Below are 70,441 nucleotides of genomic sequence, written 5' to 3' on the forward strand. Positions count from 1 at the left end.
TTGAGGAGTTCATGTATTCACTATGTGTTAATGCTTTGGTCCGGTACTCTATTAAAAGGAGACCTTAATATCCCTTAGTTTCCAATAGGACCCCGCTGCCACGGGAGGGTAGGACAAAAGATGTCATGCAAGTTCTTTTCCATAAGTACGTATGACTATATTCGGAATACATGCCTACATTACATTGATGAACTGGAGCTAGTTCTGTGTCACCCTATGTTATAACTGTTGCATGATTGATCGCATCCGACATAATTATCCATCACTGATCCATTGCCTACGAGCTTTTCATATATTGTGCTTCGCTTATTTACTTTTCTGTTGCTACTGTTACAATCACTATAAAACTGCTACCGTTACTTTTGCCACCGTTACCACTACTATCATATTACTTTGCTACTAAATACTTGCTGCAGATATTAAGTTTCCAGGTGTGGTTGAATTGACAACTCAGCTGCTAATAGTTGAGAATATTCTTTGGCTCCCCTAGTGTCGAATCAATAAATTTGGGTTGAATACTCTACCCTCGAAAACTGTTGCGATCCCCTATACTTATGGGTTATCAGTCCTCTAGGGACGCGGTCACCTCCAGAAGTAGCCTCGTGCTCTTGGAGACGCAGGTCGATGATTCCCAAGATTTCAGCCGCAACGGAGATCCCCCGAAGAAGGCTAGCAGGTCGGCCTCAAGGCCGAACGGATAAAGTTATTCTGCCAGACCCCCATCGACCTGGGAAGGTTCATGGGGAAGAAGGATGAATGAGGATGCAGCTAAATGCTGACCCCACCAATATCACGAACGGAGCTGCCGCTCATGTGGCCCTTCATGCAGAAGAAGCGCTGGAAGAGGCCGAAGTGGGGGGCAACCCCAAGAAAGCACTCATAGAACGTAATGAAGTTCGCGATGTGGAGAATACTGGTGGGGTTAAGGTGATGAAGCTGAATGCCAAGAAAGAAGAGGAGCCCCCACACGAAGGAGCGTAGGGGGAAGCCGAGGCCTCGTCCAAAGAAGTCGAGGTGGAGGATGCGCGCGTCGTCCGACGGCGCCGGGAATTCCTCAGTGGAGAGGGGGATGCGATACCGGAGGTCGAACGAGAATGACCCCTCCGCCCTCAGCTTCTGGATGTCTCAGTCCAAAATCACGGAACAGGCCCACAGACTGCTGAAGACCTCGGTGCTGGGTTGCGATTCGGCGGCAGCGCTAGAGTCTTCCGCCTTCCGCCTTTTCTCCGCTTCCTTGGTCGCCCGAACGCTGCCGGCCCCGGTCGAGGACCCCAGACGACTCATCTCTCGTCTCATGGGGGAAGAAATGGCGGCCTCGAAGATGATGAACGTCGCTATGGCAGCAGAGCGAAGATGCAAGGAAGTAGAAGTGCAGGGAAGCAGAGGCACGAGGAAGCGGGTGGAGTGGAAATGACGCCTTGCCGCCACACCGCTCTTATGATCCTCCACGGAAGAGCTGGGAATCAAGTCGTCCCTATGCGCCACATATCCCAAGAACCATGGGCGGTTCCCATTCACGTCTTGCATGTGCGAGAATCAAGGCCAACTTACCACATCAAGATGTGCTTCAGCCCGTTCTCCACCACTGATGCAACGGTTCAGATAAAGAATGGTGGCCCTCTCCACCTATCAAACCTAAGTTAGGGAGAGGAGGCCTAACGGCCGTGGCAGCGTTGACTAAGCGGTGTCCCCAAGAAGCAGGCATCCGACCTTCTTCAAGCCATCAAGACAACAACCTCGTAGCCGGGCTCTAGGAAGATGACGTGACAAGGAGCCCACCATAGGTCTTGTGACACTCACTGCGACCTCCGCCAATCTCAGGGACTACTGACGGGATCCTGTAGTAGGGATGGCTAACGCCAAGGAGCCCAACCTCATCAACTACAAGGGGGCCCAACAGCCCACGGCCTGGCACTAACCCTAGGGGGCCAGACGACCTTCTTGACGCTCAAGACTAGAGGACGTCGGTGCCCCCAGATCGCATCCAGGATGTAAACCCTAGGCCTCTCCTATCTGTATAAAGGGAGGTCTAGGGTTCCTCTTGATCCATCTATCCTCAGATAGGAGAACTCTCGGTAGCAACATCATACACCATTATAACCCCTCGCACGAGGTATCCCTCCATTATGAATAACCGAAACCAGCAGGATAGTCTATTACTCCCCGAAGGCCTGAACCTGGATAAACCCCTCATGTGACCTCCAATACGTGACTTCCAAATACGCTTGGACCCCTATCGAGGGATCTGACAGAAATCTGCTCCGTCACCCGGAAGAGTAGCACCAAAATCATGCCAGCCAAGCCACCGCTGATGGGCACCACCACAACAACATGACAATTCCGATTTTGGCAAAACTCGTCATCATTCTCAGACTATTTAAGCTGTTATAGGTGATGATGGTGACATTGTTCATTGCACACTAGTTTTTTAGGGCCAGAGTAAAGACTCAGGGAGGTAAAACATTCAGAGAGTACGAGTTCCTGCACTCTCAATGAGACAGAAGCAATGAGTTCTAGATCACCCGATCGTCTGGCCTCAGTAGCAAGTTCATGAGCCACCTTGTTACACTCCCTAGCAGCATGGCCCACTAGTTTTCTTTAATATGGGAAGGGGACCAAAAGGTCGCCGAAGCTGTTGGTTATTACATTAAAAGTGATACAACACTACAAGGACATTGAAAGAAACAGAAATTACAACCACATCCTCTCTTTTTGCAAACAAGACTTTGTCATTGCTGCTTTGCCACCAACTCCAGTTGAACCTTGCCAGCACCTAGTGAAGGAGCGAGGCTCTCACCATGGAGGTTGGATAGGGTATGCTGGAACTTGCTTGTTTGATCTCTTGTTCCAAAGGTTGGTCTTGATGTGGGGGAAGAAGATTGACATATAAGCATCCACGCAGCTTCGAAGTCCCTAAGGATACGAGATATGAATGGGAAAAACATCTATCCACCCTCCTCCTTCTTTCTGCCTATATGGCGATGGAGAAGGAGGAGAGCGAAAGCCTGATGCATCGAATCCACCACTCCATGAAGCTTGCTAAGGGAGAGAATGAAAAACAAACTTCCTTCCTACTTCGCTAGCCACCACGGCCGCAGAGAGGAAGGAACAATCCACTAGCAACCGATGCCACCCGTAGGCACTAGAGTACATCTAAACCGCAACGCCAGTTGCCACCAAGGCTACCCTATAATACTCATAAACCTAGCCCTAACATCTACAATGACAACCCCACCACCTCTCCCACTCCCCTGCTAGCTGACGTCGCCGCCCGATGAAGAGGGAAGAGGAGCTAAGAAGCTTCGGGGCAACTCTCAAGATGTGGAGGGGACAAAGTGAGGGGCCTCCATTACCTCTCCCATGTCCCTCTTTTATTTTCCATGTGGCAGTTATATATGGGTTTGATCAAATAACCAAAAAAGTGGGTACTTAACCTCATTTTATACTAAAAAACTACATTATACCGAACTTGTTCTATAGTTTTTTTAGTTAGAAAAATAATATAATATAGAAAACAAATTAATCGGGCATGTAACAAATTATCCCTCAAAACGCTAAAGGTGACCTAGGGAACTTTAGATATACGGTACCACACACACTCTTCTTTCAAACATGTTTTCAACCTTCCTCACTTCACCAAAAACATCGGCCCTATTCAATGACAACTCCATCAAATTACTTAGGGTCGTTCATTTTTATAGTACACCAAATTAAGGTTGGTGGCCCCGTTATTCTTTTACAGTACATCAAATTACTTAGGGCCGTTCATTTTTCCCATATACCAGGGTTTCTGGCCTCTACTGTTCAGATCACACTGCCATCTTCACCATCTTTGATGACAGTTGCAGATTCCTTCAAGGACTAGCTAGTTCTAAAAATCGGCAGGCTCCTACTCGCCTAGCCACCATCGCCGTTGTCATGGTCCTCCTATGGGCCTTGCTAAATTTATCGTGTTTACATAAAAAATACGACATACCGACATGAGAGCAGAGGCCGAGATATTTAACCGAGAAGGCCAATTCCCCCCTCCCCCCCCCCCCCCCCCCCCTCATGTTTGAGAAGAACTTGTTTATGGAGGGATTACATGAGAATTTTTTTGAGTCCTTTTACAGTACATCAAATTACTTATGGCCATTCTTTTTTCCCAACCAATGGTCTAGAATGGGCAATACTGTAGAAGAATTCAGGTACTATAATCAGGCTTCAAGGGCATTTGGGGTAGTTAATTACTATAAATCCTGCAATTGTTTCCACCAAAAGCAAGCTAAAGAGACTAGATTAGAATTTGAGGATCGATCCAACCATTCATTGATTCATTGTGGGTGTTGTCGATTTGCCCATTGTTTAGATGTACAGTGACAACCCCACCACCTCTCCCACTACCCTGCTAGCTGACGACGCCACCAAGGAAGAGGGAAGAGGAGCTAAGAAGCTTCATGGAGACTCTCAAGATGTAGAGGGCACAAAATGAGGGCCCTTCGTTACCGCTCCCATGTCCCTCTTTATTTGCCTTAGCCTCATCATTTTATAGAAGAAAAAAACTAATCCCTCCACCACAAAATAAGTGTCTCAATTCGTACAACTTTTCTATAGTTTTTTCAGTTAGACAAATAATAAAATACACAAAACAAATTAACCAAGCATGTACTCCCTTCATAAAGAAATATAAGAGCGTTTAGATGACTAAGTAGTGATCTAAACACTCTTTTATATTTCTTCACAGAGAGAGTAACAAATTGTCCCTTGAAATGCTAAAGGTGACCTCGGGAAGTTTAGATACCCGGTACCACACACACTCTTTTAAACATGTTTTCAAGCTCCCCCACTTCACCAAAAACATCGGCCCCATTCCATGGCAACTCCATATCAGTTTGGTGTTTTTAAGAACACCATTTCCATTAGCTAGACTACAATGTTATCAGACAACATTAATACAACATCCGATGCAGCCACATACAGAAAAAATACACTAATCTAAAGCCAGTAAATTTAGTGTTCGTCACAGGATTCCAGCAATATTTATCTCCCTTTTGCTGACATAGGAGGAACAGAGTTCCAATCCTCACAGCCCTCTGATGCTACCGACGAAGGTCCATTTGATTTAACTCATGGTGATAATAGGTTTCGGTTTCTCCTCCTTGTTCTCAGCCGCTACAGCAAGCGGTCTGCGCTGATGCTGCACAACCGCGAGTTGATCCACGAAAAGCAGTTCCCGTAAGTGATGAAGCTGCTCCCTCTCTTTCTCCATAAGCAGCTCTTTCTGCTCAAAACGGCTTATCTTATCCTGGATTTCCTTCATCTGAGGATGATTTAAAGCAATAGATAACAAGTCAATATAGACACCAACTTTTAAGCAGTAATATCTTGAAATCCCTATGTTGATACCTGGACATCCACTATAGCCGATAAAGATTGCTCTATATCTTTTTGCTCCTTTTGAAGTTGCACTTGTGCATTTGTGGATGCCTCTTTGAGTAAATCGTTGGCTGTAAGCCCATTAGTGTAAGAAGATTCTGCAGAGAAAACTAATTGAGCCAAGAGAAGAGCCTTTTGAATACTCAGAATAAGTATTTCTAGGAAAGAATGGCAAACTAAATCACGGTGTGCATTTCAGCATGTAGCAGCAAGAATGTGAATTTGAATCGCGCCACATAAGGAACTTGGATACAGGTCCATAGCCTATTCTTTGCACATGCACCGATTATGACTTATCTTGTTGCTCCCGGCGCCAGTAGTGAAATGTAGCAAAACTATCAAATACATGTACGCATTCATGTAAAAACAATTATGTGAAATTTATTGATAACTATGTATTTGACCCTACAGAGTTAGGGGACTGGCACCGCCACTGCCTAGCGCATTACTTGAGCACTCTTGTTACCACACCCGTCAAATTATCATTGTTTGCACAGTGACAAGCAAAGCAGTATTTTTCATCAACAATGCAACATCAATAAGATAGAAGATGTCAAACTCATATGGGTTAGAAAGCACAAGTTGCTACCTTCTTCTTTAGTGCTGCTGATTGGAGAATCAGTCTGGCGGTCATTCATATCAACCTGGGATTGTGCAGAAATAGCTGCTTGCGCTGCTGCTGCTGCAACGCCTGCGCCAACAATTGCCGACAAGAACGCAACCTGGTAAAACAATGCAGTTCCATGATTTGCTCCATCAATAAATTTCCACGTTCAAACTAGATGACCATATAAGGCATGGTGGTATGTTGAGTTGGCATAGTTGCATGTTAAGGGAACTAAGTTATTGGGGATCAATTATTTAGGTATATATAGGATGAGTGAGAAGTGCCCTACTCTTATGAATCATTAATTTTGAATACTGAACTGCTTGCACCAGTCAAGGGAGTTAGCAGCTACAAAAACAGGGCAAAGTCACAGATACAGACCTGAGCCATAATTGGATTGCTTGCATCTGCCAGTGGTGTGAGACGGAGTCGTTTTGGGATCTCTGCTCTAGATTCATTAGTAACATCATCAATCTCAAACTCCATTTTCTGCTCCTTGGATCCCATGAACTGTTCTCCAAAATATAATCGGATGAGTCTAGCAATGCAGTCTTTCTCCGAGCGACTACCAACATGCTCAGAAACCTTCTTCCAGTCTTCTCCATAATGCAAGACAGCCTCAAGTAGGTGAAGAGTTTCCTTGTCTGTCCAATCTGATTTGGCGTCTTCGCTAATTTCAACTTTCTTGAAGTCCGCTGGAGTAAGACCAGGCCGATAGTTGCCACGCACAAAGCATCTACAACATATGCTTATATCCGCCTGATCATAAGCAAAAGTAAGGATAGAAAATAGCAACTCTTCTAATTAAAATAGACAACAAATTGATAACAGTTCCAGCTAAAATATAAAGAATGATGTGATGACAGTAGCTCAACTGATACAATATAGCAGTCATGGACATAAAACAAAATCAAGAGGCAAACACAGGCCAAATAAAGTGTTCCAAGCTTCACAGACTCAAAAGTTGGATGCAATTACTACACTGTTTGCAAATATTTAATACTCCCTCCGTCCGGAATTAGTTGACGCTCAAACAGATGTATCTAGAACGTCTAGATACATCTGTTTGAGCGTCAACTAATTCCGGACAGAGGAAGTATATGATTTGTGATAATACCCTCCCGTTCATGGCATGTTTAAGTGAACTGGAAGTAGTTCAAAATGAGCTGTAGTAATCCATCTAACACAGTCAATCCAAGAGTGGCAATGCGCAAAGACACAGCAGTACAGTACAAATAAAAACAAAATCTTGACAATACAATATTCATATGAAGAGCAAGTACACTTGACTTAAATTTATAAGCAACTGTATACATACATATGCAATTACCAGTTCCCAAAACAAAAGATACACCATTAAGTTATCTGTTTGCTCATCTGTCCCAGCGCCCTTTCTATGGCACATACCAAACCAGCTAAGCCAAAACCAACGATCAACCAGGAATATCTCCAATCCGAGCACACAAATTTCTCAACACATGGGCAAACTCATAACTAGCGAACAAACGCTACCCCTGTGGCTTTCTCTATCAGATTAAGAACCCTTTACAAGATCTGCCTGGGCGTTGAAGATACCAGGATAGGTTGGGATGGTGTCAGGTTTAGAAGAACTTTAACTGGTGAGATTTTGGAGATTTGGGAAGAAGTTAGGGACTTGCGTGAGCACATTGAACTTACTAATGTGGCGGATTCAGATAACCAGACACTAGATCCAGCACATTGTTCGTGAGGCGGTGCGGACAGTTTTGCTTGTGGCTGTGCTTTTCACTGGCTTGTGTATGGTAGTTTGTAATGTTGCGGTATAGGATATTCTGTTTTCCACATCGCTGGTTTGCTGGTAGACATCGCCTTTTGTTTTATTTCCTTACTTATCTTCTGGCCTGTGTACCAGTTACTTTCCTGTTTACTTTCGTTGTACCTACTTTGATTTCTGGTAATGAAACCAAGGTTTTTCCCCTTGTTTAAAAAAACCGTTCCCCAATTACATTGCATAAATAATATGAATATCCATAATTTGCGGCTTAATGTAGTGCTTTTTATAATGGCACAAAACCCAAACAGGTTGCTATAGCCAATTGGAAATACTCATACGGATGAGCTAAGATAGTTCTAACCAGATACTACAAATGATGCATACGATGCACATATTACATAACCTGAAATGCAAGTTTACACAGCACTTGAAAATCAAAACAATGGCAAATCACTCACCTTCTCGCAGGTGAAATAGGCAGAGCCGCAGACGCTGCGGCACCCTACACAGAGCTTCTTGGGTGTGGTTGGTCCAGCAGGCAATGAAGACTGAGAAGAAGACTGAGAAGTCGTCGCCTCCTCCCTCTTGTCTTTCCCCTGCTTCGCCCCCAGCGGGGGAGCACCATGGTTGATGAGCCCCCATTCCTCCAGGAAGTCAAACACACGGCGCACAGAGCCAACGTCGCCGATAAGGCCCCGCCTGGCCTCGGTGAGCGTGAGCCGGCGCGCTGGTCTTGCCCGGAACCTCTTGACGAGGGTGTTGCGGTAGTACTTGTAGGCTTCCGGGCCCCGGGACCCAGACACGGCCGCGACCTCCCCTTCGAAGAACTCCGGCAACAGGCGGCGCTCCGTGTCGCTGATGCTGTCGTACGAGAACCACCCTGCAAGCGGAACCCTCGGTCAGATAGGGTTCTAGGTCTTCGCGTTTACTAGAGGCGAAAGTGCTGGTGAGCGCGGGACGGGGGCTCCGGGGCGGCGGGGGAGAGGGACTCACCTGCGTAGCTAGGGACGGTGATGACGTGCGATGAGTCCTCGGCTGCGGCTCCCACGGCGGCGACTCCGGCGGCGGTGGCGGCCGAGGTGGAGGCGGGAGGGATCTCCGTCTTGAGGGTACCGGCAGTGGAAGGGGGCTGGGAGAAGGGTCGGGCCTTGAACGGTGACTGGGTAGGCGTCGGCGCGGAGTTGGCGGTGGCCGAGGGCACCGGAGCCGGCGGTGTGGCCATCGGAGACGGGGCAGCCGGTGGAGCGCTCTCTCTCGGTCCGTTTCCTCTCCGGCGCTGCAAGCGTGTAGTTTGGGCCTTATCTTTTTTACTCGCAACGAGGCCGTTACGTTACGGTTTGGGCCTCCAGAGGTTTGGTCAAAAAGAGCCCAGCTACGCCTATCCCACACAGAGCGCTCGGGAGTGATGCAAGTTTAGTCCCACCTCGCCTGCGCTGAGCGGAGGGAGCCGGGAGAGGTGTATAAAAGGAGAGGCAGGGCAGCGAGAGAACTCATACCTTTCTCGGCCTTTTGGCTAAGATCAAGTGTAGTATCTGTTCTTATCAGTTTAATATCTGATATGTGGGCCATGTGTCCACAATGATATTAAATTTATTTTTTGTGGGGTTGGGTCCACCACAGTAGCTTGCTACTGGGGCCCACATGCGTCGTCTGGGCGTTGCACTGCTGCCCTGGCCCGGCGCACCCCAACCAAAGCGAATCACAATTTTGTCAGTTAGGAAAACAGGCAGAACAACCTGTTCTTTCCTTTCAATTTAGTAGTGTTATTATTTGGCTTCTCCACCTTTTGCTATTCTCAAACTAATCGTGTAAACTGGTAAACAAACAACAAAGTGATGTCAGACATAAGCCGGGGAGATGTACCGCGTACTACTTCGAGATAAGTTCCAACTAAGCAGAGATGCTTAGGCTGCTGATTGTCAACTCTTATACAAGTTACAAATCCCAGTGCCAAGAATACTTTTTCCAACACAGTGCCAACAATACTTGTTTAATCATACCATTTCGAGGTATCATAGTGTTATTCATGCATTCTAATCAACTGACTAGAAGTACAGACCAGCATGCCGCCTGAAGGATTACATATGACGAACATTACAATGTTTTCGCACCACCACTTGACATGAGCGAGGCAGCAGCAGCACCAGCAGTCGGGACGATTCCAGTTGAATTGCCTGGTTTAGAGAGATGCAGCAGCCTGCAACAATGTTCGTGGTCCGTGAGTGACGGTTATTCAAAAGAAGACACGTGAAGATTATATCTAACTGAAGTATCAAAATTCAGGTTGGGGGTACTTACGGCGCTAGATATTCACAGAATGAGGTGACAGCTGAAACAACATCATTGTAATTGTTAGCAGCGGCTGGTGCTGTGATCTCCACCAGCTGTATTCCAGGAGTGACCTGCACAGCTTCGTCGGTCGCATGCAGTTTTGGCATCTTGTTGGCAGAAGTCACAGTCACGGTGAACTGGGCACCTCGCTGGAAGCGAAACGCAAAGCCAACCTTCAAGATTTCATGATCTAACTTGTAGCCGATGCCGTAGAAGTAACGTAACACATTGCTGCTGGCTTTGCTTTCTACGATTGTACGCACAAGAATTGAGATTTGCTCTGCACCGGCACCTCTCATGGCACCACCAACATGTCTTATGGTCCTATACATACAAATATTACCAACTGCAGATCAGTGTAAAAATTACGAGGAAGATTAAATTTCAGCAGCTTAACACAATCAGTTACCAGGATGGTGTAGGCTGAGCTAAATCACACAACAAACGAACCTCTGATGGGACAGCTCCTGTACGACTGAAAGAGGTTAGCAGATATAACAATTGCTTTTTTTGCTAAAAAAGAAACAATTGCTTATGATCCTGACAACAGAAAGATAAAAACTAACCTAGCATTGGTACACTTTTAAGACAGAGCTCATGCACCCTCACACGTTCCTTTGGGACACCAGAGAGGCCTTGGAGAAGAACCTCCAGAGCTTCAACATGCTGCATAGTGCATACCCAAAGGAAAAAAAATGTTAGTAATGGCATTCACATATAAAAACTATAAGCGGTCTAAATGAATGTGGAGATGAATGAAATCACTTTACTGTAAATAAATAACATATAATTATGTGATTCCCCCAGCTGTACAACAATATTTTATATTATATCATAAGTAGTGCTCTCAAAGTGGAGAAATACAGTTGACATACCATATATGGTGGTCAGCATGATCTACCCATCATTTTTGTGATAATACTTTTTAATGTTCGAAATTCATGCTAAGTGTCCATCAACTTGTCATGGAGATAATGAGTCAATAAAAACTAGCACTAATTATTATTCTCTACAAACATAAGACTCAGATATCACTTCACACTTAAGGGAAGAAATGACAACTTTATTATCTTCTCAAGTAAACATTAAGGAGAGATAAATCAGCTCAGCAGGTGACATATTTTACATGTAATTCTAGTCCAACACGAGGTGGCTGCGCGACCCATGGATAGCATAGATCTTACCTTTTATTTCTAAAGGAATAGCATAAATCTTACAGCCATAGAGACTCTTTTCATAAGACAATTGATAAACCAGTGTATACTGACAACTAAAACAACGAAATCAATACCCTAGATGAGTGAAGTCAAATATGTGGGACTGAATTTCCCTTTACTGTAAAAAACCACACAAATTACGTGATTCCTCCAACTGTACATCAAATCTATCTATTGTATTATAATATCAAAAGTAGTGCCCTCAAAGTGGAGCAATGGTTAACATATCGTGGTCAGCAGGATCTAAATATCAATTTTGTGACATTTAACAAAAATGTCATGTTGATTTTGATTCATTCTGATAGAGTAAACGGTGCCAACCAACTTTTCATGGGGAGTTGGAGATAATGGATCAGTGAAAAGCTCTAGCATTATTTATTCTAAATTCTGATGGCACTTCATGCTTATAGAAGAAATAACAAGTTAACCATCTTCTTCCAAACAGATTAGAGATAGTTAACCAGGGTTGAGCTGGCCTAAATCTTAAGACAAGTACAGTTAAAGGGGCCCCTTTTCATGAGAAAATAATTGAAAAATTAGTGTGTGGAGATAGTTATGCTGACAACTCCAACAAAGGGAAATCAATATCCAAGATAGCCTGAAAGGCCAAAGGGCCTGTATGCCAAAATTCGTATCAAATACACATACAAGATAGCACAGAAGGTCATGTCTGATCAACAAAGTAGGTGCATGGCAAGAGGCAACAAGACAGAAAGATGCGCCATCCTACGACGAATCATAATACATGAATACTATGGAGATCATCACTCAGCCTATGTTTTGACATATGATTTTTCCGGCCATTGTTCAAATCAGTCATGCTTTACAGCATCCTTGACAAGCTAATTCCGTATGAAACAGCCAAACAGCATATGCTTTTTTGCAGCAAGTAGAGTTCACTTGCACCGCCCTAACAGCAATGGATAGCTACTGCACACATGAATGAATGACTAGAAAGACACACAAAGAGGCACGGTACCTGGGTCTCGATGATGCCCTGCACCACGCACTCCATCAGCCAGGGGCGGATCCAGACGGCGTGCCGAAATTGTGAAGGTCAGTGGGATTTCACTACTCGCTGGATGGAGACAACCTCAGATGTCAATCCCAATGGCCAAAGACTGGGACGGGGTGGGGACAGCAGGAGCGTGATGTCGGGGCGAGGAAGGACGGAGATGGCGGTGGGGGGCGGGAGGCGGAGGTGTTGGTGGTGGGGATGGGAGCGGGAGCGGGAGCGCGGCGTCGGCGGCGGCCGGTGTTAGCTAGGGCACGGCGGGGTTGACTCGGAAGGGAGAAACCGGGGCGACGAGAATACCAGAAAGCGCAGGGAGCAAAGTGGCAAAGCGCACTAGTTCGGTAACGCCCCGCTCAGGAAAGTTCCGCAGTGGCCCTCGCGGGGGGCGGGAATCCCAGTCCTACCCCTCCTCCTTCCTCTCTTCCACTCCACGCGCACGCACGCACGCCCCGGTCACCTCCCTCGCATTCCCATTTGTTCCACCCCTCTTCCTCGGCCTGTCCCTCTCTCTCTCTCTCTCTCTCTCTCAGATCTCTCTGCCTCCAATGACCACCGCCGCGGCGAAGACCAGCGCGTAGCGGCCTCTCTCCCCCTCTCCTCCGGGAGCGCCCCATTCCCGCCATGGCGTCCCCCACGGCGCCGCTGGGCGGCTCCACCCCGTCGGGCCGCGTGCTCGGCCCCGCGCTGGACCGCATCATCAAAAACGCCGCGTGGCGGAAGCACTCGGCGCTCGTCGCCGCGGCCAAGTCGGCGCTCGACCTCCTCTCCTCCTCCTCCTACCACTCGCCCGACCCGACCTCGCCCAACCCCTCGCCGCTCCTCGGCCTGCCCGTCGCCGCGGCCGCCGCCTCGCTGCACGCGCTCATCCTCGCGCTCGAGTCCGCCTCCCCCAAGGTCGCCGACCCCGCGCTCGACTGCGTCGCCAAGCTCCTCTACCACCGCCTCCTCCTCGGCGACCTCGGCGAGGCCGCCGACGACTCGCCCGCCTCCAAGCTCCTTGCCGCCGTCCTCTCCTGCGGCGCCCTTAACGACGACGCCATGGAGCTCGCCACCCTCCGCGTGCTCCTCGCCGCCGCGCGCTGCCCCTCCATCGCCATCCGCGGCGACGGCCTCGGCCAAATGCTCAAGACCTGCTACAACATATACCTCAGCAGCAGCAGCGGCGCCAATCAGATGTGCGCCAAGCTGGCGCTCGCGCAGGTGCTGGTCATCGTGTTCGCGCGCGTGGAGGTGGACTCCATGGACGTGCGCGTGCCGACGGTGTCCATCACGGACATGATGGATGTGTCCGATCACCGCCTCAACGACTCCGGCATCGTGCAGGTGGCACAGGGGTTTATAAATGACGCCATGGAAGGGAGTGACGTCCCGGAGCCAGGGACCCTGGGGGCGATGGCTGAGGCCGATGAGAAGGATGATGAGGGGATGAGCAAGATCAGGGAGGATGGGTTAGCACTCTTCAAGAACCTCTGCAAGCTGTCAATGAAGTTCTCGACACCAGATAACCCCGAGGACCAGGTGCTGTTGCGGGGGAAGGTGTTGTCTCTCGAGTTGCTCAAGATGGTTGTGGACAATGCTGGACCATTCTGGAGAATCAATGAAAAGTATGATCACAATTGCTCTTGTTTCCCTTTATATGCATTTTTAACAATTTAACTTACTGCATTATCTATCAACACAAATATTGTTACTGCAGTCAATTGGAAGAGTGTTGATGGCTCAAACAACTATGTGAAGGAAGGCATAAAATAGGCAATGTAGAAACATACACTAGTACTAGCTCATGAATTCACACCTTTTCTTTTATTAGGGTATATTTTTATTTTGATCCAGGTGTGGTTTGCTTATGTATCTCTCAACATGTTTTTATGAGTGTTGTGGTACGTATAATCAACATGATAATGTGGCATGGGAAAGAAAATATGGTATTGGTTTATGGTAATAGATGCAAATTTACAAGACTTTGAATCCTTGCTGAAAGAGTTAAAGGTTATATAGCTATGGAGGTTCAACAGAACTAGTGTGATGTCTGTGCCGTATTTTGGTATGGAAAAACATATGTGCCAACTCGTTACTCCATGCCCTCTGCCCCGCCGTGACACTTGGCTGATGTCAGCCCAGCTTGTGTCATGCCTCTGCCACTGTGAGCGTCCTATGCCACACCCTTTGCCTGCCCAGTGCCCACCAATGGTCATGCTTTGTTCTGGCCCATGCCATGACTTGTGTTGAAGTATTTGCTTGTTTGGAGGTATTTTCTCCTTCCTTTTTTTATAAAGAAATTTTAGGATGGTTGAAGGAGGGTGAGAGCACTGAATGCAGTAAGTAACCACCACTGCCGCTGCTCTCCGAACTCCACTATTTTGTAGTAGTATAATAGAAGATGTTCATCATCTAGCACAAGGTAGAGAAATGGCGGTGGCAAAAATATGTTCTTTGTTCAGCAAACTTCTTGCAAGTGCATACATGGAACTTTTAACATTTATGAACGTGTATCCATGAAAATGGGAAGGAATAATTCCAACAGAACAATCAAAACCATGTGTGGTTGAGGTTGTGATTGTACCTGTACATGCAGGATATGAATATGGCTATTCACACAAATTCTGGTCAATATAAAATTATGTAGGAGAGATTACTAGGTTTTCTTTAGTTATTTTTATAAAGGAACACCCCATTTTAGTGTGATCTTGACAAGAGAGTTAAACTTAAATACTGAAGTTTTTTTTCTTTTCCTGCAGGTACCTTGGAGCAATCAAGCAGTATCTTTGTTTGTCCTTGTTGAAAAACAGTGCCTTGTCAGCAATGAGTATTTTCCAGCTTTTGTGCTCCATATTTGTGGGTTTGCTGTCAAGATTTAGATCTGGGCTGAAAGAAGAAATTGGAATATTTTTTCCCATGCTTGTCCTAAGGGTTCTTGAGAATGTCCATCAGCCTAGCTTTCTGCAGAAAATGACAGTTCTAAATTTGTTGGAGGACATCTGTAAAGAATCTCAGGTTCTTATTGATATCTTCGTCAACTACGATTGTGATGTTGATGCACCAAATATTTTTGAAAGGTATGCAAATATCGTCCTGATGTGTAGTAAATTCCAGTTATGCTGCAAGTTATAAAAAATGAAAACAATAGAGGGCTGAACCTAGTTTCATGGGCCAAGTCAAGTAAGCAGGGCTGAAGACAATTTGTTTGTTAGTTTTTCAATCTTCTTCCTTCTATGCTTAGATTAAGTGGAAATGACCTACTTGATCAGCAAGTAAGCGAGCGGTAGTTCAGTACCATTTTACTCTCATAGAACCCAGAAAAAATAATACTCCCTCCGTCCGAACAAGCTTTTTCGACGGAGGGAGTATGTGTTTTGCTTCAGCTGAACCTTGTAGTCTTAGCTTAGCCACTACCAAGACAAGGTTCTTATGATATCTTTGTGAGCTACGATTGTGATGTTGATGCACCAAATGTTTTTGGAAGGTATGCAAATTTCTTGCTGATGAGTAGTAAATTCCTTTTATGTTGCAAGTTATAAAAAAAATGATAAACAATAGAGGGCCAGGTAGCCTTGCATTAAGCTGAGAGCACAGTTCTGTGAAAATTGTGGTTCTCTCTCTTTTCATCACATATTAAAGCACTTCTAATTCCAGCAGATATTTGCAGGATTGTCAATGGACTTCTAAAGACCGCTCTCGGGGTTACTCCTGGAGCCACAACAACATTAACCCCAGTCCAAGACCAAACATTTCGGACTGAGTCAGTCAAGTGCCTTGCTACCATACTCAAATCAATGGGTTCATGGATGGACCAACAGTTGAGAATTGGTGATTTTTCACCCAAAATTTCCGAGGTCTCTTTAAATTCGCTAGACAGTCCTAACATTGGAGAAGATGGGAATGGAATTGATTATGAACTGCAATCTGACTCTTATAGCCCAGATACGTCTGATGCTTCCTCACTTGAGCAACGTCGTGCTTATAAAATAGAACTTCAGGTATGTAAATGTTTGTGTGCTTAGTTTATATTCTCTCCACCTGTAGTGTGTTTTGAGGGAGCACATTTTAGTTACTGATGTTATATTTCGTCCTGCAGAAAGGAATTTCCATGTTTAACAGAAAACCTTCTAAGGGTATTGATTTTCTCATTAAAAGCAAGAAAATAGGTCAATCCCCAGAAGATGTTGCTTCTTTCTTGAGAAACACTGCTGGTTTAAATGCAACAATGATTGGGGACTATTTGGGTGAAAGAGATGAATTCCCTATCAAAGTTATGCATGCATATGTCGATGCACTGAATTTTGAAGGTATTGACTTCGGTGAAGCCATTAGGTATTACCTGCGAGGTTTCAGGTTGCCTGGGGAAGCACAGAAAATTGACCGGGTCATGGAAAAGTTTGCTGAACGATACTGCAAGTGCAACCCGAATTCTTTTACCAGTGCAGATACTGCATATGTTCTTGCTTATTCTGTAATCATGCTCAATACTGATGCTCATAATATGATGGTCAAGGATAAGGTTTGCCAAATGATTACTTTCATCTGTTGTCAGTAATAACATGCATGCTCATTGATAGGGTTTTCCTTATGCAGATGTCTAGATCTGACTTCATTCGGAACAACCGAGGAATTGATGATGGAAAGGATTTGCCTGAAGTTTATCTGAGTACATTGTATGACCAAATTGTAAAAAATGAGATCAAAATGAGTGCTGATTCATCAGTTCCACAAAACAAGCAACCTAGCAGTGTAATGAAGCTCTTGGGCTTAGACAATATTATAAACCTTGTCAACTGGAAGCAGGCTGAAGATAAGGCACTTGGAGCAAATGACTTACTCATCAAGAACATACAGGAGAAATTCAAAGCAAAGAGCGCGAAATCAGAGTAAGACTGACAATACTCTGCTATAGACAATAGTTTTGCATCTGTTGCTAGACAATTAATTCAACCTTGTGCTACATGCAGATCTGTATTTTATATTATTACCGATACAACCATTTTGCGATTCATGATGGAGGTTTGTTGGGCCCCTATGATGGCTGCATTCAGCATGACGCTTGACCAATGTGATGATAAGGCTGCAACGTCGCAGTGTTTGCAGGGATTCAGATACGCAGTGCATGTCACCTCCGTAATGTGCATGCAGACGCAAAGAGATGCCTTTGTGACATCTGTAGCCAAGTTCACATACCTTCATTGTGTGGCAGACATGAAACAGAAGAATGTGGATGCTGTGAAGGTAGGAACTTGAATGGCTAAGCAGTACGTTGATGTTCTTCTGCAATTTTTGACCAATGCATAACATGATAAGAAGGACCATATTATGCAAGGCATATCAGGCACGGCTTCTGTTGATCAGTTTAGCATGTATTTTGAGTTTGTACAAAGATAAATGAGGTGGTTCATTTTTTAGAACACTGAGAGAACATGATCTAGGTTGCTTTTGAAAGGTGATGGAGAATACTTTGTTTGGGTGGTAATGAATAAATACATTTACGTGCACACTCTACATTTGTCAACAGAGCTTTCAAACTGTATGCGTTAAATTATGCAGCAGAAGGAATACCACAGTACATTATGAGTCTTAAACCTTTTTTTTGCAGAGGCTTTTTTCTCCCATTATTTGGTTCTTTTTCACCACTTTATTCTTTGTTTTCCATACTTGCACTATATTGAAATTTTCAAGAATAAATTGTGTATGCCTATGTAGCCTCTTAATTTTTGTTGATGCCACACTTTGATGACTTCAGAAGTATGTAGGAGCTTGAACTTATCGAAGTATTGAACGCTTGCACAGGTGCACCATGCACTGTATCATACGTATACTCTTAAGCTATCATTTATCGTCAATGATGTATGAAGTAACACTTGAATCTAGTATGAGTCTCTTTGTCCATTTTATAACGAGTCATAATTTTTCTACTTAATGTTTTTCACAGGCTATAATATCCATTGCAATCGAAGATGGTGATTATTTGCAGGAAGCTTGGGAGCATGTGCTAACATGTCTTTCACGGTTTGAGCATTTGCATCTTCTTGGAGAAGGGGCACCTACGGATGCTTCCTTTTTGACAGTACCTCTGGTTGATTCAGAAGAAAAAACACAGAAATCAAGTACCAATACAGCCTCAAAACGAACTAATGCTCTTCAGAATCCAGCTGTCATGGCTGCTGTTCGAGGCGGTTCTTATGACAGCACAACAGCAAAAAATAATGCCTCAGCTTTAGTTACTCCTGACCAGATTAACAACTTCATATCAAACATTAATCTATTAGACCAGATTGGCATTTTTGAGTTGAATCATATATTTGCTCATAGCCAAAGATTAAATAGCAATGCAATTGTTGCTTTTGTGGAAGCTCTTTGCAAGGTCGCAATCACAGAGTTGCAATCACCTACAGATCCTCGTATCTTCTGCCTAACGAAGATAGTGGAAATTGCGTAAGATTTTTGCAACACCTATTTCCAGAAATAAAGTTACGTCATCAACACTTTCTGAAGTGTTTTAACTCAGAGCATGATTTGTGCAGGCATTACAATATGAACCGCATACGTTTGGTGTGGTCTCGTATTTGGAAAGTTCTATCTGATTTCTTTGTGTCTGTTGGGTCGTCAGAAAATCTTTCTGTGGCAATATTCGTTATGGACTCCTTGAGGCAGCTAGCCATGAAATTTCTTGAAAGAGAAGAACTAGCAAATTATAATTTCCAGAATGAATTCCTGCGACCTTTTGCGGTGGTTATGCAGAAGAGCAATGCTTCAGAAGTACGAGAACTTGTGGTTCGATGTGTCTCCCAAATGGTTTTGAGTCGTGTTAACAATATAAAATCAGGATGGAAAAGCGTTTTCACGGTGCGTATGGTGTTCTATGGTTATTCTTAGTTTGCCTTGATTATTGTAGCATAACTTTATAGAAGCTAGTTCGACAAATAAATGGAACATTCCTAGTTTACCACTCAATATTTATGACGTTTTATCTTACAGGTTTTTACTGCGGCTGCTGCTGATGATCGAAAAAGCATTGTTCTGTTAGCATTTGAGACTATGGAGAAGATTGTCCGGGACTTTTTTCCATACATAACTGAGACTGAAACCACAACATTTACTGATTGTGTTAAATGTCTTATTACATTCACAAGTAGTAAATTTAGCAGCGATGCCAGTCTCAATGCTATTGCTTTTCTTCGGTTCTGTGCTGTGAAACTTGCCGAGGAAGGATTTGTCTGTCATGACAAGGATACCGACCATCAATCAAATAATTTGGATTCTTCAGAGGGGAATGCCATAGTGCACAAGGATGATCATGTTTACTTCTGGGTTCCTTTGCTTGCTGGTAGGCTACCTTTTCTTTCACAGAGACTGCTATATTAGTTTGGAAATGCGTCACATCCGTAATATTGTTCTTGTTTGAATTTTCACTTTTCCAGGTCTAGCTAGATTGACAACCGACACACGGCCAACTATCAGAAAAGGTGCAGTAGAAGTACTCTTTGACATTTTGAAGGACCATGGAGAACTCTTCTCTCAGTCCTTCTGGACCAATATCTTTGGATCTGTTATTTATCCTCTATTTAATGGTGAAATCCGTACACCCAATGGTCAAAGTGACAGCACTGAGGATGATTCATGGAATTTTGAAACTAAAACAGTGGCTGTGAAATGTTTAGTGGATCTGTATGTTACATTTTTTGATGTGATGCGGCCAGAACTCACTAGAGTTACCTCTGTTGTTACCAGTTTTATCAGAAGCGCTTATAGACAATCTGCTATCACTGGTATGTCTGTTTTTCAGCGTTTAACAGAAGGGCTTGCAAGCAAACTCTCCAAGGACGAATGGAAAGAGATCTTATTATGCTTTAAAGAAGCAGCAGCACATACATTGGTTGTTTTCGACAAAATAGTTAAGATGATGCAAAATATTGAAATTCCAGAAAGAAACGAGTCTTACTCTGAAGCAGAGAAATATTCAGATCCTGACATAGAGGATGAAGAGGAAGCTAATATGGAAACATCGTCTTATGCCATTGTCAAGATGAAGAACCATATGTCTCTGCAACTCGTAATTGTTCAGGTACTTCAAACCTTGTGCCAGTTTAATTCGATGCTGATCGATTTGTATATCACGTCTTTCTTTGTAAATTTTGTTCAATACTCCGCTTTAATTGCACACCCAAATAAAATAGGAATTAGAACAAATAAAATACAACAAGAATTTTGCCTTCATGTTTTGTGTTCTGACATGCCAATAGTTATATTAAGATCACACTCACCATTCTGTGGCTTCTCTCCAGGGAATTGTTAAATTGTATGAGACACACAGGAGATCCTTCTGTGCTGAGCATATGGGCATAATTTTGGAGATGCTATCAGCCATTACGTCCCATGCAAGTGAAGTGAGTTCTGAATCTGCTTTGCACAATAAATTCCACAAAGCATGCTCCCTTCTGGAGATATCTGAGCCAGCAGTCATCCATTTCGAGAATGAGTCTTACCAGAGCTACCTCAAACTTCTGCAAGCTTTGCTTCACGACAACCCATCTTTGTCACGAGAAATGAACATTGAGTCACAAATTATGCTTGTTTCTGTGAAAATACTACGGAAATATCTGAACTGTGCAGGTCAGGAACCATCGAAGGATGCTTCTTGTAAAGATCCAGTTGTACACTGGGCGCTGCCTTTATCCGCTGCTAAGAAAGAGGAACTGTCTGCTAGAACCCCATTGGTCCTTCATGTAATGCGGTTACTTGGTGGTCTAGAGAGGGAGTGCTTTAGGAGGAATTTGCCCCTCCTTTTCCCTTTATTAGCTAATCTTGTTCGCTGCGAGCATAGCTCTAGAGAGGTTCAAGTTGCACTGTATGATGTCTTTCAGTCATCAATAGGCCCTATTATTTCAGTATAGCTTATATTGATGGTTCACCAATTGTACAATTTTGTCACTCGATCGTGGTAGGGTAACTTGATTGATGGTTACATAGAAATATGGAATAAGAAAAAGATTACAGCTTGGCAGTGCCGTAAATGATTCAAACCTGTTCCTCCAGCATTCTGGTGTTGAAGGTAAAAACCTCTTCCTGTTTCTTGGCACATCAACTTATTTTCAAGCATAGAGCAGGATATTAATGTACTCTTGTCAGTGTGGCAGCATCATGTAACATGTAACATCGACTCAGATACCTGGAGGGAGGAGACCTTTTGAAGGGCATTTTCCCTTCTTTCCTAACATTAATTTCGATTCGTGGGGGTTATCGTCGACGCCGCTGGCATTGAAGGCAAATGGATATATTGCAACAAAGTATGTCTGACTTCGAGGTCCTGCATCAACAGCTATGGAGTACTTATACAAGGGAGTGGTCTGTTCACCAGTGACCAAACTTTTGGGGTGTAGCCTTTCTTTTCCCTTTTGATTTGACAACAGCCTTGTATAGGGTTTTCTTTTGAACCAAGACTAAAATAAAGTGTCTCATCTATCAAGTTCTTCCTTTTTTCCCAATCTTTCTGCCCTCTTTGAATTGCGATCACCGTGTCTTCATGGCAATAAACATGAGGATTTAGCTACATGAATAATGTGGTTTAAACGAAATAGACATGTCTGAAACGGTAGGTGTAGGACACAAGCTGCCCTCATCCTGTAATTCTTTTGTCTTGTGGCCAAGTAGCTAACTGCTCTGGAAAGCGAAGGTTGGGTATATATACACTTGGAGATCACTATCCATGACTCAAGTTCACCGACTTCCTTGTTGAAAACTACCGCCCAACGAGCCACCAACGCTCAAGGCATTGACCAAGAAAAATGACATTTCGATGGCACAGAACATTAACTATTCTGGTAGGAGTTCCACAGTTTTTATTTCTTCTCTTATAGGAATGCGACAAGAATCAGTTCCAAACATGCCTTTTTTACATATGTTCATCTGCTTTCGGGCGTAAAAAGTAACATTTGTCCATGCTTGAAATAAGTAGGAGTAGCATTACAAGAAAGTGGCAGCAGGCAGCAAAAGTGAGATATACAAAGTCAACTTGTGCACCCACCACAAGAAGGGTAACTACCAACTAACTACTCCCTCTGTAACTTTTTATAAGACGTTTTCAGAGTCCACTACGAGCTAAAAGTCGTATGGTCGTCATCCTGCACAGGCTGCTGCGGGTAGGACCTCTTGATGAACTCCAAGCAGTCAGCAATGGCCTGGTCGGCATGGAAGGAAACCGAGCTCTCCCTCCCCCGCAGTGCCGCCGGCCGTGCCGCTGATCTCGGCGCGGGTCGCCTCCTGATCCCAGGGCAGCACCTGAGCTCCTCCATGCACCGGACGACGAGGCCGGCAAGCCGGAACAGCCGCACCCGCAGCCGGAGCAGCGACCCCAGCCGGACGTGCCGCACCCGGCGCCCTCGCCGGCCCTGCCTCGCCTCATGGACCATCGCCATCGGGTGGCTGCCCCTGTATCTTCACTACCACTGGCCTGAACGGAGCTTGTGTTGTGTGTGTAATGTAAAGTCCACCATGTGTGCGCGGCCTCTTATATAGGCTCGGCGCCGGCGCACCGGTAAGCGCCGAGTGTTTGCCCGTCGTTTTCTCGTTCGCTCAAGGCTTTATGGATGGAAAATGGCGCCGGTCAGGTGGTACAGTAAGTAAGACACCGCGTGACGCAGGGGTGCGGCCAGAGCCGCTGTTTTTAATACGTTATCGCTTGCATAAACCACTCGCCTGGAAATTTTCTCTTGGCGCCATCCTCTTTCGGAGGAATGCTCCCGTCATGTCATGCTGTGCGCCCTTGATCCTGTCGTGTACCAGGCTGCTGATGCGTTGTAGATTGCACCGCTATCTGAATCGGAACGGAATCCGTGTGCCCTCCATGGTTTCGTTCATGCTTGATACTACTTTCTCCATTTCTTTTTAGTCTGCATATAAAATTTAGTTAAAGTCAAATTTTATAAAGTTTGACCAACTTTATAGAAAAAAAATATTTTTTTTTGAAATGGTAGAAAAAAATATTAACATCTACAACACTAAAGCTATATGGTATAATATTTTCATGATGCATCTAACAATATATATTTCATATTAAGAATCTTGATATTTTTCTCTATAAACTTAGTCAAAGTTAGTAAAATTTGACTTTGATCAAATCTTACATACAGCCTAAAAAGAAACAAAAGGAGTAGTTAATTGAGCAAGATGGAGAGTAGTACTTCCTCCGTTCCAAAATACTTGTCGTGCACGACAAGTATTTTGGAACGGAGGGAGTACAATAATAGCGTTAAGAGCACAACCACACACACGCGCACGCGCACACGCACACAAATTATTCGAAATCATGGAGGGCACACGCGCCTGTGAGTTTTGACACGCCTGATCTGTCCCGTCCTGCATGCAGCAAGGCCCAAATGGCAACACTGATCGATTCGGTTTCGTCGCCTTCTTCTGTACCCTGTGGCGGGCCTTGACAGGACCTGAGAAAGTTTGCAGCAGTGGAATGGAGATCCATGGAAGAAAATTATGCCTTTTCCAGGAGCAAACCATGCGAGCTGTTGCAAATGGGAGCTTGCCATGACTAAAATACTTGATCCAATGTGTCATGTACCCATTTGCATCAAGTCACGTTTTGTTTGTCATGGCACTTGCGTACTATTTGGAGAATCCAATGCCTTTAAGGTTCTTTATTTGCTAGGAAATAATCAGGCTGTCTCGACATCGATTTGACCTCTCTGGATATTCAGACAAAATAAAGAGATAGTGCCACTAGAAGCTGGCAAGATCAAATAACTTTGTGACAAAACGGAAAATTTATTCAATCCTCACCTCGATGAGGATTAATCAATCAAACTAGTGTACATGGATCACAACAATCAAGCCTACATATGCTTGGCGCATCTATAAGCTTTAGAGTCTAAAGCTTATTTGGCATAGAGGCACAGATTCAAACAACAAGTCATCAACAATATGACTGTTAATTATCTAAGGCTGCTCAGCGGGAAGTTGCGCAGCGGGTTCTCCTTAAGCAATTCAGTTTCCCTGTACAAAGAAAACAGGCAGGTCGAAAATTGAGAGAAGAAAACATAATATGTGGAAACGGAAGGTGCATCAGTAAACTGTTCTTACTTCTTAAGGTTTTTGCTTGTTGCTTGCCTAAGCTTCAGAACAGATGGTTTTGGACTCTTTGGCACTTGAGGCGGGGCTGGTTCCCTAAGATGGTCGAAAGGGAATTTAGAAACACTTTATGTTTGTATAGTGATTCCTATAAAACTGATAACTTAAGGATGTCGTATAACATACTCGGCACATTCTTCATCTATAAAGACCTCAATGGAGCTGACACGAGCTGGCGGAACTGCTGGCCGTGCTGCTACCTTCGGTGGAATCTGTTCAATGAAATGTCATCATCAGTTTATAACTGAACGGGAAGAGGACATGACAGTCTCTCTTCCATTATCTTAAATTAAATTTACTGAACGGGTAGTAGTCCGTCCTTCAGAAAATCACTACCACGGAAGTAATCTGAATCTGTTCTTTGAAGAATTCTAGTGGCTCCACAAAAATACCTTGTGCGAAGTCCATCTGGCAGGCATCATGTTATTTTCTTTGTTTCTATCTGCTTGTGTTCCAAGGGTGTTCCACGCCCTGTCTTTGCTCCTAGCTCTCTCAAGGCCCTGACTTGGCAATGGGTTCTCTTTGTAAATTGAAATCGGTGTATTAACATCGATTCTGTGAATGTGCCAATACAACCAGTGTTAGTCAAGAAACCCTCCTGGTTTGGCTAGATACCTTGTTTGATTACATGCTAATGGTACTGACCTTTGCAGCTTTACCCTAGGTTTTGCCAACAGGTGGGAATTCTCTGCATGCTGACCTCCTGCCACATCAAATTCAAGATTAGTTTACACCCAGCCAGTCACTTGAAGTTGACGCTGAACGACAGTATAGCACACCACACTTACTAGTTTCACCACGGTTCAAGTCACTACCGAATTTGCGTACGGGCTGATCATCACTTGCGGTATCATCCTGTTGCAAGAGATAATAAACGATTCAACAAAGAGTGGAGATCAGAAAAAAAGGAGGCTGCAATCACAAATAGAGCACCTCGTGTTCCTTCTTTCTGGTTGATCTCCGAAGAAATGCCCTGTATGTAGTTTCCAACTTCTCCACAGGCTTTGCTTTCCTGATGGAAAAAGAATGAACAACCCAAGGATAAAATTTCACCAGCTCAGTCAATTATATACACAATTGCATAGTTAGTGGAAGAGAGATGAGGTAATCATAAGACAATTCCTTCAATGTACAAAAAGAGAGGCAAGTCAAGTACTCTGCAGGTAAAGTGTGCAATGGTGCATACGATCTAGACCGAAAGAACAGTAAAATACAGGACTCCAAGAAATTTAGGATAGATCGCTTGCAGACTGGAAACTAATACGTAAAAAATATCTACACCGACACTCTCAGACTATCAAATTAACAATTGATATTTTTAGACGAAATTAGCAATTGGTCTTAGTAAACTAATACATCCTGCAAGACATATTTTTACGGGTGCTTGAATCTACAAAGTAACCCCAAATCCAACAACCTTTGAAACATAGAAGTGCCAGTGTCTCATAAGAAGAATCTCACCTAGCTATTCCAAGATTAAAGATCTCGTCAGCTTTCTTAAGCTTGTTCTTCGACTCCATTAGCAATGCATAGCGAATGTAGAAAACAGCATGGCCCTCACCAATCTGGTTGGACTCCAGGAACCTGAATATCACCTCAGCGTCCGAACAGTTCCCAGCCTGCAAACCAAACTGCAGGTCAAATATACACGCTTCGGAAGTACAAAATAGATCAAGCCGAATTCAGTCAGCAACTCACATATTCTAACCACACTTTGAGGTACCGGAGATCATCCTTGTACCGCTCGTCATGCCAGAAGGCACGCACGCACTGCTCGTAGATCACGACCAGCCCTGAGAACTCCCCGCCGGCTGGAAACGACTCCTGGACCCATTTGATGCAGCTGCGCACAGGCAAAGCGGTGAGCACTGAGCCTATAGAAATCGATGCAAGGAGAAACCTTTGCACTCCAGGTTCTAGCTAGTGTGATTAGTACCATCCAAGAAACCATGTACAGAAAGGGGAGGATGGATCAAGTAGAACTTACTCTACCCACGGCTGGAGCGGATCTTCCCCTTGGTACTCTTCGATTGCTTGGATCATCCTCCTGGATCAGTCAATTCATCAAACACCGAACAAGCAAGAATATCAGGCACTCGTCCCCAGACCAGAAAGAACCAGAACCGAAGAAGCAAGGAAGGCCTTGCTAAGTAAGAGCCGAGGGTTTTCCGTACCCGCGTTCGGCCAGGAGCGCGGCGCGCTGGGCGGGGTCGGTGTGCGCCTTGAGGGCTTGGTTGAGGAGGCCGACGTTCCGCCCGCGTTTCAGCGGCCGCACGTTCTCCTTGAAGGTCTCCCACTCGCCGCACACGGCCACCGGCGCCATATCGGGCCCTGCCCCCAGCAGCGCCAGAGTCTCCGCGTCTAGCGCCGCCAGGTTTCTCGCCGCCGCCGCCGCCATGCGTACCGCTCCGAAGCCGACCGTTGGGAGAGGGTAGGTTTCAAACTCGTCGATTGGACCGTTGCGTTGAGGAGCGGCCGCAGGGTTGGGTTATATACATACAATGGCTGGGCTCTTGTCGGTTTTGGGCTTGAAAAGTACGGGCCCAGATCTACGGCCCACCTGATGTATGGTACTCCCTCCATTCCATAATGTAGTGCTTCCTCTATCCCTATGCTTTAACTTTGACCGTAAATTTAACTATCAAGACCGATTGCGGCGGGAGCAAAAATTATATCAGTGAATTTGTATTCGAAAGAATTTTCAGTTATATAATTTTTTCTCCCATCGTAGTTGGTCTCGTTGGTTAAATTTATGGTCAAAGTTGAACCCCGAAAAGCACGGGCGCACTATATTTTGGAATTGAGGGAGTATGATTCTTCTTCATGCATCCAGAAACAGTATTATCCCCGAAAAATATATAATATATCCAGAAACACTATTCTACAGAATAATTGTATGGGTTAATATTTTTCTTTACAGAAACTGATAAGTGTTCATTTCAATGATTTTCTGGCGAATGTTAAAAATCCGCATCCTCAGAGCAAACATATTTTTCAAGAGGGGATCCGAATGGTAATCAAAGCTCAAAGTGTTGGCAATCAATTGATAAGACCGGACGAGCAACACACAATTGAGATCAATCAATTATATATTGAGGATGGATCAATTATTTTCCACATGTATGTTACATGGTGAGGCTATGCTTGCATGTTGAAAAAAATAGTTTAATGAGCGCTAACTATTAAGATATAGAATATGTTTTATCTCTCAGTCAGAGGTGAACTAATTATCTGGTTTAAGGGGATAAGCGGGACTCCGCTTGCATCCTTAGTTATAACACGCAATATTCATCTACATGGCATGCTTGCATCCTTAGTTATAACACGCAATATTCATCTACATGGCATTTCGAGACAACGTATAGAATCGTGCAAGTGCAAACCATGTCCATGTCTTAATCTGTACCAAATGTATTTATCTCGTGCACTCCACATTTTTATTTAATTGTGCCCTTTAAGGTCATGTGGTTTACTACCCCAACTCCACACTCGGAGCTTGTCCTTGGACAATCTCAGATGACAAATTTCCATTGCCTCGCAAACATCTATCACAACCTCGGAGCTTGCCACTAGTGAAGTTATGGATCCCTGTAATTCCTCGTAATCACAACCTCGATGCCTTTTGCTATTTTTCCTTACAGGTTAAACCATTTTTACCTTTTGTTCTATAAATCAATTCCAAGCATACAATACGCTTATCCTTGTAACTAGCAAAGCTAGCAAGACCTCGGTGACAAGTTGGGGACCAAGAATAAGTTCTTAACTGTGTGCAAGTATTAATCGTTGAGTTGTAAATTGAGCACCCCATAGATTGATAACCTTGGTTCTTTAATGAGGGAAATTTGCTGCTTACTGCAAGCCCTTACTCTTCGGGGCCCAACACCTCCCTAGAAGGATAACAGGAAGCCCCCCCTGATGAGTCGATAGCTGGTTTCCATCCATCAGAAATGACTGGATAATGCCATGACTAACCTGTTTTTAACTCATCTGCCATGGTATTTCTGCTCTACGAGTGAATACTACTCGGCTTATCAATTTTATTTCCACATGAGTTTTATGAGCCCCTCACAATCTTCCTACAAGCAACAATGGCGCGCGCTCAGGCGGATACAACTTGGGTAACTTGCCCATGGGAGGAGGCTAAATCACTTGACAAGCTACATCCAAATCGTGAAGGACCCGTTTGGTACTGATGATGACATAGCACCCAAGTACTGTTAACGGTGCATCGTTGCCTTGGAGTACAAGACATAAACATATAAGGCGGGCAGGGATCCCTCGACTAGGAGATCCGCTTGTAAACCGACCCATCAGGGGGGGCTTGTCTCAAAGACTAACCTGTTTTTAACTCATCTGCCATCAGAAATGACGGAATACCAACAATACAATCCGCCAAACAGAAGAAGTAGGGTGTTACCTGGATACCCAATTTGGCTCTCTGGAACATTTGCTCTTGCGCACCAAATATTTTTGCAAATGTAAAAAAAAAAGAATGACTTTTTGTAGACATGATATACTCCTAAATGTTATCTTCAAATGCTTAGGTGGAAAGTCCAAACATTTTGATCTGTAAAAAAGAAAAATTTAAACGCCAAAAATTTAGCATTTGTCGATCACGTAAAACTTGTTTTTTCATTGACGACACACTACTATTCAGTTAAGCGTAAACCAAGGTGTAAAAAATTCTTGTTCATATGAAAATCTCTTAGTAGTGCAGTAGCATCACATATGAACAGGGATTTTCATATGAATAGTCTTGGTTTATGAAATTACAAGATTGAATGACATGAACAAGTCAACAATATACTACTCCCTCAGTCTCACAATATAGGATGTTATTACAACCGATATACTCACATATTGATTGTAATAACATCTTATATCACAGGATGAAGGGAGTAAACATAGATAAATTATCTAGATCAGTCGCATCATTCATGAATTTCAAGTCAACAATTCCATAGTTCTTAAACCTGATGTCATAGGTTTTTTTTTCTTTCCACTACAATGGCTACATCTTGAGGGTAATCACACTTAACAATACTAGATGCAGGATTACACTAGAAAAAGCGAAGGGTCACACATAGATGGCTTGCTTATAGCCTTCGCTGTGGCTGCAGCTGTGAAGGCTCCACAAGACCTTCCAAGACAACAAGCTGATCCAGCAATGCAAACTTCTCATCCTCGAGAGTTTTGGCTTCCTCTTCTGCCATGCCTAATTGTGCATCCAGCGTGTAGTTCTCTTCCTCCAGCATCATGTACTTCCTCCGTAGCGCCCGATATTCATCCGCAGGACCAGAATCTGGTAGAGAGTCCGGAGTTCCTCTGTCAGACTGCGGCGTGGGAGGGCGGGGCTCACTCCTGAAGCTTCTCTTAGGTGGCTTCTGTGTATTGGCCAACGAATGTGGAATGTCTCTCCGCAGCAGTTCAGGTTCAGTTTTTATCTGGACTGAAGGCAAAGGCCGGTACACAACCTTCCTCTTCTGTGACTTCGAGGCCGAGAAATCCTCTCGTCCCATACCTCTAGGGTCTTGCATTATGTCGAAACAAGACTCGCCTGACAAACACAACTCAAGTGAACCAATCTACCAAAGCAGCAATATAAATTGAGAAAGACAAAGAAGGCTATTCGATGGAATCATCAGCATTACATTATCTCGAAAAAAAAATACTAGTACTAATCAAGGAATGCTCGTCTGAAGTGAAGCCACACGCTCACACAGTATCAACCCGTCCAAGAGGAGCAGGTGTTAGTTGTTGGTTTTTACCCTTTGCCATTACCCAATAGGATGCTCAGCCAGCAAAGGTGGGAGCAACTGCAAGGATGTTGCAGGATAACCTGTATCTGTTGTTATCTTGCTGACGTTTCCCCCTACTGATTCCAACCCGCAGCTTCACAGCACCAAAATCGAAGGAACTCGCAGCAGCAAGTGCCATCGAATTTGACCTGACCTAAGCCATCGGCGCAACCATCCTCAAGGGGCGTCGGCGGCGCTGGCACGAGATCTCTACTCCCTACCACAACCGCCTACAGGACAGTACGAGGAGAAAGAAAATTTATCCGGCGGAATCAACTGAAGCCGGAGAGTAGAGGAATCCGGACTAGGGCAGGCAGTGGTGCGACGCGAACCCACCGCCCTCGCCGGCGTTGATCGGGAACGAGATGGGAGGCTTAATTACCTTGCTGGTGCCCGCGGGGGAGCAGGGGGACGGACGCCCTGGGACCGGCTGCTCGCTGCCGCGCCGGCGTCGAAACCCCAAACGGATTCTGCGCGTGCGGTGGTGGGAGCCGATCTGGCGTATAAGGTTGGGAGGCGCGCGCGTGGGGTCGATGAATCCAGGGGAGGGGAAGGCTTTGCGACTTGAGTCGAGAAGACGGGGAGAGAGTTTTTTTTTTCTAGAACAGGGAGAAAAGGGGGTTGGGTTGGGAGAAGGAATAGGCACACATGGCCGTGAAAATGGGTGCGTCTATGCCACGCTTGGAGGCGGCGAATGCTATTTCTCGCATAACCGAGTACGTAGGAAATCCTAATATATCTCTACTATCTAAAAAACACGTAGTGTTGCTTTTTCTGCCAACAGAACCATGTTCTGCCTCATCCTTCGTCCGCCCGCTCTCCTCCCGTCTCGTTTTTTCCGGTCCTATAAATTGTTTTCTACGTCCGTTTAGCTTTCTCCCCATGCCGTCGAACGTCTCTCTCTCATCTCTCCTATCAGCGCCCCCCCGTCCCATCATGGCGTAGCCCTAGATGGCTGCCGCCGCCTCTGGCCTCCCTCTCCCTCGATCCTCAACTTACCAGCAGTCGCCGCCATCACGCTGTTCTAGGCACCCTAGGCCATCGTCGAGCGCCGCCACTGCTCATCTCCTCTTCGCGCCCCCGCTCTCAGATCCAGACTGCTCGTTGGTGCCTAGCCCCAGCGTAGCGCTCACCGTTTACATCTCCTCCTGAAGGAAATATGCCCTAGAGGCAATACTAAAGTTATTATTTATTTCCTTATTTCATGATAAATGTTTATTATTCATGCTAGAATTGTATTAACCAAAAACATAATACATGTGTGAATACATAGACAAACATAGTGTCACTAGTATGCCTCTACTTGACTAGCTCATTGATCAAAGATGGTTAAGTTTCCTAACCATATACATGAGTTATTATTTGATCAATGTGATCACATCATTAGGAGAATGGTGTGATTGACTTGACCCATTCCGTTAGCTTAGCACTTGATCATTTGTTTACTGCTATTGCTTTCTTCATGACTTATACATGTTCTTATGACTATGAGATTATGCAACTCCCGAATACAGGAGGAACACTATGTGCTACCAAACGTCACAATGTAACTGGGTGATTATAAAAGTGCTCTACAGGTGTCTCCAATGGTACTTGTTGAGTTGGCATAGATCAAGATTAGGATTTGTCACTCCGATTGTCGGAGAGGTATCTCTGGGCCCTCTCGGTAATACACATCACTATAAGCCTTGCAAGCATGATAACTAATGAGTTAGTTACGGGATGATGTATTATGGAACGAGTAAAGAGACTTGACAGTAACGAGATTAAACTAGGTATTGAGATATCGACGAGCGAATCTCGGACAAGTAACATACTGTTGACAAAGAGAACAACATATAATGTTGTGCGGTTTGACCAATAAAGATCTTCGTAGAATATGTAGGAACCAATATGAGCATCCAGGTTCCGCTATTGGTTATTGACCGGAGACGCGTCTCGGTCATGTCTATATAGTTCTCGAACCTGTAGGGTCCGCACGCTTAAAGTTCTGTGACGATCGGTTTTATGAGTTTATATGTTTTGATGTACCGAAGGTAGTTCGGAGTCCCGGATGTGATCACGGACATGACGAGGAGTCTCGAAATGGTCGAGACATAAAGATTGATATATTGCTACATTTGGACATCGGAATAGTTCCGGATGTAATCGAGATTTTACCGAAGTATCGGAGGGGTTACCAGAACCCCCCGGGGGCTAATGGGCCCTGTTGGGCCATAAGGGAAAGAGAGAGGGGCCGGCCTAGGGCAGGCAGCGCGCCCCCTTCCCCCTGTCCGAATTGGACTAGGAGAAGGCCCCCCCTTTTCCTTCTCTTTCTCTTTCTGCCTTTCCCCCTCCTAGTAGGAGTAGGAAAGGGAGGAATCCTACTCCTACTAGGAGGAGGATTCCTCCTCCTAAGCGCGCCAAGAAGGGCCGGCCGGCCTCCCCCTTGCTCCTTTATATACAGGGGCAGGGGGCACCTCTAGACACACAAGTTGATCACAAAGATCTCTCCCAGCCGTGTGCGGTGTCTCCCTCCACCATAATCCACCTTGGTCATACTGTAGCGGTGTTTAGGCGAAGCCCTGCTGTGGTAGCTTCATCAACATCGTCACCACGCCGTCATGCTGACGAAACTCTCAGGCCGCTCCCACGGCCCTCCGACAGGTTCGTGGCGAAGTCACGGCCGGCACGATAGCTACACTCCCAGGCTGCTCCTGGTCCCACTACTCCATGCGTCGTCGGTCGGTAGCCGCCGTCGCCGACCATTCCTCCTATGATTTCACATCGTTCGCTACTGGAGATGAATAGGAGAAAGAGATGGAGAGATCGCAAGGTACTCAACAAGAAAAAATTACAGGCAGTTCCACCTGGAGCCGGGACAGGCTGTGGAGATTGAATGTACTGTAAAGATTTAGGATGTAAACTAGGAGGTGATCAAAGTATTGGAGGGGCTGGGATTTCGTCAAGGTCAGCTCTATCATATTGTTGCTATTTTTAATAGCTTTCTGCAATGCGTTCAATCCATAAGATTATGTACTGCCCGTTAAGTCTATTTTGGCATCAAATCTTATTAATTCATACCTGAAATAAATTGATATTCCTTTGATTTACCAAGCCCCTTGGAATGTTTACTCATGTGAGAACACTCTCTTGGTATGCTATTTCTGATACATATCCTTCCATGTGTACTAAAAATACCCATCTTCCATTTTAATGAGAGGGGATGTTACTGGTGGTTCACCTCTATATTTGATGTGAAAGTATAAATTGTGTGTCTGATTAGGCTTTCTCTTTGGTTACTATTGGAATAGGAGGTTGCCTGATTTCCTTTTATGCCATAGTTCACACCACATTTTTGTTTTTAGGATCATGTCTAAGTTGATTTGAAGGCTATGCAGATGCTGCTCCAATGTATATTACAGAAACTCCTCAAAGTCAAATTGGAGGAATGCCCATTTCTTCACCACTTCGGGGGTAAACGTAGTACGTGGAGCAAGTTATTGCTTCCCTTCTCATTTTTTGCTTTCAAGAATCAAGTATTATGATTAATGTAATTTTTTTAATTTTGTAGCCTCATTTGTGACCTTGTTCATTTTATTCCTTGTTAATATGATCAAGGATCTCATTGCTACTTTGTCTCAATAATTTTATATTTACTTCATGTCATCACAAATACATGTTTTTAGTAGGATCCATATTTTCTTTGTTCTATTTTGGTCTTACCTTAAGGCCATACCACTGTAGAAAACTTGGCTAACTTGGGAGTATGATTCATGCTTTATGATGTTGCGAGTGACTTCTCGTGTTTAGTGCATGCGGCGTAGATCAGTTGATGGAGAATTGCAACAAGGAGAAGAGCCGACTTAACTGCAGTCCACACAGCACAAACAAACCAGGTAGCAATATCGAGCTACATGTGCTCACTGATTTCTTTCGTTGTGCATACAATCCTCGTTTTTAATATTTTGTTTTGTACCTGTGTTTGGATCTGATGTTATGTGTTTGCATACTTGACAAGTGTGAACTACAGTTCTCTGTAGAATTTGGACTTCCTGTACTCCTCTCATATAACCTGCGTTTTTGCGTATGTTTAATCTCTTATGGGCCGATATTTTACAAACATCCCAAAACTGGGTAGGATAAAGATTTACCGCTTGAGATCAATCTTTCAAATAGACAATGTGCGAGAATGAGAAGATAGTTGAACTGACACTATGTGTGCTTGAGAAAATTGAGAACCTCTACTTGCCAATTGATAAATAAATATCTAAAACACTTCCTTAAGAGTTTTGTACATATTTCCCGTAGGAGCTTGAATAGAGAAAATAACGCTTTGATTTTTGTTAGCGATATGAAACTTCAGTGCTTATCTCCATATGAGTTGCCATCACTTATAATGAAGAATAAAAATCAAGGTAATGACTATATTACATCAATTGTGGTCTGAAAGAAACAAAACCAGGGAGGATGGTGAAAGTAGAAATGTAGAAGAGCTTTCTTATATTGTCTCCAAGCAAGCTGGGGAATACTATAAGTTTTTCAAAAAAGGAGATGAAATAAGAACCGAAATAAAAACAAAGGAAATGACAATGACCTGAAAGAGGAACTTTGAAGGTAAACCGTGACGGAGTTTTCCTTGCTGAAAATACTAATGGTGGTTGTGTGGCCACAGATTGGTGATGATGAAGAAGATGTAGTCGATTGTGGGATGATAATCCACAAGGATAGGGGATCACAACAATTTTCGAGGGTAGAGCATTCAACCCAAATTTATAGATTCGACACAAGGGGAGCCAAAAAAAATTGTAAGTATTAGCAGCTGAGTTGTCAATTCAACCACACCTGGAGATTAATTATCTGCAACAAAGTGATCAGTAGTAAAGTAGTATGCTAGTTTTGATAATAGTAGCAGTAGCAATAGTAACGGTAACCGTGATAGCAGTAACAGTAGTGACAGCAGCAGTAGTAACTTAGCAAGAACAATATAAGAGAAATTCGTAGGCATTGGATCGATGATTTGTTGGATGGTATTCATCATGTGACAGTCATAACCTAGGGCGATACGACACTAGCTCCACTTCATAAATATAATGTAGGCATTTATTCCGTAAATAGTCATACGTGCTTATGGAAAGAACTTGCATGACATCTTTTGTCCTACCCTCCCATGGCAATGGGGTCCTATTGGAAACTAAGGGATATTAAGGCCTCATTTTAATAGAGAACCAGGACAAAGCATTAACACACGGTGAATACATGAACTCCCACTACTGCAGGATGCTGCTAACGCGACACTATGATCATAGACCCTTCGACGAAACTGTGTGCAATGCAATAATAGCAAACAGTGGTGTAAAAAATATGAAAAAGGTGCAAAACGTTCGCGATGACGGATGCATCAAACACGGTTCAGATTTTAGTTGTGTGTGCGAAGCAGGGCATACGGTTGATCCAGACGAACTGTTTGTGATTAGACAGAACAACAGAAACGGGCAGCCATATCAATGTGTGTGCGATATACGGCATACCGTTCGCTCCGATGAACTGTTTGCTATTAGGGAAAGCAACAAAATGGTCAGCCATATCAAGGTGTGTGTGATATACAGCATACAGTTCAGTCGAATGAACTATTTTCGATTAGGGAAGAGAACATAAACGGTTCAACTTAACAAGATGTGTGTGATACGCGGCAAAAAGGCCCGGAGGTTAATTCGAGAACAAGTACACATAGGTTAATTTGACATACATGACTTATAAGTTTCATAGAAATCATATCACTTTTTTTGGAAAACATTTAATTGCGTTGAATGTATATAATGCTCTGTCCTACTAGTTGAATTAACCTCGAGGTCCATGTTTTGGAAACATGTCGTAAAGTAACGAGATATACCTTCATTCAAGCCAATCAACATGTGTTCAAAAAACAAAAAATATCAAAAAGTAACGAGATAGACCTTCTTCAAGCCAATCAACATGTGTACAAAAAACAAAAAATGTCAAAAATTACAAAACAAGGACCTCGAGGTTAATTCAACTAATATGATGGAGCACTATATACATTCAACGCAATTAAATGTTTACAATGACCCATCACATCAGTGAATTTTACATCGAGACCACTTCCCATTCGGTCACCCATCTGATGACTACTCAAGCCTCAACATAGTTAACTTGGGAGTTCTGTTAGATGAGCTATTGGTAGGGAAGCTGGTCCTTGCTATTGTAGGATCTCTCTTTGCATCCATTATAGGGCACCCGGATGACCGACTGTTGCCGCCCAATGGTCAATGCTAGGTCCCTCGCAAATGTGCATGGCACGACCGATGGTGCACTCGAGGTCGAAGCCGATCACTTGGTATTTGTCCTCGGCAAGGAACTGCTCCATAGTTTGGATGGAGCTCTCCACCGAGACCGGATCGTTTGTGTACACCACGGAGAGGTCCTTCCCCCTCACATGGGTGTCCACTACGTGATGCATGGTGAACTCCCCGCCGTTGTCGTCGTCGGCTGCTGGGACCACCATTGGAGCCACGGGGATCACCATTGGAACCGCTAGATGACCTCTCTGTATGTGTCATCGTGGGTGTGCTTATTGTGTCATGCGCCGGCCCCAAACACTGTTGGAAATATGCCCTAGAGGCAATAATAAAATGGTTATTATTATATTTCCTTGTTCATGATAATTGTCTATTGTTCATGCTATAATTGTGTTATCCGGAAATCATAATACATGTGTAAATACATAGACCACAACACGTCCCTAGTGAGCCTCTAGTTGACTAGCTCGTTGATCAAAAGATAGTCATGGTTTCCTGACTATGGACATAGATGTCATTGATAACGGGATCACATCATTAGGAGAATGATGTGATGGACAAGACCCAATCCTAAGCATAGCACAAGATTGTGTAGTTCGTTTGCTAGAGCTTTTCCGAATGTCAAGTATCATTTCCTTAGACCATGAGATTGTGCAACTCCCGGATACCGTAGGAGTGCTTTGGGTGTGCCAAACGTCACAACGTAACTGGGTGACTATAAAGGTGCACTACGGGTATCTTCGAAAGTGTCTGTTGGGTTGGCACGAATCGAGACTGGGATTTGTCACTCCGTATGACGGAGAGGTATCTCTGGGCCCACTCGGTAATGCATCATCATAATGAGCTCAATGTGACCAAGTGGTTGATCATGGGATCATGCATTACGGTACGAGTAAAGTGACTTGCCGGTAACGAGATTGAGCGAGGTATTCGGATACCGACGATCGAGTCTCGGGCGAGTAATGTACCGATTGACAAAGGGAATTGTATACGGGATTGATTGAATCCTCGACATCGTGGTTCATCCGATGAGATCATCGAGGAGCATGTGGGAGCCAACATGGGTATCCAGATCCTGCTGTTGGTTATTGATCGGAGAGTCGTCTCGGTCATGTCTGCGTGTCTCCCGAACCTGTAGGGTCTACACACTTAAGGTTCGGTGACGCTAGGGTTGTCGAGATATTAGTATGCGGTAACCCGAAAGTTGTTCGGAGTCCCGGATGAGATCCCGGACGTCACGAGGAGTTCCAGAATGGTCCGGAGGTGAAGAATTGTATATAGGAAGTCTAGTTTCGGTCACCGAGAAAGTTTCGGGGGTCACCGGTATTGTACCGGGACCACCGGAAGGGTCCCGGGGGTCCACCGGGTGGGGCCACCTATCCCGGAGGGCCCCATGGGCTGAAGTGGGAGGGGAACCAGCCCCTGATGGGCTGGTGCGCCCCCCTTGGGCCTCCCCCTGCGCCTAGGGTTGGAAACCCTAGGGGTGGGGGGCGCCCCACTTGGCTTGGGGGGCTAGCCACCCGCCTTGGCCGCCGCCCCCCATCTAGATGGGATCTAGAGGGGCCGGCGCCCCCCTGGACCCCTATATAAAGAGGGGGGAGGGAGGGCTGCGCACCCCAAGCCCCTGGCGCCTCCCTCTTCCCCCGTAATACCTCTCCCTCTCGTTAGAGCTTGGCGAAGCCCTACCGAGATCCCGCTGCCTCCACCACCACGCCGTCGTGCTGCTGGATCTCCATCAACCTGTCCTTCCCCCTTGCTGGATCAAGAAGGAGGAGACGTCTTCCCCAACTGTATGTGTGTTGAACGCGGAGGTGCCGTCCGTTCGGCGCTCGGTCATCGGTGATTTGGATCACGACGAGTACGACTCCATCAACCCCGTTCTCTTGAACGCTTCCGCTCGCGATCTACAAGGGTATGTAGATGCACTCCTTTCCTCTCGTTGCTAGAAGACTCCATAGATTGATCTTGGTGATGCGTAGAAAATTTTAAATTCTGCTACGTTACCCAACAGTGGCATCATGAGCTAGGTCTATGCGTAGTTTCTATGCATGAGTAGAACACAAAGTAGTTGTGGGCGTCGATATTGTCAATTTACTTGCCGTTACTAGTCTTATCTTGATTCGGCGGCATCGTGGGATGAAGCGGCCCGGACCGACCCTACACGTACGCTTACATGAGACAGGTTCCACCGACTGACATGCACTAGTTGCATAAGGTGGCTAGCGGGTGTCTGTCTCTCCCACTTTAGTCGGATCGGATTCGATGAAAAGGGTCCTTATGAAGGGTAAATAGAAATTGGCATATCACGTTGTGGTTTTAGCGTAGGTAAGAAACATTCTTGCTAAGAAACCTATAGCAGCCACATAAAATTTTTGCAACAACAATTAGAGGACGTCTAACTTGTTTTTGCAGCATGTGCCGTGTGATGTGATATGGCCAAAAGGATGTGATGAATGATATATGTGATGTATGAGATCGATCATGTTCTTGTAATAGGAATCACGACTTGCATGTCGATGAGTATGACAACCAGCAGGAGCCATAGGAGTTGTCTTAATTTATTTATGACCTGCGTGTCAATACTTATACGTCATGTAATTACTTTACTTTATCGCTAACCGTTAGCCATAGTAGTAGAAGTAATAGTTGACGAGACAACTTCATGAAGACACGATGATGGAGATCATGATGATGGAGATCATGGTGTCATGCCGGTGACGACGATGATCATGGCGCCCCAAAGATGGAGATCATAAGGAGCAAAGTGATATTGGCCATATCATGTCATTATTTGATTGCATGTGATGTTTATCATGTTTTACATCTTATTTGCTTAGAACGACGGTAGCTTAAATAAGATGATCCCTCATAATAATTTCAAGAAAGTGTTCCCCCTAACTGTGCACCTTTGCGAAGGTTCGTTGTTTCGAAGCACCACGTGATGATCGGGTGTGATAGATTCTAACATTCGAATACAACGGGTGTAAGCCAGATTTACACACGCAATACACTTAGGTTGACTTGACGAGCCTAGCATGTACAGACATGGCCTCGGAACACGGAAGACCAAAAGGTCGAGCATGAGTCGTATAGAAGATACGATCAACATGAAGATGTTCACCGATGTTGACTAGTCCGTCTCACGTGATGATCGGACACGACCTAGTTGACTCGGATCATGTTTCACTTAGATGACTAGAGTGTAACACCCTCGATGCGACTATAGCTCCCACGTGTCGAGGCACGACTTAGATACATAATCGCATTGAAGGCATATGTCGCAAGTTAGGCAATCTTCACAACATCCCATGTAATATGAATAATAAAGGGGAGAATACATAGTTGGCTTACACTGGCCACGTCACATCAAAATACATAAATAACATCCATCATTCAAACACTCATGGCCCGACTACGGCGCCAAAATAGAAAAGAACCCAACATGCGACAAGGCCCCGAATCAAACCCCAACTAGGCACCACTACTGATCATCAGGAAAAGACACGTAGTAACGCTGAGAGTCTTCGTCGAACTCCCACTTGAGCTCGTACTCGTCACCTGGAGCGGAATCACCTGGACCTGCATCTGGAGTTATAGTATCTGTGAGCCACAGGGACTCAGTAATCTCGCACCCTCGCGATCAAGACTATTTAAGCTTATAGGAAGGGTAAGGCAAATATATGTGGAGCTGCAGCAAGCGACTAGCATATATGGTGGCTATCTTATTCGCAAAAGAGAGCGAGAAGAGGAGGCAAAGCACGAGCGAGAAACTAGAGAGCAACCTGCGCAAACATTACTCCAACACCGTGTCCACTTCCCGGACTCCGCCGAGAAGAGGCCATCACGGTAACACACTCAGTTGATTCATTTAATTAATTAAGGTTCAAGTTATCTACAACCGTACATTAACAAATTTCCATCTGCCCATAACCGCGGGCACGGCTTTCGAAAGTTCAATCCCTGCAGGGGAGTCCCAACTTAGCCCATGACAAGCTCTCACGGTCAACGAAGGAATAGACCTCCTCCCAAGACGTTCCGATCAGACTCGGTATCTTGGTAACTCAAGACACTTCGACAGGTTAAAACAAGACTAGCAACACCGCCCGAATGTGCCGACAAATCCCGATAGGAGCTGCACATATCTCTTTCTCAGGGCACACTCAGATAAGCAATCCGTACAACTAAAACCAGCCCTCGAGTTTCCCCGAGGTGGCGCTGCAAGGGGCTCTAGTTTGGACCAACACTCAGAGGAGCACTGGCCCGGGGGGGGGGGTTAAAATAAGATGACCCTTGAGTCTGCAGAACCCAAGGGAAAGAAAAGGGCTAGGTGGCAAATGGTAAGACCAATGTTGGGCATTGCTGGAAAAGCTTTAATCAAGGCGAACTATCAAGGGGTTCCCATTATAACCCAACCGCATAAGGAACGCAAAATCCGGGAACATAACACCGATATGACGGAAACTAGGGCGGCAAGAGTGGAACAAAACACTAGGAGAGAGGCCGAGCCTTCCACCCTTTACTAAGTATATAGATGCATTTAGATAACACGGCAGCATAATGATATCCCAACAAGTAAATAAAAGATGTTCCAACAAGGAACGGCCTCCAATCTTCACCTGCAACTAGCAACGCTATAAGAGGGGCTGAGCAAAGCGGTAACATAGCCAATCAACAGTTTGCTAGGACAAGGTGGGTTAGAGGTTTGACATGGCAATTTGGGAGGCTGACAAGCAAATGGTAGACATCGTAGCATTGGCATAGCAAAGAGCGAGCAAACTATCATAGCAAAGATAGTAGTGATTTCGAGGGTATGATCATCTTGCCTGCAAAGCTGTCAGAGTTGACTGGATCCTCAAAAGCAAACTCAACGGGCTCCTCGTTAGCGAACTCGTCTCCCGGCTCTACCCAAACAAGACAAACAAGCAACAAGGATACAATCAACCACGTGCAAGAACAAGCAACATGATGAAACGATGATATGCTATGCGGGATGCGATGCGGGATGCAAAATGCAAGATATGACAGGAAATGCATGAACCTGGCCTCAACTTGGAAAACCAAGTGTGCCACTGGAAAGAGGGGATGAAATCTCTTGAAAACGATATAAAGATCATTGGAATCGGAGTTACGGTTTGGAAATGGCAAGCGTTTCAAAAATGACTCCGGTCTGTGATTTACAGCAAGTAGGCATCTAAATGCAACGAAATGAACATGCTACAGCCACCAAACATGACAACAAAATACATGGCAGGGATGCACACAAGATGCTTAACAAAATTCTAGCACTGAGCTACGGCAAATTCATCCATTATGAGGTTCAAACAAGCATGGCCAAAACGCAAATGCAAAACAGATTTCAGACTTAGTGAAATTAACACTTGTCTGAAATTTCAGATCATGAAGCCCTCTTTGGAGCAACAAAACAACATGCTACAGGACCTGATTATGACAAAGAAAGACATGGCATGGAGCTTCTTAACAAGCTTAACAAAAGACCCAAAGTGACCTGGGGCCAAAAGGGTTCACAAAATATACTAACAAGCACACGAACATAGCAAAAACACAATCAGTTTTCAGACTTAGTGAAAACTGGGACATGCTGAAATTTAACTCACGAAGGCATGTAAACGAGCTCGGTGCACTCACTACGTTGCAAGTCACGGCAAGGCAAGCATACATCCATTAAGAAGGCATAAAATGCAAGCTAGACATGGCAAGAACAATGGCATAGCATGCACGGATCAACTACAATAGCATCGGCAAAATCGCAAACAAGTTGACGATCTGCCCAGATTCACCACGAAGCAAAAGTAGAGCTCGATTGACTCAAGCTAGGGTGCTCCATAATTTCAAGCAAAGACATGGATGGATAGAGAATAACAAGATTAACAAAACTCCTTTACTGATCATCCTCAAAAGAGGCACGGATCACTAGGAAACAACAAGAAGATAAGGCATCATGAACTAAACAATCCCAGACTTAGTGAAAACTACCAAGTCCCTGAAAACAGATTTACCGGGTGTCTCACTTTGCAAGCTTGCACAAGTGACCACACACATCCTAAAAATGCATGGGTTTCACCTCTGGAAAGAAGACAAAATCCTTAACAAAACATATGAAGGACTCACAGGCATAGCATGCACACAATAATCATGGCAAAAATGACAAAAGTCTAAGATGAACTAGCAGATCTGACAATTAACTCACGAAGCCTCCTTCTAACAGCATTTCGGGCATCAAGATGAGCTCAAATGAAAATGATGCAATGGAGTGAAATGATGTACTCGTCGAGACGAACATTTTGATATGCTATATGCATGAATCGGAGCTACGGATGCAAAGTTACGGAGCCGCGAACATGGGCATATGGAGTAAAAATTCTAAGGGCTTAGTGAAAAAAAAACTACCCAGATCTGGATCTAGGGTTTCGGATCACTGTAGCAACATGGTCGGGGCGCGCCTCCCGAGGCGACTCCGGCGAAGACGAGGACGGCGGCCGGCGGGGGCGACGTCCGGTGGCCGGGGCGGCGGCGCCGGGGGCCGCGGTGGCCGGAGCCGGGGCCGGCTGCGGGCCGGGCGACGCCGGCGAGCTCCGCGGCGGCGTGGGGCGGCGACGGCGGCGGCCCGGCGACGAAGGCGGCGAAGGGCGGCGTCGGGAGCCGGGCGGCGGCGGCGATGGCGGCGACGGCCGCCGGAGTTGGAAGAGGCGGCGGGGATGGCAGCGAAGGGCTTGGCGCGTGGATGGGCTCGCGGGGGCCCCTCCTGGGCCTCCCGGGCCGACGGTGGGTGAGGGACGCGGCGGCCACGTGGCGGCTCGCCACTGGCTGCGGGCGGCGGCGGAGGTCGGGTCGGACACGTCCGGCCCGGCAAATTTTGTCCGGCGGCGGCGTGGGGAATGGATCTAGGGTTTCGGAGAGGGGGAGAGATCCGAATTTCGGGGGGTCTATTTATAGGCATAAGTGGAGCTAGGAGAGTCCAAATGAGGTGCGGTTTTCGGCCACGCGATCGTGATCGAACGCTCTAGGACATGGAGCAGAGTTTGGTGGGTTTTGGGCCAAATGGAGGGGTGTTGGGCTGCAACACACACGAGGCCTTTTCGGTCCCTCGGTTAACCGTTGGAGTATCAAACGAAGTCCAAATGATACGAAACTTGACAGGCGGTCTACCGGTAGTAAACCAAGGCCGCTTGGCAAGTCTCGGTCCAATTCGGAAATGTTTAATCCCCACACATGAAAGAAAGCTAGAAATGACCACCGGAGGGAATGAAGCGCCGGAATGCAAAACGGACAACGGGGAAAATGCTCGAATGCATGAGACGAACATGTATGCAAATGCAATGCACATGATGACATGATATGAGATGCATGACAACGAAAACAACACACATGGAGACAAAGACCCGAACCCGAGAAATAAATATAACTCAACGCCGGAAATGGCAAGAGTTGGAGTACAAATTGGGCAAGTTATATCTGGGGCGTTACATAGAGGGATGTCTATCTGAGTGGGAGTTCATTGAATAATTTGATTAGATGAACTTAATTATCATGAACTTAGTCTAAAATCTTTACAATATGTCTTGTAGATCAAATGGCCCACGCTAATGTTGCCCTCAACTTCAACACGTTCCTAGAGAAAACCAAGCTGAAAGATGATGGCAGCAACTATACGGACTGGGTCCGGAACCTGAGGATCATCCTCATAGCTGCCAAGAAAGATTATGTCCTAGAAGCACCGCTAGGTGACGCACCTGAAGGAAATATGCCCTAGAGGCAATAATAAAGTTATTATTTATTTCCTTATATCATGATAAATGTTTATTATTCATGCTAGAATTGTATTAACCGGAAACATAATACATGTGTGAATACATAGACAAACAAAGTGTCACTAGTATGCCTCTACTTGACTAGCTCATTAATCAAAGATGGTTATGTTTCCTAACCATAAACAAGGAGTTGTTATTTGATTAACGGGATCACATCATTAAGTGAATGATCTGATTGACATGACCCATTCCATTAGCTTAGCACCCAATCGTTTAGTATGATGCTATTGCTTTCTTCATGACTTATACATGTTCCTATAACTATGAGATTATGCAACTCCCGTTTACCGGAGGAACACTTTGGGTGCTACCAAACGTCACAACGTAACTGGGTGATTATAAAGGAGTACTACAGGTGTCTCCAAAGGTACATGTTGGGTTGGCATATTTCGAGATTAGGTTTTGTCACTCCGATTGTCGGAGAGGTATCTCTGGGCCCTCTCGGTAATGCACATCACATAAGCCTTGCAAGCATTACAACTAATAAGTTAGTTGTGAGATGATGTATTACGGAACGAGTAAAGAGACTTGCCGGTAACGAGATTGAACTAGGTATTGGATACCGATGATCGAATCTCGGGCAAGTAACATACCGATGACAAAGGGAACAACATATGTTGTTATGCGGTCTGACCGATAAAGATCTTCGTAGAATATGTAGGAGCCAATATGGGCATCCAGGTCCCTCTATTGGTTATTGACCGGAGATGTGTCTCAGTCATGTCTACATTGTTCTCGAACCGTAGGGTCCGCATGCTTAACGTTACGATGACAGTTATTATGAGTTTATGCATTTTGATGTACCGAAGTTAGTTCGGAGTCCCGGATGTGATCACGGACATGACGAGGAGTCTCGAAATGGTCGAGACATAAAGATTGATATATTGGATGACTATATTTGGACACCGGAAGGGTTCCGGGGAAGTTTCGGATAAAACCGGAGCACCGGGGGGTTACCGAAACCCCCCGGGGGGTTAATGGGCCTTATGGGCCTAATGTGGAGAAGAGGACACTACTAGGAAAAGGCCTACTAATGGCGCACCTAATTTGTCCATTAATGGCGCATTAGTGGTGCGCCATTAGTAGCACGCCATTAGTATATTTTACTAATGGCGCACCACAGGTGCGCCATTAGTATCTGGTATACCAATGGCGCACCCCGGATGCGCCATTAGTATATACAACAGTGCGCCATTAGTATGCCTCCCAGGGGGCCATGTATACCCAGGTGCTTTGGCATACTAATGGCGCACGACAACAAGATGCGCCATTAGTAACTTCGGCATACTAATGGCGCACTCTTTAATGATGCGCCATTAGTATCCTTTGGCATACTAATGGCGCACTCTGATGTGATGCGCCATTAGTATGAATATTAGTTTTTTTTTTAATTTTCTGTTTTTTGCACAGGTTACAAAATGTATAATTGGACAAAATATAGACAGCACACATCAACAACAGATTCATCGAATACAATAGAAGATTAGTCTCTGAATACAATTCATCATTTTAGTCTCCGAATACAGGTCATCATATTAGTATCCGAATTGAAAAGACCGAACAAAGATAGAACATTATATTACAAGTCTCGAGACCGCGAGTTTGTCTTCACATTACAAGTCGATATCGATCATCTAAACTACCATCACATAGAAGAGAGCTGCGGTCATCACGATGAGCATCATCACGGTGAAACTCGTCTTCATCTGGTTCCTCCAACGCTCCCTCCCCTCTCCCGCTAGATAGCGGGCGTATCTAGATTTGGCCTCGGCCCTAGTGGCGTACCCTTTGTAACTGTTACCGCTGAATCGGTGAACCTGTCTCCGACACTCCTCCCAGTCGTCGTAGACTCCGGGAACCTTACCCTTGTACACGACATACCACGGCATCGCTATGCAGTAGCCAAACGAAACGTTAGTACCAATTCACAGACAATACATAAGCAATATATAAGTATGCAACAGAACGATCGGAAGAGAAAAGCAAGACATTAATAGCATCGATTACATCTTAAGTTGAACGACTCTCGAAACCAAAGAGACATACTACAAGTTCATTAAAGTTTAATTACAATGTGAGACTCAAGGGACCGGAGCGTGGATGAAGCCGCCGTCTATCGTGGGAGTCATGAAAGAACGGGCGTTGTCAGCCTGCATTTGTAGGATTGTGTCGATGTCACTGTTGGACGGTTGATTTCTGAGGTAGAACTGCCCCGCGGTACGAAGGACATCTTGATGGATGATTTCCGCAAACTCCGACTGGATGCGAAAGAATTCTTGTCTGATGTCCGCGTCCTGGATTGCCGACACGCTCGCGGCCCAATCTTTGAGTCTACTCGGTAGCAGAAGTTGATGATGGTCCCGTACGATCGCCCGCATGTGATGGATGGCGTAGTAGGCACCCTTCTGACCGCTAGGCGGCTGCTTGACGCAGCAGAACGTTGTATTGTGGGAGAACATGTGCTTGCCGTACTTACGAATAGGCCTGGTGAAGGTGCCTCCAGATTTGACGTAGCCGGGGAGAACATCATCAAGAACCTTCTTGACATTTGTGTAGTCTGCGTTCGACTGACGGTCCGGGTCGAAATACGTGGCCATGGAATATTTGGGGCTTAGGAGGATGAGTGTGCAACGTGTGTCACTGCAGAAAACACAGAATGTTAAAAGAAAAACGATCGAAATCTAAGAATTCATATGTTACGGGGCGGTTGAGGGGAGGACTTACTCAGGAAAGTAAGGCACGAGGAAGTTATCCTTATCTTGGTTTGCCAGAATGACGCCTTCGAGGTAAGAACTCGCGACTTGCCGGTCCCCAGCGCTGCCCAAGATCTTGGCACGCATGTAGAAGGGGTCGACTATCACGATGTCTGGGGTCTTGTCGCGAATGATCCGCATCTCCATACTCAGCGAAAATAGCCGAACGAAGGTGTAGTGCAGCGGATGAAGGTTCAACATAGCGTGGATGTCATCAAACCACAGGACGATCGTACCCCCGATGGAGTTATCCACAAAGCCCTTGCCCTCTGGCACCTTGGCCGCGAAAACCGGGTATGCCACATCCTTCTCTCCGAGACGCCGCTTCTCCAAAGAAAGAACACTGTCATGCAGACTCCGCATAGCACCGGTTGCAGCATTGAGCATATTTCTCGGTAGCATCGGCCTACCCACCACATGCACCCTCCTCGAGATATCCTCAGGTGAAGGTGGCCCGTCCTGAGCACGGATCGTACTCGGTGCCGGCTGGCCCGCACCCTTGTTAGTCTTTCTTTTGCGTGCCTTCTTCTTCTCCTGTAATGGGACCGAGTTCTGCTCACAGACCGCCTTCTTGAGTGTGTTGGGGCTGATCATATTTCGCACCTCGCCTATCTGAGGCTCGGTGAAGTCGGCAGCTGGAGGCGTCTCCTGAGAGCTGAACTGCAGACGACGCCTGTTGCAACTTGGCTTCTCCGCGGTACCAGCTAGATCGCGCACGTCTTTTGTTGGGTTGGGTTCTTGAGAAGGAGGCCCCATGAAGTCGCCACCGTACCCATGATCGGCAAAGTACTGATCGACGTTGGAAAATGTATCGTCGTCATCGTCATTCTGATCCTGTGCCATATGCATGTTTGGATCCAGTGGCATAGGGATGTCCGGCACCGTTGCGGCGGTCTTGCCATGGGGCCGACTTGGCGCCGGCACGACTGGCGGTGTTGTCTTTCGGGTGGTGTCCCCCACCCCCAAATGAATCTGGCTCTTCGGCCAAAGCAGGTGCCATCTCAGGCAGGCGCTGAGGGTCATCACGTCATCATCGTCGGCCCCGACGGGTCGAATCGGAGGTAACAACTCGTCGCAGCCTAGCAGCACCCGAACCAGTTGAACCCTAAACAAGTTGGGTGGCATCTGGGTACCGTGGAACAAGGGGTTGCCCGGTTGAACGATTTTGCCCTTGGCGACATCGACCAACTCGTTGTTCACGAAGTGCAGGAGAGTGCACGGAACTTCGGCGGCGCCCTGCGAAAACATGTAGGGCGTCAGGGATGCCCAGTCAAAGGCAAGGAGATGAAGTCCTCGGCCGAGAGAGGCTTAATTAGTTACCTGATGATGGAGTCGAGCTCGGCTAATGTCGAGGAACCGCCAACGGCGGGCATGCAGTTGACAGAGGGGCCGCTTGCTGCAGAGGTGCCGGCCGACGTACACCCGGGTGCATTAAGCTCCCGTGCCGGCGTCGAAGACACCAATGCCGCCTCCGCCGGAGACACCAATGGCCCCGCCATCGCGTTCTGCGAGTTGTTGGCCGTGAAGCTAGGAATCGGGGGCGGCCCCTGTTGGCCGCCCGCAATCCACGCACTAATCCCCTGGATCAAGGTAGGCACAATGGCAGTGATCGTTGCTCCGAGTTGTTGTTGCACTTGCTCTTGGACAATCTCCGGAATCCGCGCCACCTGTGCCCTGAGTTCTTGAACCTCGCGCGCCTGGCTTTCCGAGCTGGTCTTTTTCTCCTTTCGCCCACTAGTGTTATAGTATGATGACCATTTTGTCGACAAGCCTTTGCCGGCCACACGACCAACTGACGTCGGCTTACTAAGCTTATCCTTGTTCTTCATTACATTCAACGCCCTATTTAGAGTGGTGTCCCAAGGGTTGCTCTTAGTCGACCCCGCGCTACTGCTTTCAGTCGCCTGCGGAAGGAATGTGAACCATTTAGAAATTTGTCTTCATTAATTAGAATGCAACCATATGGAGCTAATTACGCGGGGGTGTATTCCTTACTAGAACAAGCTCAAGCGCCTTGGTCTTCGGATCCGTGGTAAGCTCCTTTGTTTTTGGGTCCTTCTTGTACCGGGCCCTGACAAAGTTCCTGGTCTGCTTGTCACCGTATTTATCGAAGAGGGGCGGTAGGCCTTGCTCGGCACGGTCCGCCTCCTCCTTGTCCCATATAGGCTCCGCCACTCTATAACCGCCGGGACCGAGTGTGTGTTCCCCTAAGTTCAGCTCCCGCATTTCTTTCCCCCACTTACTTGATTCGGAGCTTGCGGTGCTCGAGCAATTGATCTTGAAGTCGTTGTAGTCATCTTCGGTGATCGAAGGATTTTTCTCCTTGATCTTCTCATAACTCTCACCTTTCTCGATCATTCTCTTCACATTGCTTTTCCAAGTAGACAGGGCCGTGCTCATCTTCGTGAGGGCAGCATTGTTCACTTTATTCCCTTTGAGGCTTGTGTTTTCAAATTCAGCGGGGAACTTGTATCGTTCGTGCAGCTTCGTGAAGAGGAGGTTGCGCAAATTCCCTCGGTCAGGATGCCTGAGGTTCTCGGTGTTGATCGAGACGGTGCTCCGGAGAATGCACCCGAGCTGAAGCGAGTACCCCTTGACTATTCGTTCGGGCGCCGTTGGATTCCCGTTGGAGTCCACTTCAGTAACTTCCTCCTTGAGGGTGCGGAGCACGGTCGGGCGCCGGTCCTTCCATTGCCTCTTCGGTTGGCTGCCATCTGTGCGTGCGCCGCCATCATCAGTGGTGGCATCCTCGGCGGCACCATCAGTGGTGGCATCAGTGGGGTCATCCTCGGCGGTACCATCAGTGGTCTCAGGATCGGTGGGGAAGGCGGCGTCCTCATACAAGTGAGGTTGTTCCTCCATCTCCTGGGACAGTTCCCAGAATGCCTTGACGCCCGAACCCCCAGCCTCATCGTTGTTGGCCATGTTTATCTATAAATAGGAACAAAGTTTGGTCAAAAAGTTGGTTATTGTCAAGGAACAAGATCTCTAAGTTGACCAAATAACCTAATTCTCGAGGAATGTCGCCAAAAAGTTGGTTATTGTCAAGGAACAATTGAGAGATGTTTGTGATATTGCCTAGGTGTTTTGGGATAGAACCTGTTAGTGTGTTGTTGCTAAGGTCCAAGTCCACGTTCTCAGGGTAACCTAGTTCTTGAGGGGTGTGTCTAGAAAGTTGGTTGCTGCAAAGATACAAGGTTGTGAGTTTGGTCAAATTGCCTATGATGTTTGTGATATTGCCTTGGATCTTGAAGGCACTGTTGTATGATGCAGGGGTGTGTCTAGAAAGTTGGTTGCTGCAAAGATACAAGGTTGTAACACTGGGATTTGTGCACAAGCTAAGCTAGCTAAGACAATAGCTTCCTTGCAACCCACAAAAGACAAAGGAAAAGGGGTGAAAAGGGGGAGATGGTTAGCTTTGATGAGCAGGCAACATCTTCCTAACCCCCTTCTTCTTGTCTCCTCTCACTATCTCTCTCACACACATGGCAAGCAAGGGTGTCTGAGTGTGTGAAAAAAATACTAAACTAATCCAACCACTAAAGCAAATTAATTTTTATTTCGGTTGAGAATCGGGCACCTTCTAGGTCAAGAAAATTGGGCATGACCTTTGCTAATTTTCTTGACCTTGGAGTGCCCCATTTCTCAACCGAAACGGAAATTAATCATCGTTTCAGGAGAAAGGGGTCATTTTAGAAGATCACAAGTAGCAGCAGCATCACTTGACAAAATCACAACTAGCAGCAGCAACTCGCAGATAGCAGCAGCAGCATCACTTGACAAGTAGTACAGCAGCAGCAGCATGCATGCACTGGTCCATGGCACAAAGTCCATGACCCAGAACAGAGCAGTTTACTAAAAATGAAGAAGAAAAAAGGCATGCATGCACTGGTTGTAGCAAATCATCACTTCTGAATCAAAACACCATGCTGGTGTAGCCATAGGCCCACATTAGTCTAAAATCCTGCTTTATTTTTCACAACAAAAAGGTCAAAACAACAATAAACAGGAGAGCCCAATCTGGTCTAATTGATCCTTGGAAATTTTAGAATGTTCATCTATGCATGGTGTCACGACCGGTTTTCCAATAAAAATGTTTATTGAGAAACCAATCTTTTGAGTCCAGTATGAGAAAAATCCTCCTTACCGGTAGACAAATTCTTGATACAATAAGCCAGTAGCATAAAATATATTACAGGGTCGAGCTATGGTTGCTCAACCAGATTATTACAAGCACGCCAATAATTATACATAATGGCGGACATGACACAGTGGTGTGGAGGCATACTACTGACTCGAGGATAGGGTGGTGGTGGAAAAACACAGCGGGGAGTGAGATACATGACTCTAAAACTGGCATCTCATCGAGCGTCGAGGTGAGGCTCGATGAATTTATTTGGTAGCGGAAGCGGATATAATATAGTGATTAAATCCAGGGTCGCACGAGAATGACTGGGATTCCTCTAGGCGTCGGACTCGCTATCAAATTCTTCATCCATGAGATCGCCTTCGTCAGCATCTGGCCAAATCAACAAGCCAGGTGAGTACTTTGAAAGTACTCGCAAGACAGTTCGGACGTAAGATATAACAAATGCATGCATGGATACGTCATGAGTATTTTAACAGTGGCACATTAATTCGTAAAAGCAAGACAGGTAAAAAGGGGGTCGGCGGTAGTCCGCTCAAAAACCCAACAAAATAACTGTAAACCCAATCGGGTGTCTGAAGCGACACCTCGATAGGAAGATAAATAAATAAAGCACGCCGCAGTCGGGCGTCTAGGCGACACCACATAAAGGGCTTTAAAAGAAATGCCACAGTCGGGCGTCTGAGCGACGCCGCATAAAGGGCTTTAAAAGAAATGCCACAGTCGGGCATCTAAGCGACGCCACATAAAGGTCTTTAAAAGGAATGCCACAGTCGGGCGTCTGAGCGATGCCACATAAAGGGCTTTAAAAGAAATGCCATAGTCGGACGTCTGAGCGACATCGCAGAAAGGGCTTTCATTGAAAGTAAAATATAACGATGCCACAGTCGGACGTCTGAGCGACATCACAGAAAGGGCTTTTATTGAAAATAAATAATAACAATACCACAGTCGGACGTCTGAGCAACATCACAGAAAGGGATTTTATTCACAAGTAAATAATACTCATAATAAATATTCAATCCATGAGAATAAACGGGTTAGTCCATCCACAGGAATAAACATTTAACCGGACTGAGTACTCATGTGATTCACCGGAGTCTCTGTCATCAAAACTGACATTTGTCAGGATAAGATGATACCGAACTTGGACATGGAATAGATGATTCAAAGGAATGTATGACTCTGCAGAGTTTGTACAAAATTTTTCCCACAGCCAACGGATTTCCGTAGTCACGAAGGACTAGTTCCGTTTACGGTATTTCGGAAGAAAACACAGCTAACCAGTACACACCCATCCTACCTCTCGATGCCAGGAATCACCCTAGACATCATCCAAGAAAAACTTTTGAGACGGGGAGATCACAATCTCGAATAGCATGGGATCAAATTTATATACGCGCGCTCTAAGGGGTGCCCCCCTCTCGGTCCCAACCGGAAACACCCATGCCCCCTGACCGGATGACTGGCTTTAATCCAGGGCCATGGAACCATCATCACGGCCTCTCCTTTTTGGTGTGTACCAGGAAAGCGGTTTGCAACTTACTAAGCCATATTCCTTGCGGAAAACATGTGGTAGTACAGGGAAGGAAGAATGGAAGGAACTGGACTGATACGGGTTGACACTGAAGTCATATAGTCTGGCATAAGACTGGCATGCTACAACACTGCCATCTTACCCATCCTCATGCCAACACATGGCCATGCATACTCACATCCATCCACTTATGGATTTTCGAAACTCACTTGCCTCATCGTTGCATGTAACATGACATTCGTCGGTATGCTCATCAACATGCCATGAAACTACTTAATGCAAACATGCCAAAACAATCATCATATCAAAAGTTCAAACATGCTTGCCTGGTTTAGAGTAGTCGGAGCCTAGCTCGGTGAAGTTTGCGGTCCCGTCACCTCCTTCGGTACCTACGGTATAAAGAAAATATACGCACTATCGTGAATACCGTGAGGTGCACAAAAATTATTCCAAATATTTTTCAAATAAATATGATAAAAAACTAGACAAAAATTTGAAGAGGACAGAAAAAGAATCACTCAAAAATTCCTTTCTGTTAAAAAGTTATAAGGGTTTTAACCCAAGGATCCATCTGTAATGAAACAGAAAACTTCCAGGGGCTAACTTATAAAAACAGAAAACGATTCGAATAAGAATGCGCCGGCCCAGTGGGAAAACACATTTGGAAGAAGACGTTTTCAGAAAACGGTTCGCTTAGAAAGGACAGAGAGGCTGACAGGCGGGTCCCGCCCGTCAGGTTTGAATTTTCAAACGGGGCGGCAGAGCTCGACGGTGCCCGAGAGCCGCGGTGGTCGCCGGCGGCGATCCACGGCGAGGCAGAGAGATCGGAAGGTACCTCCGTGCTCAGGGCGTCATTTCGCGTCGGTTGGTGGTGGTGGTGGTCGCCGGCGAGTACCACGTCGACAGTGAGCCTTGCTCCGGCGGACGGCGGTTCGGGTGGTCGAGGGCCTCGTCGGAGAGAGCTGCGGAGATCAAATTGAGGAGGGGGTTAGACCTTTGGTAGCTAGAGGGGGTATCTGACGGAATTTGGGCGCCGGAGACGGCCTCACCGGAGTGGAACGAGGTGGAGGCCGAGGCGGAACGGGGCGGCCGGAGCTGGGGGAGGAGACCTCCTCGAGGTCCTCCTAGTGGCCTGGCGGGGCTTTGGTGAGGTGCAGAGGGGGTGTGTGCTCGAGAGCGAGTTCGGGATCCCTTTTTATAGGCAATCCGAGGTGGTGGTCGTGAACGGAGTTCTCCGGCGAAGTTTACGGCGGCGCAGGGCATTGGTCGGGGAGGTTTAGGGGTTGAGCGCCGTCGTGGGGGTTCACTGGGTCCGTTTGGGTGCTAAATGAGCCAGGATTGGGTGCTTTGGGCGAGCTCGACGGAACGGGGCGGCGCGGGCCCGTCGGCGGCAGGGAGCACGTTCTGTGCTTGCCGGGCCACGGCGACGGTGCCACGGGCGTGCGCTGGCATGGCAGGGACACGCGGAGAGCCAGGGGATGTTGGGCGGCGTCGGGTGGCGTGGCGAGCGGGCTCGGGCCCTCGCTGGCCGCCACGGATGGCGCAGCCACCGCAGAAACCTCCAACGCCGGCGAGGCTCGTCGCCACCGACGCCAGGAATCGGCCAAGCGTGCGTGCGGGGTGCTGGCCAAGGGGAAGAGGCTGCGTGCAACGCGCCAGGATGCACTGTGGCCGCGTGACCGAAGTCTGACGAAGGAAAAACGACACTGAACTCTGAACTTAACTGAAGATGAATAGAAACAGTGCATGCAAGGTGTTCGACAGAATGATCTAGGCATGTAGGGATTTTTCCTTGAGCTGAAACTTGGTGGGGTGGCCTCTCATTGCACCAGGAGGCTGCCTGAATTTTGGTAGAATTTTTGGAGAATAGGAGATATGAATTTCACCAAATTTGGCAAATCTGGTCCAAACTTGCAGTGAGTGAAATTTGAAAAATTTGAAAAGAAGAAGAGTGGATCAAGATGGTTCTAGGTTTTGGGTACTAAGGACTATCCAGGGGAGTTGGTTTGGGATAAAAACTCAAAGGCAATGAGGTACTTGCTTTGAAAATCACTCAGGCTTAAAATAATTGGCAGAAATGATTTGAGAGATAAAAATAATTGAAATAAGATCCAAAACTTGTTTGGACTTGTTGAGACAGAGAATTTAGATTGTTCAAAGGTGGAGGGAGGGATTTTGAGAAGATTTACTATAGGAGACATGGTAAAACCATGGGTGGTTTCAAGATAAGAAAAACCTCAAAATTCACAGAGTTCTTTTTATAAGAAAAAGAATAATTTCCAAAAATATACTTTGAGAAGGGAACCATCAGAGAAAGAGTTTTAAATGATCAAACACCATAGTTTGAAGAGGATACAAAAATAAAAATCCTTGCCAAAGAAGTTTTTAAGAGGAAGGTTTTCTGGAATTTTTTTTAAATGGCCTCTTTTCAAAAACCAACAAAGTTTTTTCTGCTGAAAACCAAATAAAAATTTTGGAGTGTCACAACACCTACCCCCTTAGGAAAAATCTCATCCCTGAGATTTCAGCTGATCCTTAAATAAGTGTGGATGCTCTGTCCGAAGGAAATCCTCTCTCTCCCAAGTTGCTGCACTTTCGGTGTGATTGCTCCACTGAACTCTGAAAAACTTGATGGTTTTCTGTCGGGTTCTCCTTTCAGACTCCTCTAATATTTTTACTGGACGTTCCCGATAGGTGAGGTCTGGTTGCACGTCAATGTTCTCATGGGATACTTGCTTCTCTGGTTTGCTTACGCACTTCCTTAATTGCGAAATGTGGAACACGTCGTGGACATCGGATAATTCTTCGGGTAAGTCTAGCTGGTAGGCTACGGTGCCTCTTCGTGCCACTATGCAGAATGGTCCAATGAATCTTGGTGCTAACTTCCCTTTAATCTTAAACCGTTGCAGTCCCCTCATAGGTGATACTCGTAGGTACACAAATTCACCGGGTTCAAAATTGACCCCACGATGTTTCTGATCGTAATAACTCTTCTGTCGGCTTTGAGCGGTCTTGAGTCGGTCCTTGATTAGCTTGACCTTTTCCTCGGCTTCTTTGAGCATGTCTGGGCCGAAGATACGGCTGTCTCCGGTTTCTGACCAATTTAGCGGGGTACGACATCTCCGTCCGTATAGGGCTTCAAAAGGTGCCATTTGCAGGCTGGCCTGGTAACTGTTGTTGTATGCGAACTCGGCATATGGCAGACTTTCTTCCCAACTGGTCCCATAGGTGAGGACACATGCTCTCAGCATGTCTTCTAGAATTTGGTTTACGCGTTCAGCCTGTCCATCAGTCTGGGGATGGTAGGCTGTACTGAAGGCCGGTTGAGTTCCCAGAGCCTATTGTAAATGATCCCAGAATCTCGAGACGAACTGAGTGCCTCTGTCGGATATTATAGTCTTCGGAACTCCATGCAGACAAACTATATGGGAGAGATAAATCCTGGCGAGCCTCTGAGTGTTGTAGGTTGTCTTCACTGGAATGAAATGTGCCACCTTGGTTAATCTATCGGTGATGACCCATATGGCATCATTCCCGTGTCGTGATCGAGGTAGTCCGACAATGAAATCCATCCCTATTTCATCCCATTTCCACTTAGGTATTTTGTTTGGTTGCAGTAGTCCGGCTGGTTTTTGATGCTCAACTTTTATGCGTTGACAAGAATCGCAACATGCAACGAATGTGGCTATGTCCCTCTTCATACCGTGCCACCAAAATCTTTCCTGAATATCCTTATACATTTTGGTTTCTCCAGGGTGGATCGAATATGGGGCGGTGTGGGCTTCAGCTAGAATTTGTTGTTTGAGATCCTCTATGTTTGGCACGTAGAGTCTATCTCTGTACCATAATATCCCTCCATCGTCTATGACAAACTCCGAGGCCTTGCCCATACTCACCATTCTTTTAATTCCTTCAATGCTGGGGTGACCAGGCTGAGCTTCTTTAATTCTCTCCACAAGGTCGGGCTGTACTTCCAAGTTTGATATGGTGCCTTCCGCGATCATTAACAAGTTGAGTTTGGCAAATTCTTGTTGGAATTCAGGTCTCAAGCTTTGCAGACTGTTTTTGTCGGAGCTGGGGTTCCGACTAAGAGCATCGGCCACTACATTTGCTTTTCCTGGATGATAGTGGATACCAACATCATAATCCTTTACCAATTCCAACCAGCGTCGTTGCCGTAAGTTTAGTTCTGGCTGTGTGAAAATATATTTGAGACTTTTATGGTCCGTGTATATTTCACATCGATTTCCAAGTAAGAAATGCCTCCATTCCTTGAGTGCATGAATGACTGCTGCCATTTCTAAGTCATGAGTGGGATAATTTTCCTCATGCTTGCGAAGTTGCCTTGAAGCGTATGTGACAACCTTGCCTTCTTGCATCAACACGCACCCGAGGCCTTTTTGGGATGCGTCACAATACACTTCAAAATTCTTGTGTATGTCTGGCACAATTAATACTGGTGCTGTCATTAATTTCCTTTTTAGCTCTTGGAAACTTTTCTCGCAGGCTTCTGTCCATTCAAACTTCTTGTTGTTCTTAAGTAACTGCGTCATTGGCTTGGCTAGGGTGGAGATTCCTTCAATAAATCTGCGGTAATATCCTGCCATTCCCAAGAAACTTCGTATGTCCGTTACGCTGGCTGGTGACTTCCAGCCAAGTATGGCCTTGACTTTCTCCGGGTCCACTGCGATACCGTCTTGGGTCAGCACGTGGCCTAGAAAGCCTACTTGTCTTAGCCAAAATTCACACTTGCTGAACTTGGCATACAATTGATGTTTCCTGAGTTCTCCTAGCACAATCCTGAGATGTTCCGCGTGCTCTTCTGGTGTCTTGGAGTATATCAGAATATCGTCAATAAATACCACAACGAACTTGTCCATAAACTTCATAAATATTTTGTTCATGAGGTGAACAAAATATGCGGGGGTGTTCGTTAATCCAAAAGGCATTACTGTGAACTCATATAGTCCATATCTGGAGGTGAAGGCTATTTTGGGGATATCTTCTGTTCGCACTTTTAATTGATGGTATCCTGACCTTAAGTCAATTTTTGAGAATACCTTGGCCTGAGCGAGCTGATCAAATAAATCATTTATCCGTGGCATCGGGTATTTGTTCTTGACTGTGACCATGTTAAGTGCTCGGTAGTCTATGCAAAATCTCAGTGTTCCATCCTTCTTTTTGGGAAATAAAATTGGTGATCCCCAAGGTGAGGAGCTGGCTCGAATGTATCCTTTGTCTAGCAATTCTTTTATTTGTTTCTTCAACTTAATCAACTCGGATGGTGCCATTCTGTATGGTTTCTTGTATATGGGGGTGGTTCCTGGTACTAGCTCAATGCTGAATTCTATCTCTCGGTCTGGTGGCATGCCTGGTAGTTCTTCGGGAAATACGTCTGGAAATTCACATACTACTGGAACCTTGTTTAGCTCAGAAACGTCCACCTTATTCAATCTCGGCTGCCGGGGTATTTTTCTTTCTTTGGCGGATACTTTTATTGTCTTCCCGTGGTGGTGTGTGAGAATTACGGTCCGGTTGAAACAGTCAATAAAACCCTTGTTGGTGGTTAACCAGTCCATCCCTAGGATGACATCCAGTCCTTTATTTTCCAACACAATAAGATTGGCGTGAAACTTCAATCCTTCGAACTCAATAACCACATTCTGACAGTAACTCCGAGTAACTTGCTGAATCCCAGGGGACTTGATGATCATGGATTTTTCCAAGGGAAACATCGAAAAATTATTTTGCAAAGCAAAACTTTTTGAGATGAATGAGTGAGAAGCTCTAGAATCAAACAAAACCATTGCAGGTATTGTGTTGATAGGAAACGTACTGAGTACGATATCCGGAGAATTTTGTGCCTCCTCTTTGGTTACGTGGTTCAGATGACCCTTCCTGTGGTTGTTGTTGGGGTTGAAATTGTTGCGCTTGGGCGCTGAATTATTTCCACCGTTGTTTGGCTTCAGGGTCGAGTTCCTTGGCTTGGGGCACTGTTTGGCATAGTGCCCTTCTTCTCCACAAGCGTAGCAAGTAACGCCTGGGCGATATGTGAACTCCTTGTCCCTTGCATGGAAATTCTTGGTTGGGCGTGAGACGTTTGTCGTAGGTTTGTGTGTCCCACCTTTCTGAAAATCTGTCTTGCTTCGGTGGTTGCGCGCAAGAGTAGTCTGGTCTCTTTTTCGCTTGCGGAAATCCTCCAAGCTACGTCTCTCATTTTCCAGAGTAATGGCTTTGTCCACTAGTGTCTTAAAATCTGGAAAAGTGTGCACGACCAGTTGGCATTTAAGCGCGGGCGCCAGACCGTCAAGGAATTTCTCCATCTTCTTGCTTTCAGTCATACGTTCTTCATTGGCGTAGCGAGACAATAGAGTAAACTGACCGTTGTATTCTGACACTGTCATGTTCCTTTGTTTGAGGTCATGGAACTCTCTCTTCTTGATTTTCATAATACTCTTAGGAATGTGTGCACCACGGAAACCTTCCTTGAAATCATCCCAGGTTATATCACTTTCATTGGGGTGCTTGTGCAGAAAATTCTCCCACCATGATGCAGCTGCTCCTGTGAGATAGTGCGGGGCATATAGTACCTTCTCGGGGTCTGAACATTTTGCAATAACTAATTTTCTCTCCATATCTCGAAGCCAATCCTCGGCTTCAAGAGGCTTGTCAGTATGAGAAAATGTTTGGGGACGCGTCTTCTGTAGCTCAGATAACTTGGAATGCTGCTGATACTGTCCATGGTGATTTCCCATGTTGATGACTTGGTTCATCATTTCCCGATGTTGTTGCTGACTCTGCTCATAAAGGCGACACATTTGTGAAAGTGCCGATTCACTGCCCTGCTGGCTTGACTGTCCCTGTGTGAACTTGTTGCTGGGTTGTGTATCATAATTTTCCTCTGGTGGAGTTGGCATGGAGCGAGTCCAAGGACGAGACATTTTTCACTCTGAAGATATATTTTGTAAAACCCATAAGAAAAGCGAAAAGAGTCACAAAAACAATTCCATAAATGCACAAAGCTGGCAAATAAATTAAATAACCAAGCTTACTTAAGAAAAACAAATCAATTTGCGCGAGGAGAAGGACTGCTCATTACATATCTTACACGCGGGCGGTAATTATACAATACATCACTCAGGATATGCGTACATAATCCTGACATGTTATTTTGGCTAGTGTACTCCTCCAGATCCTACATGATGCGCAAACAGGCTACTTCTCACAACCTATGTACATATAAACATATCGTACAAAGCGGTACATTGCATGGCGGCTAAGCGTACTCAGGCGGAGATGTTGACGATATCCTTTGCCCTGTCGAGGGTGAGGCGTAGCGAGGCTGGGGACTCGACTTACTCCTCGCTAATAGGCTCCATACATGTAGCGTTGCGCCGAGTAGATGGAGCGGGTGCCAGGGGCGGAACAACACGAATAGGAGTGGGCGCGAAGGGTGGTGCAGTGCGCGCTGGAGTGGGCGCAATGACTTGGTTGAATTCTTCGGTAGAAGGCAGGCGACGAGTAGGTGCATAAGATGCTGAGGACGAGACAAAAGTCAGTGGCGGTGCGGTGGGTAGGAGCTCCCTCCTGTTGGCGGCACAGCCATGGACTGAGTCCATGCGGGCAGCCACGAAGTCGTCCACCAGGTTGTCGAAGGCTGCCTCCAGGGCCCGGAGATACTCAATAAGCATCTCAAAAGCCTCATCTCGTTCTCCTATGGGGCAGGAGAATGCGTAGTGACAGGTGTAAGGCACATGACATGGAAGATAACGGTAACGACGAGTCTTCATCACGGGGAGGACATCCCTGAGACGAGCTATCGCCTCGCGGGCTACCATCTGCATAGCATGCCTCTCCGTAGGCATGGCTCTTCCCAAGAACCGGAAGCGGCGTAACTCACCACGCCCTCCCTTGAACTGCACCGCGGCCTGGTGCATGGTCAGACTGTCGTTGACTCGGTGCTGGCAGAGTGTGAAGACTGGGCGCACAGATGGCCCCATCGCGACCTGAACGATGAAGGAGAGAAGCTTGACGAACCCATCGGGCACGTTGGCGAAGGTCTGAGACTCGCAGCTGTTGTCGGCCATCTACAAAAGTAGGCAAAAATTCTGAATGGTCAGATCATAAATTTATGCTGACTGTCAGAAAATGACTATAATTACAAAAAAATATAAAAAGGCTCTATCATGCTAATAACCAATTAGCGATCGCACCTAGTGGCTTCCTACAGTCAGCCTGGCTCTGGTACCAAGCTTGTCACGACCGGTTTTCCAATAAAAATGTTTATTGAGAAACCAATCTTTTGAGTCCAGTATGAGAAAAATCCTCCTTACCGGTAGACAAATTCTTGATACAATAAGCCAGTAGCATAAAATATATTACAGGGTCGAGCTATGGTTGCTCAACCAGATTATTACAAGCACGCCAATAATTATACATAATGGCGGACATGACACAGTGGTGTGGAGGCATACTACTGACTCGAGGATAGGGTGGTGGTGGAAAAACACAGCGGGGAGTGAGATACATGACTCTAAAACTGGCATCTCATCGAGCATCGAGGTGAGGCTCGATGAATTTATTTGGTAGCGGAAGCGGATATAATACAGTGACCAAATCCAGGGTCGCACGAGACTGACTGGGATTCCTCTAGGCGTCGGACTCGCTATCAAATTCTTCATCCATGAGATCGCCTTCGTCAGCATCTGGCCAAATCAACAAGCCAGGTGAGTACTTTGAAAGTACTCGCAAGACAGTTCGGACGTAAGATATAACAAATGCATGCATGGATACGTCATGAGTATTTTAACAGTGGCACATTAATTCGTAAAAGCAAGACAGGTAAAAAGGGGGTCGGCGGTAGTCCGCTCAAAAACCCAACAAAATAACTGTAAACCCAATCGGGTGTCTGAAGCGACACCTCGATAGGAAGATAAATAAATAAAGCACGCCGCAGTCGGGCATCTAGGTGACACCACATAAAGGGCTTTAAAAGAAATGCCACAGTCGGGCGTCTGAGCGACGCCGCATAAAGGGCTTTAAAAGAAATGCCACAGTCGGGCATCTAAGCGACGCCACATAAAGGGCTTTAAAAGGAATGTCACAGTCGGGCGTCTGAGCGACATTGCAGAAAGGGCTTTCATTGAAAGTAAAATATAACGATGCCACAGTCGGACGTCTGAAAAATCTGGTCCAAACTTGCAGTGAGTGAAATTTGAAAAATTTGGAAAGAAGAAGAGTGGATCAAGATGGTTCTAGGTTGTGGGTACTAAGGACTATCCAGGGGAGTTGGTTTGGGATAAAAACTCAAAGGCAATGAGGTACTTGCTTTGAAAATCACTCAGGCTTAAAATAATTGGCAGAAATGATTTGAGAGATAAAAATAATTGAAATAAGATCCAAAACTTGTTTGGACTTGTTGAGACAGAGAATTTAGATTGTTCAAAGGTGGAGGGAGGGATTTTGAGAAGATTTACTATAGGAGACATGGTAAAACCATGGGTGGTTTCAAGATAAGAAAAACCTCAAAATTCACAGAGTTCTTTTTATAAGAAAAAGAATAATTTCCAAAAATATACTTTGAGAAGGGAACCATCAGAGAAAGAGTTTTAAATGATCAAACACCATAGTTTGAAGAGGTACAAAAATAAAAATCCTTGCCAAAGAAGTTTTTAAGAGGAAGGTTTTCTGGAAAAATATATATTTAAATGGCCTCTTTTCAAAAACCAACAAAGTTTTTTTTGCTGAAAACCAAATAAAATTTTTGGAGTGTCACACATGGAAAAACAACAATTAGGACAGGGAAATTACTATGCAGCTAATAGTCTTTAAGCATTGAAACACAGCTAAGGTTACAACCCAGAAGTGATGGTTAACACTTCTAATAAACATGGCAATTTTAAATTATGACACACAATGCCATAATTAATCAAGAGTTTCTACTACAGTACTCATGTACTCCATCTTACAGAGGTACTCCATCACAGCAACAACAACCTTGCAGATCAAAAATGATTTGTGTAATCTGGTTGGTACTCTTACAGTTGCATAAATTGAAAAAAATTTGATCTGTGTGATCTGGGTTACAGTATCAGCAACCTTGCATTTCATTTTATACAAAATTGTACTCCATCACCAAATTCATTGATGTTTCTAAGCAAAATTGTTATGCATAAATTGTTATGCATCAAACTTGGGATCAACAGTAGCATGTGGCCTTATCATTCTGGTTTTAATCATGTCCCAACGAAATAGTTAGCATACTTCACCACCTTTATGTGAATAACAACATCTATCGCAATGTAAATTAAATTATATCCCAATAAGTTCTGGCTGTAGCTACATGGGAGAGAGAATTACTTGCTTCTTTGTAAGAGGAAAAGTGGCCCCCTTAATCAGAACTGTTAAGAGGATGATCGCAAAACCATATGGATAAGGAACATGGAGAGTCGAAAGACCGTCTTTCAGAACCTGCCAATGAGAAAAAGATACATATCACATAATGTATTCGATGTTTCAGGCATGATATAAACATATAACGAGGAGAGGGGGGGGGGTATAATGTACACAAATGTGAACACATACACTTATACCAACAGGTTTTAAACAGTAATGTTCATTCGTATGATCAAATACTCAAAAATAGAGGAAAGTAGAGAACAAACAGAAAAACACTAGTTCTCTCTTGATCCCCTCTCTGAGCCTAGTAAAAAGCTAGGCCTCATTCATTTCCAAACCTACCATCATCTGTGTGTAGTGGAAATTACAATAGAATAAATCAGGGCATGTTCGTGTACCCAAGATCAGAACCATGTAAAATTACACATGATTCTTGACAGCAAGTAGTCCATTTCCCCAAAGAACAAAACATAGGCCAAGCTGCAGAAACTATACTAATAACGAACATCATCGCTCTTTAAGTGAAGAGCATTCGTCGCCGTTTTGACCTCCTAACCAGCAGTGCCTATGATAATTCCTTGTCAACAAACATACTTTGGGCACAGATGTCAGGAAAGCCATTTCTTCTGCTGAAAAGTCAGTGATGCTGTTGCAGCAGTTGCAAGAAAATGAAACCAGCCGTTGCAAGATCCTATGAGGCCTTGAGCATATCTCAACAATTTCCTTGAGCAGTATGGTGTACTAATAAGGCATGTAACGGAAGGGCATGCTGAATCTTATCCTCCCGTCTGTATTTCTCGCCAGTTAGCTAGTACGATTGAGCATGCTGAGAAATGAGAAATTTCAGCGCTCCCTTGGAACAGCAACCCAACGGCCCCCGAATCAGAATCGCTTTCAGGGGACTCAGGAATCCAGGCAATTAGATCACCGCGTTTCCCGAAAAACAGTGGGGCGCGGGGAGAGGGGGAGAGGGGGAGAGGGGGAGAGGGGGAGAGGGAGCTCACGGGGGCCGGGGAGTGGGGCGCGGGGAGGATGCCCGGGAGTGGGGCGCGGGGAGGATGTCGGGGACGAGGTCCGGGTGGTGGTGGTGCTCCGGCGACGGTGGTGTGGACGGGGCGGCGTCCGGGCGGCAGGGTCGCGTCGAGGCGGCGGGGCAGCGTCGAGGTGGTGGGGCAGCGACGTCGGGGCGGGGTCGAGGCGGCGTCGGGGCGGCGGGACAGTGTCGAGGCGGCGTCGGGGTGGCGGGGCAGCATCGAGGCGGCGGGGCAGCGGCGTCGGGAGAGGAGAGGGGAAGGGGATCGAGGGCAAGGGCGAGGGAGAGAGAGGGGATAGGGAGGGGCCGGGGAGGGAATATGGATGGGGCCGGGCACAATACTAATGGCGCACCACCCCTCGGTGCGCCATAAGTATATCCATACTAATGGCGCACCTCACCCTGGTGCGCCATTAGTATTTTTTTTCTGCTCGAGCCAACAGGTTATCTTCCACCTGACCCGATCCACACCAAGCCCCCTCTACTAGCTCGACTGGTCAGTATCCAGTTCTCACACCAGGAGGTCTTGGGTTCGATTCCCAGGCTCCACAAATTTTTTTATGCATTTAAAATGCTGTTTGATACTTATTTGTGTTTAAATATGATCAAACTTGTTTAAATCATAACAGTAATATTTTTTTATAAGACAGTAATAATTTTTTTAAAAATATCATCAAACAGTAACGCCGGTGGAGCGGGGGAGGGTGCACGGGGTGCGGGGGGTCGGCGGCGGCGGTTGAGTAGGGGAGGGGTGCGGGGGGTCGGCGGCGGCGGTTGAGTAGGGGAATCGAGGGTGCGGGGGGTCGGCGGCGGCGGCCGGTGGACCGGGTGGTGCTCGGCGGCGAGGGGGACCGGATCTGGTGAGGTAGGATAGCGATCGAGATGGAGGGGGATCGAGATCGAGTGTCCATGAAATTTAAAAATATTCATGATAGTTCAAAAAGTGCCCATGAAATACAATCGAGAAATGAAGGCTACGATTTAAATACAATCGATCTTAGCTAGCTATCTGTTCACAATCTTCTTTCCCTTCTTTTTCGCAAATGGAGTTCTTCTGTGGAACGGGCGTCCTTTAGGTAGGGTGGTCCTGCTTCTTCTTGTGGTGTATGCTGCTACTTCATCATCGTCGTCATGTTCGATCCTCGGGTCGCCGTACTTGTCGAAGTCTTGCTCATTGGCTACTCCATCCATTCCGATGATCTTCCTTTTGCCTCTCCTCACGACAACACGACTGGGCTTTGACGGGTCGGTAATGAAAAAGCATTGGTCCACTTGGGAAGCCAGTACCCATGGCTCATTTTTCGCAGTGACGTTTGCGCCCGCGGTCTTGGATTTGGCTTCGGGTATAACCATGGTGGTGAAATACCGGTCTTCTTTTAGGACGCTCTTGGCCCATCTGACACGGAACATCGGGACCTTCTCTCCAGCGTAGCTCAGCTCCCAGATCTCCTCGATCCTTTCGTAGTATCTGTCCTTGTCGTTACCGGTGTAGGATTTCATCGTTACCCCGGAGTTCTGATAACCATCGCTCTTCATGTCCTTGGCCTCGGTGTAGAATGTGTAGCCGTTGATATCGTACGCCTCATAGGTCATCAGGTTGTGCTCGGCGCCCTGTGACAAGGCGAATATGAGTTGTTCTTCCGCGGAAGAATCCTCATGTAAATGGTACGACAGAAGCTTCTGCTTGAACCAACGCGTGAAACATGAGTTGTGCTCTTTGAGTATATCTCCGTCCGTCCTCTGTTGGCCTCGGTCATTGTACGTCTTCTTAATAAAGGTTTTGTGCTGTACCACCCAAGGATCGACCACGTCTATGTGTTGTAGCGCGACTAGGTTTGCTCTTTCAAAGTCGGCGAGTCGACCCTCGAAGTCGACATGCATTTCACGAAGACCCTCACGGTGACCCCATCCAGCGAGCCTGCCGAGGTGCCTGTTGACGGGCAGACCAACGGGGTTCTCGATGCCTAGACAATTCGTGCAGTAGGAGATGCACTCTTCGGTCAGAAAGCCCCTGGCTATGCTTCCCTCTGGACGTGACATGTTGCGAACGTATCCTTTCATGACACCATTCATCCTTTCGAACGGCATCATGCTGTGCAGGAACGTCGGCCCGAGTTGGATGATATCGTCCATGATATGGACCAGCAGATGCACCATAACGTCGAAGAATGCGGTCGGGAAGTACATCTCAAGATCGCATAGTATCACCACGATCTCTTCCTGTAGCCTTCTGAGTTGCCTCACGCCAACAGACTTCCGAGAGATGACGTCGAAAAAGTTGCATAGGCCAAATAGGTTTCATGGACGTGCACGTCCATGATCCCACGGATTGCAACTGGAAGTATCTGCGTCATCAGCAAGTCGTGAGACTTCATCCCGCTGAACTTCAGCTTCGCTGGGTCTAGGTATCTGCTTATCTTCCCCGCGTAACCGTAAGGAAGTTTTACTCCTACGAGGCAGGTGAAAAACTGCTCGATCTCCTCCTGACTTAGAGTGAAGCACGCGGGAGGGTAGTCATTTCTGGTCTTCTTGGCCTTTTTGCCTTTGTGACGACTTTCCATGTCCTGCTTCGCCTCATCATCATCATCATCATCATCATCATGATCATCATATATAGCGTGAAGCTCCTGCCTGATGCCCATTGATTTCAAGTCTGCCCTTGCTTTCGGCCCATCTTTGGTCCTCTCTGGCATGTTGAGCAGGGTACCAAGCAGACTCTCGCACACGTTCTCCGTGATATGCATGACATCAAGGCTGTGAGGCACACGGTGGATCTTCCAGTACGGCAAGTCCCAGAAAACAGACCTCGTTTTCCATACCTTCAGCAGCGGCTCTGGCGCCTTTCATTTCTTTCCCGGCTCTGGCGCCTTTTGCTTCTTTCCCGGCAGTGGGCAGTCTTTCCAATTTTTCAACAGCTCATCTATTTCCTCGCCGCTCCTCGTACGCGGGCGTCCTCAGGGTTCGGTTTCACCATCGAACAGATCCTTGCGTTTTCTCCACGGGTCATCGTCGCGAAGCCACCTTCGATGTCCCATGAACATGGTTTTCGAAGACCCGGGATCTCTATCTAGCTGGCGATACGTTGTGTCATCCATGCACCTGACGCATCCAGAAAATCCGTGGACCACCTGCCCCGCGATATATCCGTAACCGAGATAGTCGTGCACCGTCGTGAGCAGCGCGGCTCTCATAGGGAAATATTCTTTCTCTGCGGCGTCCCACGTATTGGCTGGCGTTTTCCACAGCGTGTCAAGCTCCTCTTTCAGCAGCCCCAGATACAGATTGATGTCGTTCCCTGGTTGTTTCGGTCCTTTAATTAGCATACTCATGTGAATGTACTTCCTCTTCATGCACAACCAGGGGGGAAGGTTGTACATCCACACAAACACAGGCCAGGTGCTATGTGTGCTTCTCTGGCTGCCAAACAGATTGATTCCATCGGTGCTCGCGCCCAGCACGATGTTCCTTGGATCATTCCCAAATTCTGGGTCTTCGAAGTTCAACGCTTGCCACTGGCTCGCATCCTTAGGGTGACTCAGCATCTTGTCTTTTTTATCTATCTCCGGATCATTTGCGTCATCTTCTCGCTTCTTCTCCTCCCTATCCACGTGCCAACGCAGGAGCTTTGCTACCTTAGGGTCCGCGAAATACCGCTGCAGACGAGGAGTGATCAGAAAGTACCACACCACTTTTCGAGGAGCTTTCTTCCTCTTCTTGTATCGAGTGACGCCGCACACCGGACATATGGTAGACTCCGCATGCTCGTCCCGATAAATGATGCAATTGTTCATGCACACATGGTATTTCACGTGCGGTAAATCTAGAGGACACACAATTTTCTTCGCCTCCTCCAAACTGGTCGGGCACTTGTTCCCCTCGGGAAGACGTTCGTGCCAGAATGACATGTTCTCGTCGAAGCATGCGTCGGTCATTTTGTGTTTTACCTTCATCTCCAGAGCCATGAGCGTTACTTTCAGGCGGGTATCCTCGGGCCTGCATCCTTCATACAATGGAGTAACCGCGTCTAACTCAAGTTGATCCATCTTGGCTTTCTCTCGGGCGGTAGCTCTTGCGTTATCCGTCTGCTTGAGAAGCAGCTCTTGAATATGAGGGTCCTGCACCCAGCCCATCGATGGTCTAGCGTCGTCTGCTCCGCCGGCATCATCATCTTCATGATCATGCCCGTCGACTGCTCCGGCATCTTCCTCATCGTCATGTCCTGCATCTTCTACATGATGACTGTGTACAGCATCACCGTCGTGATCATCTCCTGGGGATTCTTCGTCTTCTCGCCCGCCCGAGCCGCGGTGGTTGTCTTGCTACCCTTCCTCATTTCTTGCCCGGCCCCCATGGACGACTTCGTAGTCATCTTCATCACCTTGCCACCGATAGCCATCCATGAAACCACGCAAGAGCAGGTGGTCCCGCACCTGCCCGGATTCCAGGTCCGCAATAAGGCTCTTCAGCTTGCATCTTCGACACGGACATCTTATCTCCGTCTCGTTCTTTTGAAGCATCTCGGCCTTCACGGACCTCAAAAACCTATTCACGATGCCTTCGGTCATCATGCGGACCATGGTCGCCTACGGGGTAGAGAAAAATGATATTTTAGAACCAAGAATAAATTTGGCATGACTTTCCCTAAAAATAGGACCAAAAAGAATGCTTAATGCCAAAATTCTCGCCGAAACGGAAATGAATCAACATTCTGGCAAAATATTGGCAACTATCGAATTTCAAATACCGGTACACCTCCAAACACAAACACATATGCAACACTACAAACATATGCAACACCACGAACATACATAGATCTAGCTGGGCCATAAAAAGTGCATGTGCACATTGTTGTAGGGAGAACAACATAAATATAGCTTCCCCCCTTACTTACCTATCAAAACAAGGTAATTTAACCACTTAAATTGAATGAATCTATGGTGGAAATGAGGTGAAAAAGAGGAGGCACCCGAGACAAGGAGGAGGTGGAGAGAATGAAGTGGGGAGAAAGTGAGTGTGGGTAGGAGAGGCTGTCCAAAATATCTTGTTTCTGCCCACTTACTAATGGCGCACCAACTCTAAATGCGCCATTAGTAATCCAGGTTACTAATGGCGCACCTCCTGGTGGTGCGCCATTAGTAGTTTTGCAAAAAAAAATACTAATGGCGCATTGTCCCACAGTGCGCCATTACTAGTTTAAACTAGTAATGGCGCACGGTGGAACAGTGCGCCATTAGTAGTTTTGCAAAAAAGGGAATAAAAAATATAATAAAAAAAACAACACTAGTGGCGCACTTTCCGGGTGGTGCGCCATTACTAGTTACAACTAGTAATGGCGCACTGTGTCTGGATGCGCCATTAGTATGTTTGGACAGGCGCACTAGTTTAATTTTTTTTTGATACTAATGGCGCACCCAGGGCCAAGTGCGCCATTAGTAGTTTCAACTCTAATGGCGTATCAGTAGGTGGTGCGCCATTAGTATCAATCCCATCTATAGCCCTTTTTCTAGTAGTGGGAAGGGGCTGCCAGGGCAGGCCGCGCGCCCCCTCTCCCCCTAGTCCGAATTGGACAAGGAGGGAGGGGCGGCGCCCCCCCTTTCCTTCTCTCCCTCCACCTCTCCTAGTTGGACAAGGAACGGGAGGGGAGTCCTACTCCTGGTAGGAGTAGGACTCCTCCTGCGCGCCTCCTCTAGGCTGGCCGCACCCCCCCTTGGATCCTTTATATACGGAGGCAGGGGGCACCCTAGAACACACAAGTTGATCTTCGTGATCGTTCCTTAGCCGTGTGCGGTGCCCCCTTCCACCATATTCCACCTCGGTCATATCGTAGTAGTGCTTAGGCGAAGCCCTGCGTCGGTAGAACATCATCATCATCACCACGCCGTTGTGCTGACGAAACTCATCCCCGAAGCTTTGCTGGATCAGAGCCCGGGGAGCGTCATCGAGCTGTACGTGTGCCAAGAACTCAGAGGTGCCGGAGTAACGGTGCTTGGATCGGTCGGATCAGAAGACGTACGACTACTTCCTCTACGTTGCGTCAACGCTTCCGTTGCGGTCTACAAGGGTACGTAGACAACACTCTCCCCTCTCGTTGCTATGCATCATCATGATCTTGCGTGTGCGTAGGAATTTTTTTGAAATTACTACGAAACCCAATAGTGGCATCCGAGCCTAGGTTTTATATGT

General features: G+C 46.1%; 5 protein-coding genes and 1 non-coding gene across 9 annotated transcripts; 2 read left to right on the forward strand and 4 right to left on the reverse strand.

The window, feature by feature from the left end:
• Nucleotides 1-4,866: 4,866 nt before the first annotated feature.
• Nucleotides 4,867-9,209, reverse strand: SWI3B (switch subunit 3). The gene is made up of 6 exons (XM_048682826.2): nt 8,769-9,209; nt 8,234-8,655; nt 6,404-6,781; nt 6,005-6,137; nt 5,386-5,513; nt 4,867-5,299 (listed from the first exon to the last, which is right to left on the reverse strand). The coding sequence occupies exons 1-6, from the start codon at nt 8,995-8,997 to the stop codon at nt 5,102-5,104; spliced, it is 1,488 nt and encodes a 495-aa protein (XP_048538783.2). The 5' UTR covers nt 8,998-9,209; the 3' UTR covers nt 4,867-5,101.
• A 58-nt stretch (nt 9,210-9,267) lies between these two features.
• Nucleotides 9,268-9,464, forward strand: LOC125517828 (U2 spliceosomal RNA). Its single transcript, XR_007287829.2, has one exon. It is a non-coding gene; the product is annotated as a U2 spliceosomal RNA (small nuclear RNA).
• Nucleotides 9,465-9,655: 191 nt separating this feature from the next.
• Nucleotides 9,656-12,637, reverse strand: LOC125517617 (mediator of RNA polymerase II transcription subunit). Its single transcript, XM_048682827.2, has 5 exons — nt 12,303-12,637; nt 10,673-10,772; nt 10,516-10,573; nt 10,074-10,430; nt 9,656-9,972 (listed from the first exon to the last, which is right to left on the reverse strand). Exons 1-5 carry the CDS (start codon nt 12,336-12,338, stop codon nt 9,870-9,872), a joined length of 654 nt encoding a protein of 217 aa, XP_048538784.1. The 5' UTR covers nt 12,339-12,637; the 3' UTR covers nt 9,656-9,869.
• A 174-nt stretch (nt 12,638-12,811) lies between these two features.
• On the forward strand, nt 12,812-21,811 carry LOC125517614 (brefeldin A-inhibited guanine nucleotide-exchange protein 1). 2 transcript variants are annotated; one of them, XM_048682824.2, is made up of 12 exons: nt 12,812-13,942; nt 15,077-15,394; nt 15,985-16,315; nt 16,414-16,836; nt 16,911-17,203; nt 17,285-17,558; nt 18,259-18,761; nt 18,851-19,172; nt 19,305-19,653; nt 19,748-20,391; nt 20,612-21,378; nt 21,456-21,811. In XM_048682824.2, the coding sequence occupies exons 1-11, from the start codon at nt 12,960-12,962 to the stop codon at nt 21,218-21,220; spliced, it is 5,049 nt and encodes a 1,682-aa protein (XP_048538781.1). In that variant the 5' UTR covers nt 12,812-12,959; the 3' UTR covers nt 21,221-21,378; nt 21,456-21,811. The 2 variants fall into 2 exon arrangements, with proteins under 2 accessions (XP_048538781.1, XP_048538782.1); XM_048682825.2 differs by having other exon boundaries at nt 21,464-21,811.
• A 2,270-nt stretch (nt 21,812-24,081) lies between these two features.
• On the reverse strand, nt 24,082-26,932 carry BUBR1 (BUB1-related (BUB1: budding uninhibited by benzymidazol 1)). Its single transcript, XM_048680458.2, has 11 exons — nt 26,639-26,932; nt 26,452-26,511; nt 26,163-26,307; nt 25,926-26,083; nt 25,398-25,476; nt 25,253-25,319; nt 25,110-25,167; nt 24,857-25,019; nt 24,591-24,676; nt 24,417-24,500; nt 24,082-24,329 (listed from the first exon to the last, which is right to left on the reverse strand). The coding sequence occupies exons 1-11, from the start codon at nt 26,860-26,862 to the stop codon at nt 24,269-24,271; spliced, it is 1,185 nt and encodes a 394-aa protein (XP_048536415.1). The 5' UTR covers nt 26,863-26,932; the 3' UTR covers nt 24,082-24,268.
• Nucleotides 26,933-29,386: 2,454 nt separating this feature from the next.
• LOC125515041 (uncharacterized) lies at nt 29,387-30,898 on the reverse strand. 3 transcript variants are annotated; one of them, XM_048680460.2, is made up of 3 exons: nt 30,645-30,898; nt 30,304-30,492; nt 29,387-30,021 (listed from the first exon to the last, which is right to left on the reverse strand). In XM_048680460.2, exon 3 carries the CDS (start codon nt 29,999-30,001, stop codon nt 29,561-29,563), a length of 441 nt encoding a protein of 146 aa, XP_048536417.1. In that variant the 5' UTR covers nt 30,002-30,021; nt 30,304-30,492; nt 30,645-30,898; the 3' UTR covers nt 29,387-29,560. The 3 variants fall into 3 exon arrangements, with proteins under 3 accessions (XP_048536417.1, XP_087383444.1, XP_048536416.1); XM_087527318.1 differs by having other exon boundaries at nt 30,233-30,492; XM_048680459.2 differs by lacking the exon at nt 30,304-30,492 and having other exon boundaries at nt 30,645-30,892.
• Nucleotides 30,899-70,441: the final 39,543 nt, after the last annotated feature.

Source organism: Triticum urartu, chromosome 6A (genome assembly GCF_056163025.1).
Source record: "Triticum urartu cultivar PI428250 chromosome 6A, HENAU_Tu73, whole genome shotgun sequence".
Classification (NCBI taxonomy): domain Eukaryota; kingdom Viridiplantae; phylum Streptophyta; class Magnoliopsida; order Poales; family Poaceae; genus Triticum; species Triticum urartu.

Bases quoted from the DNA above. Each gene is read 5' to 3' on its own strand.
- SWI3B (XM_048682826.2), bottom strand. From the start codon at position 8,997: ATGGCCACACCGCCGGCTCCGGTGCCCTCGGCCACCGCCAACTCCGCG. The intron at 6,782-8,233 runs GTGAGTGATTTG...GCTTATGATCAG, and splicing joins CCTATTTCACCTGCGAGAAG to GCGGATATAAGCATATGTTG. The intron at 5,514-6,004 runs GTAGCAACTTGT...TTTTCTCTGCAG, and splicing joins CAGCAGCACTAAAGAAGAAG to AATCTTCTTACACTAATGGG.
- LOC125517617 (XM_048682827.2), bottom strand. From the start codon at position 12,338: ATGGAGTGCGTGGTGCAGGGCATCATCGAGACCCAG. The intron at 10,773-12,302 runs GTACCGTGCCTC...TGCACTATGCAG, and splicing joins AGGGCATCATCGAGACCCAG to CATGTTGAAGCTCTGGAGGT. The intron at 9,973-10,073 runs GTAAGTACCCCC...ACATTGTTGCAG, and splicing joins TTCTGTGAATATCTAGCGCC to GCTGCTGCATCTCTCTAAAC.
- LOC125517614 (XM_048682824.2), top strand. From the start codon at position 12,960: ATGGCGTCCCCCACGGCGCCGCTGGGCGGCTCCACCCCGTCGGGCCGC. The intron at 13,943-15,076 runs GTATGATCACAA...CTTTTCCTGCAG, and splicing joins TTCTGGAGAATCAATGAAAA to GTACCTTGGAGCAATCAAGC. The intron at 16,837-16,910 runs GTTTGCCAAATG...TTCCTTATGCAG, and splicing joins ATATGATGGTCAAGGATAAG to ATGTCTAGATCTGACTTCAT.
- BUBR1 (XM_048680458.2), bottom strand. From the start codon at position 26,862: ATGGCGGCGGCGGCGGCGAGAAACCTGGCGGCGCTAGACGCGGAGACT. The intron at 25,477-25,925 runs GTGAGATTCTTC...TTTTTCCATCAG, and splicing joins TTTAATCTTGGAATAGCTAG to GAAAGCAAAGCCTGTGGAGA. The intron at 24,677-24,856 runs GTATTTTTGTGG...TTCATTGAACAG, and splicing joins CCAGATGGACTTCGCACAAG to ATTCCACCGAAGGTAGCAGC.